At 40.9% G+C, this 72,089-nt stretch overlaps 4 protein-coding genes across 8 annotated transcripts in view; 2 read left to right on the top strand and 2 right to left on the bottom strand.

The window, feature by feature from the left end:
* Positions 1-11,620: 11,620 nt before the first annotated feature.
* rnf150a (ring finger protein 150a) lies at positions 11,621-28,088 on the bottom strand. The gene is made up of 7 exons (XM_080453909.1): positions 27,579-28,088; positions 17,884-18,134; positions 16,316-16,387; positions 16,024-16,106; positions 15,742-15,838; positions 14,725-14,941; positions 11,621-11,758 (listed from the first exon to the last, which is right to left on the bottom strand). Exons 1-7 carry the CDS (start codon positions 28,039-28,041, stop codon positions 11,640-11,642), a joined length of 1,302 nt encoding a protein of 433 aa, XP_080310035.1. The 5' UTR covers positions 28,042-28,088; the 3' UTR covers positions 11,621-11,639.
* A 1,645-nt stretch (positions 28,089-29,733) lies between these two features.
* On the top strand, positions 29,734-37,157 carry znf330 (zinc finger protein 330). Of its 2 annotated transcripts, none has more exons than XM_080453923.1 (10): positions 29,734-29,754; positions 30,931-31,102; positions 31,593-31,612; positions 31,733-31,803; positions 32,115-32,191; positions 32,531-32,657; positions 33,337-33,441; positions 33,607-33,653; positions 36,077-36,194; positions 36,586-37,157. In XM_080453923.1, exons 2-10 carry the CDS (start codon positions 30,983-30,985, stop codon positions 36,891-36,893), a joined length of 993 nt encoding a protein of 330 aa, XP_080310049.1. In that variant the 5' UTR covers positions 29,734-29,754; positions 30,931-30,982; the 3' UTR covers positions 36,894-37,157. The 2 variants fall into 2 exon arrangements, with proteins under 2 accessions (XP_080310049.1, XP_080310048.1); XM_080453922.1 differs by having other exon boundaries at positions 29,737-29,758.
* A 715-nt stretch (positions 37,158-37,872) lies between these two features.
* il15 (interleukin 15) lies at positions 37,873-64,627 on the top strand. Of its 4 annotated transcripts, none has more exons than XM_080456424.1 (6): positions 37,873-38,124; positions 42,886-42,968; positions 54,707-54,791; positions 57,596-57,646; positions 58,365-58,523; positions 60,431-64,627. In XM_080456424.1, exons 1-6 carry the CDS (start codon positions 38,056-38,058, stop codon positions 60,458-60,460), a joined length of 477 nt encoding a protein of 158 aa, XP_080312550.1. In that variant the 5' UTR covers positions 37,873-38,055; the 3' UTR covers positions 60,461-64,627. The 4 variants fall into 4 exon arrangements, 3 of the variants coding, with proteins under 3 accessions (XP_080312550.1, XP_080312551.1, XP_080312549.1); XM_080456425.1 differs by having other exon boundaries at positions 59,435-64,627; XM_080456423.1 differs by having other exon boundaries at positions 59,430-64,627.
* Positions 64,628-70,183: 5,556 nt separating this feature from the next.
* inpp4b (inositol polyphosphate-4-phosphatase type II B) overlaps positions 70,184-72,089 on the bottom strand; it is a 234,877-nt gene continuing 232,971 nt past the window's right edge. Inside the window, 1 exon segment of the mRNA XM_080456329.1 lies at positions 70,184-71,526. Coding sequence (XP_080312455.1) covers positions 71,394-71,526 — 133 coding nt within the window. The 3' untranslated portion in view covers positions 70,184-71,393.

The raw sequence follows: 72,089 nt of genomic DNA, 5'->3' as shown, positions 1-72,089 counted from the left end.
AGACAGACAGACAGACAGACAGACAGACAGACAGACAGACAGACAGACAGACAGACAGACAGACAGACAAGATAGATGATCGATTGATCGATTGATCGATCGATCGGTCTAAATCTTCACTGAAGATTAAAAGTGGTTTTCAAATGACTAATTTGCTTTATATTGCTTTATTTATTTTGTACTATCTGCATTCTGCTCTTTGTATTTTTAATAATTCAAATACAAACACAAAGTATTATTGGACCATGCAGCAGAAAAGTTTCAGTACATTAAATGGCTCTGAAAGGACACTTCTCTCCTGGTCTTTCACTGAAGATGCCTCATGCCCTGAACTATCTGTTCCACAAGTTACTTTATGTATCACATCCTCATTTACACAAGCAGTCCTTCCTCTAAAATAAGGGAAGCAGAACAGGGTATTCTGGAATGTACAGTATCTTGTTATTATCACAATTAAGGGGAAAACAACTAATTACCTTTTTTTTCTTTCTTTTTCTTTTTACAGTAGGCTAGTCTATTTTCCAAGGACAAGGATTTCTACTACCAACTCGGCCATAACACCCATGACCAAAATGTGCATTTTAAAACAAAATGTGAGACGCCAGAGGGTTAATTACAAGCAGAGACAGATAGCATAATGCATGGGTTAATATCCATAAGAGGTAAATAATAAGGACATATTTTGTTCAGAATTCATTATCCCCTGCAAAACTGAAAGCTGAGTTACATGAAGCAATATGAAAAATAGTAGGCCTACAACTACAAGAATCTCATGTTATGAGGGGCATTTGCTCAGCCCCAGCCATATCAAACGCCAATAGTCACACTCAATAATTCAGTCAGTTGTCCTAGTTTTATTGCAAGATTCAAGCTTTGCGACACCTAGTAGGCTACATCTATTCAACAACAAGGTTGCTGTTAGAACATTGCCATTAGACCACATATAGGATAAAGGTTGAGTTATAGGCTACTTACTTTGTTGTAAGGGTGTCATGTGCCAAGCTTGTAGATCTGCTATTTTTGGTGAGCAACACCGGCATGCAGCTATATAAATCAGGCATTACTGTAGACTGCATGAGTTCTTTCAAAGCAGCAGAAACACTACTAAGAAAGTCCTCAAGTGCAACAGGACCAACATACAAAAGGTTATCCTGTCTGACTATTACTTTTTTATTTCTCTGTTATTGTTTGTAAATTATGTTTATCATTATTGCAGCTACAATGTCTCGTACACAAGATGTAACAATACAAATCTTGAATGTACACACACGCATTGTGAGCTTATAGATCGTCTATTTTCAAATGGCCGAAATGTATATAGGGCTGAAGTGGGTAATGTTTTGTAATAATTATCAAAATCTAAGTATCAAAGTAACTAGTTACTAAAGTTTTCAAATAAACGTAGTGGAGTAAAAGTACAATATTTGCCTCTGAAATGTAGTGGAGTAGAAGTAAAAGTACTGGAAATTGGAAATACTCAAGTAAAGTACAAATACCTCAAAATTGTACTTAAGTACAGTACTTAAGTAAATGTACTTAGTTACTTTACACCACTGCAAACAGGCAGATATGCATAGCATATAGGAAAGCAGACAAACTCATAACACACACACATGCACACATTTGTATTAAACATGGTCTTTTCTTGGCATATGGATTGGTTATATGTTTGGAATCACAATGTGGATTCAGAACAACTGCATATAGGACACATCCCTGAGCTGTAGTGCTGCTGGTCAAACAGAACATCCGTTTAAATAAAGAGGGGACAGTGATGATAATATATACCCAGCAGAGGGCGGTATATACGCAGTGCTCATTGAGTCCTTGTTTAGTATGTATTTTGACAAAACATGAGAATCACACATAGAAAGATGTAAGCTATAAAAAGAGAGAAAGGATTAATACAGCTCTTAAGCATTGACTATACAGGACATTATGATGAATTGGTAGTCACACAAGCTTGGCCCACCAGGGCGTCCCCATGAAGTCAGATGAGTTGTAAAGTACAGGGTAACATAAGGGTGTGTTTTATTTGCACACACACCCCATATATCTCATAGCCTGTTACAGCCAAATGGAGCCTGGAAAGATGGGAGGCCGGTCATTATGATAGAGGGAGCCCAAATCCCACAATGTGGAGAGTACTGTGATAATGTAGCCCACATAATGTAGCCCACATGAGGGTAATGCAGTGGTATATTATATACCATATATCTATCTATCTATCTATCTATCTACCTACCTTGTTGCCCAGGGAAATTACACAATGATACAAAATATCAGAGAAACTGCTGTTAGCTAGTTAGTCATTAAAAAAAAAAATACAAGTCTACCCCTCCCCACTGGCATAAACAGCAAACCGGATATTGAGAGGTTTTCACACATTTACTAGCAACAAAAGACTATAAATTTACCCTAATGCTGCATGAAATTACACTTTTTACTTTTGCTCCTGACATATCAGTAGGGAGTGGCACTAGGCAGAGATCTCTGGAGACAGAGGTAGGAGAAACCCTCCTCAGCATAAGTCATTACACACAAATCACAAGCTATAAGAGTCATTTCTTGTGTGCATGAGTAAAACCAGCAGCCCTGTCAAAGTTGGAAAAACTTTTATTAAATGCATTACACCTCACAATCATTGACACTCTGACACATGCAACATTGTGAGAAAGGTATATCAACCTTGCCCCACACATTTACAACTTTGTGTAATACAAAATGTCAACTCCCTTATATAGTACACAAAATAATGGTACAAACAATTTAAACAAAAAATTACTGGTTTGATAGAGATCATAATATTTACATACAGCAAAAATAAAATCATGTGCCATGTTCCAATACTGTAGCCCTCTTCTCTGGAAAGCTGTAATTAATAGACTTTGTGTCAAGTCATTCAGCATCCCTCTTTCCCCTGGAATGATAAAGTGCATTCTAGGAAGGCTTGGTATAAACAGGTTGGGGAAAGATGACAACGCATTCCCATAGCTTTAGACCTAAAAAGGTAACATTGTAAGCACTAAGGGGGGGAAATGGTCCTCTATGAAATTATGACACTGGACTTTCATTACATTAAGGTTTCTTTTATTCTACCTTTTTTTAAATTACTTTCCAACTGATTTATTACAGTGTAATAACTTGTATATACTTGTGTATATAAACATTTGTTGAAACCCTACCAAATACATAATGTATTTAAAAGGCTGTAGCAAACAATGCAAGTATAAATAATATGTATAACTGTGTTTGTACATTGTGTATTCACACCCTAACATACATTATGTATTGGGGAGAGTTTGATTAAACACTAACATGCAACTGCATATTGCAGTACTCCTCGGTAGATCAGTACACAGGTTAATACAATGGCATAAGTACAACATTCCCAAATATTCCTTTTGATTTGGTCTGCTTCAGGGTTGTTGCCTTAAAAGTGCTGGTAAAAGTTCCTGCTTAAATTACTGGACCCTTTACACACTGTAAACAGATTAAAACCGAGAACCATCCAGGAAGTGAAGTTAATTTAACCGCGCTCCCTTACAGGAAGCTATCATTTTGTTTATGTAAAATCCAATGTCACACAAAGAAGTTCCATCAGGCACTGCATTCGGGATTTATCAAAACCATCAAGGCATGAAGATGCCATGTGCTTGTGAAGCTTAATTACTTTGTTTTATCTGTTCCCTATGCTAACCAAACAAATGGAAGTGTGTGTGTGTGTGTGTGTGTGTGTGTGTGTGTGTGTGTGTGTGTGTGTGTGAGTGAGTGTGTGTGTGTGTGTGTGTGTGTGTGTGTGTGTGTGTGTGTGTGTGTGTGTGTGTGTGTGTGTGTGTGTGTGTGTGTGTGTGTGTCAGAGTGACCAGTGAAATTGATTGGAAGAGGGCTACTTTTGATGGAACAGTCTTCAAATCCAACTCTACATGTCACATAGGCTCATAGATGTGGGACATTTACATTCATGAAACCATACAAAATACAACCTCAGACATAGCACCTCAAACCTCAGACATAGCACCCGTCGTAAACTAGGATACGCAACCGGAGTGCAATAGTAGCTTATCTTTACCAGTTTTCAATATGAGATCTGTCTGTGTATTCTTATTTTCAGCCTAGCCTTTTCTAGTAAACTATTTTGTAGACCATGCACTTCAGAGAAAAAGCCCCAGATAAAAAAACATTTACATCTTTATGAACCGATAATGTACGGAATGTCGTGTTTCTACAGTATGACAATTAAGCAGAACATTGAAGAAGTGTAGACTTGTAAAACATTTTCCAAGGACAAAGAAAGGCTTTGGTAAAAGATTGACAACACTGTACTTTAATAACTACTTATTTCAGTGTATTAAAGGATGACTTCGCCCATTTTCAGCCTATCTTCATATAATTGGTCCTCATTAATGCTCATTATATTATGGTAATATTTTTGTCTACGCAGTCTATGTCTCATAGGAGGGCTGTGGATAGTTCAGAAACCCATCTACCAGTGACATCATCGATGGGAAATCCAAGCTAATAGAAACTGCAGGTTTTCTATTCCTGGAAAGTTAACATGCTATAGAAGCTATTGTTCTCGCGTTATAAAAAATCCCCCCAAAAAAATCCAAATCTTGTTTGAAGAACTAAAACCTGCTTAACGATCTCACTGGTAGGCGGGTTTCTGAAGTGTCTACAGCCCTCCTATGAGACACAGACAGAGTAGGATTTTTTTTTACCATTTTATCATGAGCATTCTTGAGGACCAATTATATGAAGTTAGGTTGAAAATAGGTGAAGTCGTCCTTTAACTTGTTATAAAAGTACTATGAGTACACCATAATAGTGTTTGAATGAATGAAATTACATAATGAACGTACAACATACTTTCACACTGCATTATGATACCCTCACAACCACATTATGCATTACAGAGAATTCATTATGTTCTAACAGTATAATATACTTAACCCAATAAAAGCTTTTGTGTCATTTTCGATTTTGGCGTTGGCTATTCAAAAATAGCAGATATAAAAGCTGCGAGCTTGTACATCTGCTATTGTGAGAACTACTGATTTAGAAGGCATTTGTAGAATCGGCCTCGGGTCTTAATGGGTTAAAAACACAGCACTTCTCCAATAGCGAATAAACCAGAATTAAGGCCATTGTGGAGTAGGGTGTTACCAAAAACATTTGTCCATAGTACCTTGTGCAATCATTCACTGATACACGAGGAATGGAAGGAGGGCATATGGTAAGGCTGGGCGATATGACTTTAAATCAATATCATGATCATTTTAAACTTTTATTACGATTTATGAATGATTATAAAAAGAATATGCAAAAACAGCCGATCTATTAATTTGTATTTATTGTGGTTAATCAGAGTAATCAATTTAGTCGATTATAAAAAATTCTATTAGAATTTGTTCATGCCGATTCATTGATATAAAAAACATCATCAACAAAACCTTGCTTCTCGATTATATTATTTGATAAACATTAACCATTAATTTTCGGTTAATTGCCCAGCCCTAGCATATGGACATGTGCTTGTTATGTCGGAGTCCCAGGTGGCAGCACAGTCACACAGAGGAAGCAATCATTATAAAATGCAACCACCAGTGAACATCCAATGGCTGCTGGTTCAATAGGTCATCTGTGCTTCTCAAATGTACACACATTTTCAAAACTCAATATGTTGTTGGGGGTACATTTGAGTGAGAAATGTAATTGGATCAAATCAAACACTTTACTAAATTTGCTGGCCTAAGCCAGCATGCTCAGAGGAATGATCAATGGAATTAACAAAGCAATTGATTGATAGCACTGCGACAGAACATAGGGAAACGGTCGTCCATCGTTTCTGTTGCTGAATAAATACTCAGTTTCAAAATGCAACCCTAATACCAAGCTTCTGCATACAAATGCTCTTCTACTGTAAAAATGTATTGTCCTTTAGTTGTTTTATTATAAAAATACAATTTTCATATAAAAAAATAAGTGCCATTCCTCCGGCATAGAGTTCTTCAAGGAAAAAGGCAATAATCCCCCCTGCCCCCCATTCCATCTAAATCTAGGACTGCTTGTACTCCTTAATTGCCATGTCATGCACAGATTCCATAGTAGAACATCAAAACAGCTACTTTTGAGATTCAATAACATGCAACTGTAATCTGAGATTGCAGACAGTGTCTAAGGCAGTGGTATTTAGTTTTGTGCCATTGAAGTCTGTATATATTCAGGCTTTAATTTGAACTCAATTCAATTCATGTGATTTCGCTTATTACTGCATGTAGCTCCTCCTGCTCAGGTGTGATAATAAGTTATATCACCTGGTGTACTGTTGGACTAGAACCAATCTGGGAACCCAAAGCCAAATGAGAATGAAAAACAGCGCCCTCTGCTGTTTGTGCTATCTCATGTTGGCTCTGGGACAATGAAAGCGCAGCACACATGCGCAAAAGGTTTTAGCATAGAGGTATAATATAACTAGAGGGCGGATTGCCCCGCCCCCAGCTATCATTTCAATGAATGTGCTCAGTGGCGTTTTGAAGCACCCGGAAACCTGCCGGAAGTAGAATTATTGGTTCAATTTTGACCACACGTAGAGTTATGAGCATGCGCACTAGTGTCCTTTTTGTGTTCTACGGCAGCCTGTGTGTCAAGGATTGAACGCGAGATATTTATTAAATACACTTGAGATGCATATTTATATGTAAATGCATATGTATACATGTATAATATGTTTACATATTTATACTGTATGTATAAATATAAATATCTCTCAGTTTGTTTTGCGCGTGCATGTATTTCTCCCTGCCTGCAGTTCCAGCTTTGGCCACTGGGGTGGCAGCTTCAATGTTTCTCAGCAACTCTGGGGGCTTGGGTTTTAGTCTGCCTTCACGCTGCACTTCCGGGTGGTGCGACTATGTTTTCATTCCCACTAACAATATTTCTACACGGAACACTAACACCACTTCTCCCAGAGAACATGGATCGTTTTGGTTATAAGCCCACTTGTTTCTATGATGAAAGAGCAAGTTAAAATGTGAATATCTTTCCGTGGTTTTGTCTGCTCCGCGGACGCTATTGTTAAATTAGTTTCGGCTTGTTTCGAGTAGGGAAGGATCAGCGGACACGTAAATCCCGCCCACTACATTTGATTGGGTAAAGCGCGGCCTGCTTCCTGATCTGAAGGCACGCCCACACAGTGCGCACACGTTTTGACGAACCTTCACGACAGATTCTAACGCAGAGCAGAATCTGTTCTTGAGAGATTAGACTAGAACTAAAACCTGAGTAAACGCCAACCTCCATGGCACATGATTGAATACCACTAATCCACGAGTTAACAGTCAGTTATTAATCAGCCAACCCCTGTGTGTCCAACAATTGGTGAACCAGCTTTCAAGAGTGAAAAATTGCTCCAGAGTACTGCCAGGTTTCAATCAGGGTCTACTGAAGACCTGTGACTCCAGGCAAATACATTTAACCACTAAACCACTCTATATAGTAAACAAATACTTAATGACCAGGGTGTCTACTTAGTGCGCTCTTTTTTCCTCTTCACCGAAAACAGCCAATTCGCTATGCATTTGTGAGCTTGTGAGCTTGTAAATCTATTGTTTACGAACATTCACCCCAGAATAAGGATGCTAGGGTTCAAGTGGTAATCGAACTAACTTGTAAAACTGAAAACTTGCAGTTGTCCCCAGGACCAGAGTTGAGATTAACTGACTTAAAAAAAATGAAAATGACCATTTACTGTATAAATATGCTAAAATACAAACTTGGAGAAAAGATCTTGGCACAGACAATGGACAACTTATTGACACAAACACATGTGCTAATGGCTAATCTTTTTTCACCCGGTTATATTGGGTGGCTGGACACGTATACAGCATTATGTCAATATTTCTTGTTCCCACAACTGTCCCCCGTTAACAGTAAGACATTGTTAGTGTACGTAGTTGTGCTAGTACATGTGCAGCAGTTTGTAAAGAGGGCAGTGGGGTACTTTTTCGTCACTGTCTGGCAGAAAACTTAATATTTCAACTTTTAATGTTTTTTTTCCGTAAATGTATGTCCTACTTCGTCAAACTACGGTCACACAAAAGTAGCCCAAAATAAAAGCTCTACAAGCTTGTGACGCGTTGTGAGCTTCGGCTATCTTTGAGATCGGCTATCTTTGCTATTTTTGAACATTTCTTTTTAAGTTAAAGTGAAAGTGGTTAAGTCAATGGGTTTGTTAAATATTGTACATTGTATTAACAAGAACTTGTGACAAAATAATAACATTCGAGCTATTGGAACATAGGTTGTTTTTCTTTTTTTTTTCCTGAAAAGTATCAGTTTTGGACATACAAGGTTTCCACCGGACAGCGACGATTTGGAGGTTGGGGTGTGTGACATCATTTCAAAAGCTGCATCACCATGGTGAGCTATGATTGTCACCACTTGAAGCACAGGTGAGAACTACCTGTGTATATTGGTCTTTTTCAACTCAACCTCACCGGACGCACCATAAGAACTTCTGAAAAACATTTAGAGGATAAAGAACTACAGTACAGTCGATTATGACCTCACCGTCTAGTAACAATAAGTTATGTTTTTTTTTGACATTCAGAGGTCACTGCGTACGCTGTGGAAATATATATATATTTAAATTTCTCTCTATACTGTACAGTATATATACACTCCAAGACTAGTGTGAAAACACTTGAACAGATATTGGTGTAAAAACTAAAGCATCAAGTTTTTCAAGGGGCATGGTTACACTGTCCCGAGTATGGAGTTCAAAAGGCTGGTGGAAATATACACACCAATCGTTTGACACTCAAAAGTTAAATGCAGCTATAGATTGTGTATTTACCACATGTACAGTATTCATATCATATAAGAAGGTGTAAAGAAAGACTCTGAAATATGTTGGCAGTGATCTCATACAAAGAAACCTCATGAGAAACAGGATCCAGATAAGTAATGCTGTGATCTGGAGTCCGCTATTCCTATTCATAGTGATCCATGGCAGATTTAGGTGGAAAACAACAGGTGATTATCATCATGGCCAATGAACTGTGGCCTTGTGCCAATGTGCCATGTCATTCTCATGTCATGAGAATGCTATGAGCATAGATGCATCGGTAGATGTACTGCCAGAATAGGGTGAAGCAAACATTTAGCCATTTGAACACCTTGAAGCAGGGCTTCCCAAACATCCATGTTAAAGCTGTTATTATTTTAACCAATGTTGGCCCTATATTGTCTTTTACCCTAGGGTTATCCTAGTACAGGGGTGTCAAAGTCATTTTAAGTCACAGGCTTCACTGTTCAAAATGTGACTTAATGTGGACTGGACCAGTTGTGCATGTGCATGTGCACACATACACATGCGCACAAACACAACGCATGTTGCCCTCCTCTTTTTTAGTCTGTGTTATGCGTCTCTGTCTCCTCTAGCCTATAAATAAGGATTTCTGTTTAGAAATGTTGTTTCCTTATGAAGAAGACTGCCTAGCAATCATTACTTTTATGATTGGCATTATTTACAGTTGTAGTCTACAATAAATTATTTTGTCTGTTTTGGTTGTAACAAAACAAACAGATCAGCTGCACTCACAGATCCATCATCTTTTTTGTGGGCAAACCTGAAAGTGTTACAGCTATGATGCATTCGCTTTTTCACCCAGGGAAGATTTAGAAACAATTCTGCAATGGCAGAGTTCTCCAAGAGCATGAGAGCAGCTGTCATTACGTGCAACCATTACACAAAGCTGTGAATATTTATAGCTCCCATACCATTAATACATCACATGCACATCGAGCTGACATTCTGAAACTGACGTTTTTCCTTGTATCGGTCCATGTTGTAATTATTTAGCCTGGTAAACCCCCCCCTTCCGGAAATCTCATTTACATTTGATTTCAGGAATTGGTCTGGTCTGCCGACCTGTATGGGCAATTTGGCTGTGGGCTGGAGCTGGGCGGGAGTAATACCGTTGACTGACAACCCCTTCAGCCAATCAGCAGTTCGTTCCCCTTCAGCCAATGAGCAGTCCGTTACAGCAGCACCAGAGCAATGTGACGCAAGGGGACTTTTGAAAGGGCCATGCCGAAAATAGGTTGCTTTATTCGGATACATGCGTGTCACTGCCCGCCCCTGCCGGTTCTCTGAATTTTTATTTTTAATTCCGTGCCTCAAAAAATAAGTTTGAGAGCGTTTTGAAGTTTTAAAACCAAAACCAAAACAGCTGACATAATTTCAATGGCGGCCGTCCCATTTCGGTCGGCTGCACTCGACTCCATTCGGGTTCACTTGGGTTCCACACCTGATTGGCCTACCTCCGCTGTCAATCACAGAACAATGAGCGAGGACGCTGATTGGAGAGTTCATGTTATGAACTCTGCAGAAACGCCCAGACAGGCCTGCAGGCCAGACTCATTCCTGATATCAAATGGAAATGAGATATCCGGAGAGAGGGGTTTACCAGGCTAGTAATTATTCCCATTAGCGACACACGCACAGGTCTGTGGGACATGCAACTGGATCAGCCCAGCTCATTTCCCCTCTGCAGCCTATTTTAATTCAAAAGGCACAAATATTGTCATAGTATTCCGCAAGACGTTTGTTGCGGCCTTGGATTTTATAATTAACATTAAGCAACTTGTCGAGGACCTGGACAGACTGGGGGTTGACGATTCATGCACAGTGTGTGGCTTATTACCGTCTATCGTTTTCCCACACATCGAAGTTGCCAGCAGCAGGCTATAAACAGTGGTAGGGAGAAATAGAGGCAAGAGAGAGGCCTAAGAACGACTGCCATACAGATACATAAGAAATGGTTGTGAAAAGAAAGGAAGAAAAATTCTTCCCAAAATCATCCCGAAGGATGGACCCTTCTCGGGTCAGGTGTGGCACACGTGCTGCCAAATTTACACCCCTGTCCTAGGAGAACCTCATTTGACACTTAACACAATGGACACATTCAGAATGAACTTGGTCATATTAATTCATATACAGCCAACCCCCAAGGCTTTTTGGGCCCTTGGAGGCCTGGGGCCCCAAGACATACAGTAGGAGTCCCAAGACCTCACTTTGGAAACCAATGCTTTAGAGCTTGACAAATAGCCAAAGCATGGTAAGCTTTCTTTTTGTTTCCAGAAAATCTGTGTCATATGTTGTGATAAACTGGTGAACCTTTGTATTCTTTTTCAAGTGTGTGATATAATTTCTGTAGTGATCAATTGGTGAATCTTTCATTTTGTTTGTCTAAAAATGTACCAGAAAAGAGTTTTGTTTCTAAGATAAGGGTTTATGTAAAGTCCTTTTGTAAGGTTGAAAACTGAGACTACTTTCTTTGGTAGACACAGTCCACCTGGCACCCCTAATAATAATAACAACCGCTGCAACGCATGAGAAACCTTTCTTTTGGCTGTTCAGCCTGTCAGAACAGACAGAAAGGGATGTTGTGCTGCTAAGTGAAGTCGTATTTCAAGGCTGTCTCTCTTTTTTGTGAAGCCACTTCCAGACTGGAGCCAAAGACACACTGAGCCTCCGGAGGTCCCTGAGTCTCCGTTCCACCCTGTTCTGATCCTCGTCTCTATGGCAACATGCCATTATTTCATTTTTTTTCAACAGCTTGGCTGTGATTGACTCAGGAGGACTTCAACTCGCCACATTCCTGAACCACAGACAGATCAATGCTGGATATACCCACCTCCACGGTCATGATGGGAGAGGTGTCGGAGTCGCTGCTCAGAGAATGGTGCTCACCTGACAGAGAGAGAGAGCACAAATACAGGTGTTTAAAGTAATACCTTCAATCGAAAATCATTCTGGATAAGAGCATCAGTTAAATGCCATAGGAGGCATATTGCATATCACTAGACTTAGCAGCATACTATAAATATCTATTAAAGACCTGACGATGCTCCTAACAAAGCAAAATTAAGTTTTTAATAATTGGAATCAAATCAGATATTCATAAGGACCCGACAGACCGTTTCATCCACCCATGGTCGCTTCACTCTGGTATGAATGAAACCCACTTCAGTTGCAACATTACAGGTACTTTGTCATGACCAGCCCTCCAGTGACAATGACAGATTGTCTTGTTGATCTCACAACACAGTGTCAGCTTGCTAGCATTGAGATACTGTATTGGTTACGTTCAAACACAAGTGAGCCAAAAGTAGCACCTTGTTGTGAATGGATATTCAACACTAGTGTCTGCCTAACACACACACACACACACACACACACACACACACACACACACACACACACACACACACACACACACACACACACACACACACACACACACACACACACACACACACACACACACACACACACACACACACACACACACACACACACACACACACACACCTAATTCTTAGCCCTTTCAGCTCTATTCCAGCCTCCAGGGTCCAGTATAAAAAACAGCGATATAAATCCTGGGCTGAGACAAACCAGACTTCTGGCACTAGGGGTTGGCCAGTGGACAGCAAGAACAATAATAAAATCATCAGGGAGCTCATTCAATGACATCAGGTTGAAGAAAGCAGCGGTAATACAGTATGCAGCTATGACTAAGCGGCTCTATACTGTTCTGCAACGTCCTTGAAAAACAGACTGCCTAAAGTTTGGTTTCCATACACAGTAACCACTTCTATCATCCTCCAACTCGTTTTCGACCAAACAGCACATTCCAATTAGATTAGACATCTGCCATTTGAAATTGGTGATGTGCAACTGTTGAATATTGACGAGACCAAGTTTAAAACAAAGTATGGTACTTCATAAAAGGGACCTTCATATGATAAATATTCTTCCCTAAGTCACTATCTGACTAAGCATTTTGCTCTGACATGTTTTATTTTCCTCCCCCAGGATGTTACTCCAGTAACTCCCACCAGTAGCAGTCTACAGGAAGGTTAAGGTGGTTTGTGATGACTAACGGCCACAGTGCTGTGACTCAGCAGGACTGATGCCTGTGTTCAGTGCAACCCACAAGTCATTACTCCTGACAATGTTTCGCATGTCAGGGACTTAAAACACGGAGCTAAAAGCCTGTTAGAAAAGTGCAGTATGGCTTTGGTCTAACAGTTCATGTTTAAGGCCAGCTGATGGTTTTAATCAGAGTGACATACAGAAAGTTAGAAGGCAGTGTCTTGCTCAGTGACATTTCCAAAGGACACACTGGTATTGAGGGAATTGAATCGGGCCCTTTCTGTTACGGGGCGGTCACTCTGGTCACTCTAATTGTTGTTAATTGAAAGATGGATAGTGGTAGAAAACAACCAATAAGTGATTTGTTGCAGTTTCAATCCCAAAATCCAATTAGGCCTACTGGCGTGTCTGAGCAAGGCTCTGAATCACTATAAATACAAAAATATAGATAATTGCTCACTCACTATAAATTGCCCTTAAGAAGAGTGACAGCTAAAGGTCTCCTAGGGCTACGTTTCTAAGGTGTTGTGGAACCTTTGTGATAAAGGGCATTGGTAACTGTGCAACAGGTTGTTTATGGTAGGTCTTGTGCAAGCTAATAGGGTGTCATTACAAAGGAAGCATTAAGCTGTTCCTGGACACTGACATTAAGGTAGAATGTTTTGGTTCACAGCTCCACCAGCTGCAGCTGGAATTTCAGCCGAGGCAGACAGGAAATGGGCTGCACCAGTGTAAACACACGCCTGTGGCACTCTGAGGCCTGAGAGGCCAACATGTGTTGGCAAATGTACGCACGCACTTAAAACGTGTCAACATGTATTGTATACATGTAGACACAAAACGCGCGCACGCACAGCACACACACACACACACGCACACGCACACGCACACGCACACGCACACGCACACACACACACACACACACACACACACTAAACTGCTAATAAGGTGGGAAGCAGCTGTGAGTAAAAGACATGTGCTGTGCTTTAGTTGTTTGCATATGGTGGTGCCATGTAAAACAGCACTTTCTCACCTCTCTTTATAAACTGTACCATTGTATTTGGGTTAGCTTGTGACTTGTGTAAGAGAACACTATTCCTTCTGTCCTATATTGCCCAAGAGGATCTAAGAACTGATTGAGGAGCACTCAGACAGGTGACGTCTGGCCTAGTTTAAGGCCACAGGCTAAACCATCTGGGCCCACTCACAATAATGTGTGCAGTGAAGAAGCAGGACATTGTTTGAGAGAAACTGTGCCCTTTTTCTGGCAAAGACACAGCCGCTGATGTGCTCTATTTGGAGAGAATCATGCTAGATCCAAGTATAGTGCCTTCCAGAAGATGCATTGTTCATGTACTACAAGGCACTCTAGAGACAGAAAATATCGCTCCTCTTAAGTCAGAGAGAGAGAGAGAGAGAGATAGAGCGAGAAAGGGGGGTGGGAGACAGGAAGATAAAGGGAGTGTGTTTGTGTGCTCATATTGTTTAATTAAAGGTGAATTTATGGTGAGCTAATGGTGCTAGGAGTATTTACTAAGCAATCAGTAAATATACTGACACCACATTTCCTATTTATACATGACTCCTGCCACAATGCATTAATTATATACCAAGGGGTGTTGGGTAGCATGTCTTTATACAGCAGTAAACAGAGTTCCATTGCTGTGTTTTCACCAACTTTATCCTGCAAGACTTGAGGTAAGTATGTAAAACTTCAGAAAAAACACAAGCTGCCTTGTACCTGAGATTGTATTAGGTGTTCTGTCCTCCACCATACTTACTGCTGGCAGTGTTTGTTAGGCTTTCACCGTCCAGCGGTGGCATTTCTGGGTCATGGTAGAGAGGCTGCAGCCCTATTGTTCTCCCTGCCGCGTCCTGCAGCACCACCGAGCTCTCATTTACCGTGACGTCACTGGCGCCGGTGATGGGGTTGGTGGGCGGACCCCCCACTGAGGCCTCGTAGTCTGGTGGGATGTCATCCAAGCAGTCTGCATGGGACTAGAGAGACGTTGCATAAGGGGACTTGAGGGAAGGCACCATCAAGGGTACCTCATGGGTTTGCCATTGTGGACCTTTCGCTAATACAGTATATTTTCTTTTTTAATTGTGTTTTTTGTTATTGTGTTCTACTGTATGGAGAATTAAAACAGCAAGTTGTACAGTCAACAGCCTTTTGTTTAATAATTGTATTCACAATTCTCTATATTAGGTATATATACTGTGTATATATATATATATATATATATATATATATATATATATATATATATATATATATATATATATATATATATATATATATTTTTTTTTATCTCACCTGGATGAATTTGTTTTCTCTACTTTGTGTTGGTTTATCATTGTATTTGATCATCTTTATTAGATAAATGTTATTTCAGAAACAGTGTACAGAAACGTGAAATCACGGGCAGTCAGAGGAGAGACATAAGTGCCAAGATGAGGGTCAGATTCGAACCCGGGTCCTCGCGCTCCCAAGGAGTATCATTTGTGTACTAACTGGCTGGTTTTATATGACCAGTCCTGTAGTGCAAATGCACTCCGTCTCTAGCCAAAGCTGAATTGTTGTACGATGGTGTCGCACAATGAAAATTACAATACAATGGATGCGACAAGTTGTTAACTTGTAGATCTGACTGCAGAAACGACGTGACTGATTTGACAGGAGCCTTTTTTTCCCCTTTCTCTAAATACATTCAATTCTGTTTATTTAACAGGTGTGTACTGTATGTACATACATACAAACACTGTTGTAGATGGCCACACCATAAAAAAGGCCTTACCGGTATGCCCAAGGCTTTGAGGATGTTCACTTTACACATGGGACAGGTGCGGTGATCTTGTAGCCAGGGGTCCACACAGTGTTTATGGAACACATGCCTGAAAACAACCACCCAAAAACTGACATGTCATGGTGGACACTATTGATGAACTGATATAGGATAGTCATAGGTGTAAAATATGTATTAATTCTATACCTCACAAATAATAGATAATGACAATGTTTTGTTGGTGCTACTTCTATGAACTGATGGATAATACATGTTCTAGCTTGGTTGTTTTACCTGCAGGGTAATATCCTCACAACATCATTGGGCTTATAGCCCTCGATGCACACGGCACAGTTGTCAAAGTCCGACTCCGTTTCCTAGAATAGAAGACAAGAAGAAGACTTTCTCTCTCTCTTTTTCTTATCTCATAGATCAAAACAAGGAGGAGGGGTTTCAAGCACAATGACAAATGTGATACATTTGAGACACTCTACAACCTTTCCTCTAAACAAAACACGAGACCATAATTTAGGGTTAGGGTTAATGGGTTGAATTCTAATGCTACTGAAACCAAATAAGACTTTACCATGTCTCCTTTCTTGATGGTCCGTACTTGAAGCTTGCTGATGGCCTTCTTGGCTGCATCTCCAAGGCGTCTCTGTAGGGCCAGAAAAAATCTTTAGGATAAGACATAAAAGGACTCTCGGGTGGCGCAGTGGTAAAAGTGCCTAGCCCACCACCGCGGAGGTCGTGGGTGCAAATCCACCGCGGTGCATCCAGCTTTCTTGAGTGTCTTCTACACGAACACAATTGGCCCATGTTCAGTGGAGGGAAGCCGGGCAAGGAGGGTGATAATTGTCACTGTACATAATCCTACAGACTGGGGCGGCACCTGGCAGCAGGGAGTGTTGGGCAGGTCGGCAGGAGGAGTAGGCGGGAGGAGAATGCTCTACGTCCTCCCGGTGGGGGCTCCTCACTGGTAGGATACACCAGCAGTGACAACACAGAAATGTGTGTGGGGAGGAATCAATTGGCATAACGACTCAATTAAAAAGGGGTAAAAGGCTAAAAAAGAAGTAAAGGATAAGACATAAAGTCATATGCTTGTTTCAGTCCATGTGTACCTACCCATTTTCTTTGTAGATTTAGTCTAATAGTAGAATAATAGCAACAAACAGAGATTACAAAGACAAGATAAGGGCTAAATCGGAATTATGTCTCACTATGTGGCAATCCCTTGATAGAACTTAATTTAAGTGTTTTTTCCCCAGGTGAAAATGTAAGGAATAAGGAGGAATAAACGCTCAGGCGTTTCCAGCACAGTACTCCCATTGAATACAATTCAAAACATATGCTGCGCTCAGGAAAAAAGAACGCCTTGGTGGAAAGGAAACAGCTTAGGAAAAATGTAAACAATCGTCACCATGGCACCCCTTCGTACGATAACCTGCATGGTGATTTACAGCCATTATGGACGTCACAAGAACCGCCATCTGGAATATTTGGGTCAACAGAAACAAGAGAGAAGACGAGGGCTTCTATTTGCACTGTGGGGTCAAAGTGCCAGCATGCAGTCTGGGTTTTGATGGTCCACTGGTTTGCCACATTTCCACCGGTCCAGCTGCCGGTTTAATTTTGGTCTGCTGGCTGGTCAGCCTCGCAGGACACATGCCAGACGGAAAATTACCTGTACTGAGCTGCTATCAAAAATGAGAACGATGTAAAACTGTAAAGAGGCATTGTGAGGCATCAGATCCAATTTGGAAAAACCACAATGGAAAAACACAATGGCGATATTTTAGATGGCAGTGTGCTCTAGATGCTTGCCACTTTTTGTAATTTAGCTGACAACTTCTTGTTGTCAACTTTAAAAGATTAGAGGTATAGGAAACAGCCCATGTGTTCCAAAAGGAGAGGAGAGTGGTCTTAGTTGCTACTGCTCCATCAATAGGCCCCTAACACTTTTCCCCCTCCATCTGTATTATTTACAATGCTACAGCTCCTCTGCTAGAGCTGCTCTAGACCTCCAAAATGGCAGACTGGGGAAAAGTGAGTGTGCCCATAGCAAAGCGAAAAGGGTCTATTGACCATTTTGCTCTTAAGATCTCCCTTCTAATTAAACCAAAGTGCGTGCACATGCAGAGTCAGACATACCTGGTTGCGGTCTCGTGCATTGGCGTAGCGGAACCTCTGGATGTAGTAGAAGACAAGCCAGGCCAGTGAGATGATCATGAGGACAATGAAGGAGATGGAGACGAACACCACGGACGTTCTGCTCACGTACTTCTGCAGGTTCCGTGTTCCGATGGTGATGTGCACCAGGACGGTGATATTTCGCTCTAGCAGGGCCACGATCTCACGACCTTTAGGTTCTGGGATCATGATGGCCACTATGTCACCTGTACCTAAGGACCCACACAAGGACAGCACATATTGTCTCATATTCATGTTTTCATCACTTCAACTCCATAGTCCATACAAACTATTACACGTATTCTATCCACACAAAGATATCACCCATTCTTCCACTGTATGCCAAGACTTCTATACATAATACATACATAACAGGGCATTCAAGAACGAAGTGCACAGGGTTGAGTAAACAATACAAAGAAAGAAATCCTTGTAGAAAGGCTTTGTCATCAGAGGCAGCAAGCATTTGATGTGGCAAAGGCTACTTTTATATTGACACTTCCCTGCTGGCTTATCGTTCTTATCGCTTCATGCTCCTGACTTCCCTCATTGTTATTGTTCAACCAAGCTTTGCTTATCCTTTACCTCTGGGGAAATTAAGGTCTTTTATCTTTAAAGAATATACAGTAGCTCACTCAGCTCACATGTAATGAAGTAGAGAGCTATTCCACTGTGTCACTATTCCTACAGACAGAAGAGGAATGAACAGCATCCACCATTGACAGGAAGCTAAAGGAAAGCAGCACATGGGGACATAAAGCCTGAGTGCGTTGTCATTCTCAACAGGGTGAACAGATAATACAGCCTGAGCAAATGGCTCTGAATGAAACAAGAACAGTATGTGGGTGTGTGTACTGTAAAAGGATTACACATTTAGTAGTACTACTACTAACACTACAACACATAATGTTCAAAAACAACGGCATCCCAGAAACACTAAAGCCAAATTCAAATGATTGGATGTGTCTCTCAATGACTAGAGTGAAAAGATGTTGTACAAATGAGTCTTTACAACAAAAATGAGAAAAAGTCTGAAAAAAGCAGTATAAGGATAATGAAATGAGACAAATGGTCACATTTTGAGGGCTTTTAACTAAGGAAAACCAGGTAGAGGCAAGATCTGCTCCGTTTACAGTAAAACTACTGGGTCAATCTGTATTAGCAACTCCACGCCAGCCACTCCAACAGAGTATGGGGGTTAACCATTAAGCCTCTTTTAAAAGTTAGTCAGCTTTAGATAGACAATCCCTGCAAAAGAATGTAGCTAGGAGTGACCATCTGGATTGGGTTTTGGAAGGAATTAAAGAAAAATAAGAACCGTCTTGGTACATGATACAGGAGTGGTGTAAAGGGAAATGCACATGCCTGCCTGCTTCAAGAGTTGAATTGCATCTGACTTTCTTCTATGCAATGTGCAGAAACGCATCTATTAATTCACATGACAAGTACAGTGTGACCCCGTGGATCCAAGTGGGTACGAAGATATAGTGTCGCTCGCTGTGTGAAGAACCATGTATGCTCCGTCATACAATGATGTTGCGCAACAAAAATAGCAATTTAAGGGCTTTTCACACGGGGTGCAACACAATGCCTGTGTATGCGCTTGGATCCATGGGGTTGCACTACGCTCATCTTGTGAATAGATGTTTTTTCTACTCGTTGTGTAGGAAAAAAAGATGTTCGACTCTGCAACAGTTTCATAGGATCACACCTGCTTGTCGCTATGCCTGTCAGATTGCCAACACATCCCTACCTGACCGCTCGCCTCTGATTGGAAATGAATTACTAGACGACATGTTCAGAATCAGAATCAAACTTTTTATTGTCACATCACAGTACAAGTAATATGGGTGAAATGCTTAATTGTGCAGGCCCATTAATGCAGTTAAAAGATAGAGAATAGAAGTAGAGCAGTAAAACGTGACTAATGTGCATAATATTTTAAGAGACATGAGTGTATCTGTAAAGGAGAGTCCTATTAAAACACAAGACATAGATCAGATCAGTCTGTGCATTAAAACACAGTTGAGTTCAGTGCACAGTGGCCACAGGCTTAGCTCCTATTCAGCAGTCTAATTGCTGCTGGATAAAAACTGTTCAATAGTCTGGTGGTGCTTCCCATGTTAAAAGGCCTCTACAAGCTCATAGAACTTGTTGATTGGCTATTTTCGGTTCACTCTCGTACAATGATATATAGAATCAGGCTTAAAAAGGTTTCGCCTCGTTCTCAGCTAGGTCTCCACTAGGCTTATGATAACGTCATACAAAGGGGGGCATGTCACACTATGTGCAAAATAACCTACATGTACATACAGTATACCGCCTACTTCATAGTTGGGAGAAATAAGGATAAGGCCAAAACCAATGCCATTCAAGTGATCCCTAAGCCTGGACTCTTCTCTTTCTTCTGCTATGACGCAGTTAGACAAAAATAGCTGCTTCTAAAATAAGATGGATAATATCAATCCTAGCAGAAACTGGTCATGGGATCATCTCCATAATTGAGAAGAGCAAAGAAATGTGCAAAGCCAAGAAAAGATACTACAAATGAGCAGATGATTTTTCGAAGACACTAACCTGTTTAGTGCCAACTTAAGCCCTTTATTCTGATGAACAGCCTCCAGGGGCTGCAGACTTTACTGTGCAGTCACTCACTAGATAGGGATGATCACCAAATTAAATGACATCCTCTCTATTGGCAAAGTTGCAAAGACATTTGCGTAATGTTAGTGAGTGACAGTAATACCAAGTACAAGTTCCTCCACATGATCTCCACCTACTAAAAACACAGACTCCAAAAGTCATGTCTTTCATAAAGATCAGTTCATAAGGCTCAACACTGATAGGATTCATATACGTGTTGCTTCCACACAGCACTTTTTGTGTTCCTGTACAAGAGAGGTTTGTGTGCTTTGTCGCAGGCAAGACCAATTTAAGACGTGCCCAGTGAGTTTCTTGGCACCGGGGCCTCTGAGCCACTACAGCCCATTTCTGCTGGCTCTTGAGGGGAGAACAGGCATGAAGTGTTGGCATTCAAAGCCTTCCCAATCCATTCATCACATCCCTTATTTTCTGCCCCGGTGCATAGGTCTATATCCTGCGCTTCTTTCATGGGTTACTTCAACTGGTCACCTACTGTAAACCATCCGGGATTTCGATTTTTGTCTCTCTTAAAACTCTCTCCCCTCTCATCTTTCTTGGTCTTTCCATCTCCGACTCTATTCCTGTTGTGGCTACAAGCAGGGGCTGCACAATTATTCATAATCATACATTTGTCACTTTAATCATCTCTTACTCATTGCATCCGACCTGGCTCATTAGCAATGTCACATACAACTATCTTATGTGCTATATAGACCAATTATTTGTTTACTAACATTGAGACTGGACGCACAGGTGATTGTTTCACACAATCAATTCCCAACCTGTTGTTTCGGGGTGCGCTGGTTTCAGAGCACCCCAACCCCCTCTTGTGTGTTGGCTAGTGAGGCGCGTCCTAGCGAGACCTGATAGAATGTGTTTCATTGCGCGCATACTGGTTGCACGCATACTGGTTCTGATCAGTGTGACGTCGTCTGTTAAGGGGTCTATAGGCTACATATTATGACTTAAACATTTAATTTACTTTAACTTGTGTGAATGATACCATGTTTATAAGAATTGTAAAACAAGTTGTTGCACTCACAAATAAATATGTACAACTTTTAATAACGCACAGCAACAGAAGGAAACACTCACACTTTCAGGAAACCTGAGGGCTGAAACACAGCTGCACACCTGCCCCGCATTCCTCTACAACAGCATCTGTATGACTCAGCCATGTATGCCACTTTATAGGGGCATTTCACAAATAAACATTCAGAATTATATTTCTGTGGAACAATCTCTCCCACAGATTTCACCAGAGTCTGTTGTTCTTTTTTGTTGTTTACATTTTTTGGAATTTAATTCTTAATAAGGCCAGGTGGCTCCATTTGAATTTAAAATCTATATGTCCAACTTATTTTGGGTCACACGGCCTCACAGGCCTTGATTGGGAAATATCCGATTTCATGCAGGGCTGAATCAGTTGTGCGCGCGCGCACACACACACACACACACACACACACACACACACACACACACACACACACACACACACACACACACACACACACACACACACACACACACACACACACACACACACACACACACACACACACACACACACACACACACACACATTTAGTAGTACTACTACAAGTAAGACGCACGAACGCGGGAAGCGAACGCAGCTCGAAAATATTGTGTATTTACGGACTTGTAATCCGTGTTATTTCACCGTGATGGGGAGAGAACATTGACAGTGTGTGTGTGTGTGTGTGTGTGTGTGTGTGTGTGTGTGTGTGTGTGTGTGTGTTCTTTTTGCAGGCTGTTGTGCGTTGTAATCAGAGCATTGTCTAAATTCCTGCACTCTGGCGCACTCGGGTGGCTGCTTACAGGCAGTGCACGCATGTGAGTCACATGGGTGCATGCAGCCAATGAGAGCGTGACTGCACACAGAACACAGAGAGACTCACACACAAGCCGAGCACGGTTTCATAGTAAGCTCCACTTGCGCGGAGGCGCGCCTTCGGCGTGCCTCCTTCCGCTGCGTTCGCAACTAACACTACACCACATACTGTTAAAAAATCACACCCTGTGTGAAGTGGGCGGTGTCTTGCTAGCTAATCACAATACTGAATGGAGTCAACCAATCATGTACAAAAGATAAATACATTTATTGAAACACTCTTTATGATGGACGAAACCATAACTCGAAAAAAACAAAGTTTTGGTTTTTTTCGAGTTATGGTTGCTTATATAGGGCTATGCACATGTGTCATGTGACACTGGCCAATCACAGTCCTGAATAGACTGTGATTGGCCAATCACAGCGCAGGATAATTCTACAAATTTCCTGGGCCCAGATCTCAGCGCAGGAAAATGTACATTTTTCCAAATCTCACTTATAGGGGCGGTTTCACCGCCCAAAAACAGCAGCATCCCAGAAACACTAAAACCAAATCCAAATCCAAATGATTGGATGTGTCTCTCAATGACTAGCGTGAAAAGATGTTGTACAAATGAGGAAAAAGTCTGAAAAAACTTTTCTATTATAAAGAATGCTCACATTTGACTGAGGTAGCATTATGACGCTGGAATCCAGGAACGCCGAGATCCGATTATCCGATTATGGACCAGATAGCGCTTTATTGATTATTGAGGAGAAATCTGTCCTTTGGATTAACAACATATCCTGTCCTACGTCGGAATGGGGAATGGATATGGCACAGCTAGATTTCATCCATTCTGTATCCTCATCATATCAGATGGAAAGACTTATTAGGCTATTGTGTGGCGTTCATGTGATCAATATCATAAATGAATAGCACAAATTGGAGGTGCGCCTGTTGACTCCTGCAATATAAGCCACACTTACGAAACGGAAAACACGCTAAAAGAGATTGATGAATCAGACTGTGAACGTGTAAAGGTGCGGAAATGCGCAAAGTACAAAATATGTGCGGACCCGAGCTTAGTAAATGAGGCCTAATGTTTCACTTCACAAATTTAGATTATTATGAAGACGATTGCCTAGCAAGGATTGCTTTTATGATCAATTTTAACTTACGGTCATCGGCTAAAAGAAAGATGTGATGAATACGATGCTATTTGGCTGTATTGGTAGGGCCCCACTCTTCCCATTAATAAACGATTTTAAATCAAACATTAGCTGACACAAATGTAGAAATAACTATCTTTTTTTATAAAGATAAGATACAGAGAACAGCTCAGCGAACAGCTCCCAATCATTTCTATGTCAGGTGCATGGTCAAAACAAACAGACAGCACTCACAGAGGAGGGCAAAAAAGTTCCACTTGTGTGTGTGAGTCAGTGTACATGAATACCAGCCATAATCATTCTGTATTTAATTATACCAACTTTATGAACGAATCAATCTTCATAATGTGACACAAAAGCATGTCATACCGTATATCCAATGGCAGCTATGTCTATGTCAACCCCCCCCCTTCTGTTTTCAACAGACCTGATCTTTCCCCTGTCCAGAGATGAGACCCTTAGCCTTTCTTTTTAATACTTTATTGCAGGTTCGTACGATCCATTTCATCCATAACAAACTTACAAGTTTTCTTCACTTGTTTAATTCATCCTGCATCATTTAAAATAAATTGATAATACAAAAAAATAAGAAAAAAGGGGGAAATAAAGAAAGTAGAGATAAAGAAAGTAGAGATAAGAGGAGAAACAAAAGGGCTAGGAATAGCTTTCCTGTAGTACTCCTAAATTTACTTTTTCACTTCATGTATTTATGAGTCCCATTTACTCCAGTTTCTTTTAAATTCATATTTAGGGCCTCCAATATTTATTGTTTAATTCTCAAGCCATTTAGTACTCAAGTTTAATTTACATCAATCTCCAAGAACAGCAGTACTTGGACACTGGTACAAGTAGTGACTATGGCTTCTGAAACTCTTTTAATGTTCCACTCAAAAACGATTCCGAAACGCACTTTTCAGCTGTATGCTGTCATTGTAGGCTACCTGTCATGTTCAGTTGTAATAATTCCCATAAGAACACGCACAAACTGCAAAGAGGAGAAATTAACTGCATCGCTCTGGGACCAACAAAAATGTCTCACTCCTAGTGGGTTTGCGGCATGGAGTGGCCCTACCTAGCCTACTAGCTGCATGCTAAATTGCAGTGGTAGTGAGAGACAGCAGTGAGAGAACGGCCTGAGATCTGCTGCCGTACAAATAGGCTACAGAAAAGATGATTTCTTCCACAAATCATCTCACGGGCTGGATTGGACACCTTTGCAGGTTGCATTTGCCCCACAGGTTTGACACACCTGCTTTAGGCCATAAGTAAGTCAAGTTAGTAGATTTTAGGCCATGCTATTACTTTAATCTTTTGATTACAGTTCCATGTCAGATGAACCACGAGGAAATAAAAAACTACAACTTTGCATAACAAATTACAAGCCCCTGAGGCTAAACTCCCCTGAACCACTTTTACTGAAACCTTTCTGATCCAAATTGTCAAATGCATTAATGTGACATTATTGATGTCTGATTTTCCTGTTAGTTGTCAGGATGCTTAGCAAAGACAAAAAGGTACATTTGTGATTTGAGACAAGCCCATTAGTAATACCAACTCTGGGTATCAAAAACAATATCCACTTTGTTGCCAAGTTTAGGATGTTGCTAAAAAAGGAAACAGCAGCAACAATGCTTGTCTTACATCTTTATTACATAATTTAGGACTTAGACTTAGCACTGATGACAAGATAATGGCTAACGTGTGTGTTCTACATCTAAAATCAAATGTACAAATAATGTCCTTGCATTGCCAAAACGTGTCTGACTTTTCTCATGCAGGTGGGTACATTAGCTCCACCTTTATGAAAATAAGAGACAGGTGTGAATTTACAATGGAAATTCAAATTGTCACATGGCAAAGAGCCTGTTCACAGCTAGCAGTCTAATAGTTCCTTTATCGTTTCCAGAGGCCTGGGCAGTATTAATAATATTGAAAGATGTGTTTAAGCAGTAGAAAATTAGACATGAAGCACAAGGAGATAAAGCATTCTGGGGCCTATAAGAATAATAGAAAGAGATGCATTGAAAGACTATCTTAATGACTAGTCTATTACCAATCTTAGCCAGGAGAGTTCCAAGACTATCTTAATGACTAGTCTATTACCAATCTTAGCCAGGAGAGTTCCAATCTCAGCTTTGTGCACTAGCTGTATGTATGCCACTTCTATTTGTAGACCTATCACATGCACAATAGCCTGATTCCCACTGGGGAAGAAAGGCATTTGGAAGACTGAAAAAGCACTTTCACCACAATTGGGTTTTTTGAAAAGATGCTGCCCCCTAAGTCTTATGGTTGACTGAGGGAGCTGGAAAAGTAGCTTATCCTCCTTTCACTGTGTCAAAAAGCCTGGCAGTGGAGTTAGTATCTTCTATGTTTATATCCTTCTTCTGCCTAATCAACTCACAAAGCATGGTCAGTGCATATGTACATACTGTATGTGGTCAAGACAGCAGTGCAATTCCTCCAGGGTCCCCACACATTTTTAGCAATGAATTTCCAAAACTTTTCCAAAACTTTTCCAGAATATTTAGCCCAATTTCCAGGCCTATATAACAATCATTCAGCGCAATAATGTGTCTCTTACTCCTATGTAGAATGCCCAAAGACAGGCAGTGTAGCAAAAATAAAGCATAGAATATAGAATAGTACAATTTCATTCAAAATTTCGTGCAAAATTAGGGCATAGCTCACTGGAAGACTCATTATGGCATCCGTATGACTTATTTTATTTAAATAATATATGCCATCACACAGCCCGTTCGGCGAAAAAATACTTATGTTACATATTTCGTGTAATGTTATACATGTTTATGAAAATGTTTTGTATTAACAAAATCAATAGCCAAAAACAATGCATAGCCAAATATTTTTCCAGGACCCTTGATAAATTCCAGGACCTTTGATCAATTCCCAAACTTTTCCAGTACTGGATTTTTTTTTTTTTCAATTTCAAAATATTTCCAGGAATTTCATGACCGTGGGGACCCTGTTCCTCTACAGATTTAACACATTTGGCCTGGACCTCCAATTTCTCATCAAGTTCTACAGGTTCTCTACAGAGAGCAGCATCCTGTTTCTATGTACTCTGCCCGGCCCCTTAGGCTCTAGGGTGGTGAAGACAAATGGACCAGGAGTGAGCTAAATCTAGTCTAATTAAAGTGATGCCAGAGGAAAGACAACAACAGTCAGGGATCACAAACATTTCACTCTACTACTGTCTGGCAAGCTTCTATTCTACCACATCCCCCATGATCATGCTCAATTTTTATACTTTTTCTATCACACTTTATTATATGACAACGTATTCATCTTATTGTACAGAGCCAAGAACAGTCTTCAAGTATAGAGGGTTTAAGTGTTTAATGTGCAGAAGATTTATTAACAGTTTATAAATGTATATATAGTAAAACCAACACGATCTTGGCATGGCCTGCATGGATAAACAAAACCAAAAACCATCATGGGTTCATTTTGTTACCCTTATGTCCAATGGTCAAATTTGTAATGCAATAAAACCTTTTTTCTTATTGAATAATAATAATTATAATAATAATAAACTTTGAACCTGGATACATCAGCCACAACAAATACATATTAGCTGGGATTATCATTATCTTGAATGTTCAATCCAACTCCAAACCTAGCCGCAAGCAACTCTTAGATCCTATTTTTAATTAAAGTGTTGGAGTGATTTCCAAGGAGGCATCCCAACTGGAACACTTAGAAAAATTATCACCTGCACAGATTTTATTGACAGAAAGTATCCTATGGTGGATTTTTATAAAACAAAAACTTTGAATATAGTAAGAGCTTAATTCAAGCTTTCCATACAGCTGCAATGTTGGTGAGTTTGTTGATTACAATCAGATAGGACTTTAATTTCTGTTTGGATGTATGGGCTGACAAGGGTTGATATTGCAACTCTAGAATCTGGAGTCTAGATTCCAAATATAAAAAATAGGATGTAAGACTTGCTTGCGGCTACTCCAAACCCAAACACTAGCCTTACCTGGGTGAGGCATTGTTATGGTGTCGTTGGCATTGCTGGAGCCCACATTGTAGATGACAACAGCCGAGGCGTTGTGGCCGGCAGCGTTGCGGATCTTCTCCCGAAACGAGCAGTTCCCAGCCGCGATCAATGCCACCCAAGCCCTGTTCTGATACATTCTGGAGAACTTGACGTTTGGGTCGCAGGCTTGTCTGTCTTGCGAGTGAGAGCCTGAGGGCATCAGGACCAGTCCCCTGGCTTCTCTCTTCGGCGAGTGCTCGCCATATCGACCACACTCCGTCTTCTCCGTTTTGATCTCTGCACTCACGGGGTCCAGATAGGTCATGTTGACAAAGGCCGTGTACCACTCCTCCTTCTCCGCGACCGTGAAGTCCAGACACAACAAGTGAACGAAACAAAACGACGACAGCAGCCACGTCGAGAGAGCCAGACTGCGGCAAGCCTGGATGAGGGACACTGCCATTGTGCTGCTGCTGCTGCTGGCTGCTCACCTCTCTCTCTCCCCAGCAGACTGAGTGTGAGCAGAGCAGCTAAACCCACCTTGTCTGTCCTCCTCCTCCTCGGGCTTAGAAAGAACTAAATGTTGGGGGGCCTAACGCATTGAGCCGATGAATCACACTTAAAACCCATAACAACCACCACACTTTGGTTTACAGTAGTGATTTCTAGAGAGTTGCAGCCAGGATTCCATCGAGCAGACCCAGAAGCCTCAGCAGCACCTGCGAACCTAGCCATGGATCGTCTGTCACGACCGTCATGAATGAACTTCAACCTGGTGTTTGCACTTTCTCCCCGTTTGGCCCGTACATCTACAGAAACGTTCAGATTTCAAATATAAAGTGCATACCCCATGGCCACAGATCTTACAATTATGTACGGGCCCTCAGAAGTACCCATATCCTCCACATTGTTCAATAAAAATAATTTTAATCCGATCGATGGTTATTTTCTCCATATGCTTTCCAACTACGCGACCCTATCGGTTGGGAGTTGTATTGCACGCTGATACATTAACTTTATAAGAAAATGGCCACCGATCGGATTAAAATGCTTTTTATTGAACAATACGGAAGATACAGGTACTTCTTGAGGGCCCGTACATAATTGTAACATCCGTGGCCATGGGGTAAGGACTTAATATTTGAAATCAGAACGTTTATGTAGATCTGCGGGCCAAAAAGAGAGAAAGTGCAAACACTAGGTTGAAGTTAATCCATAACATGTATATTTCAGGGCTACTGCGAACCATACTCTGTTGTTGTTCGTGTGTCAGCTGTGTTCCGTCTCTGCTCGGGATTGGTTCACCGGCCTACACACGTGAGTTAGACGTCATTTGATGATATCTCACAGTACAGCCAGAAAAGTGCTCGCCAAAATATCCAGGTTACACCCTTTGAATCTGCCCCCGGGACTGGACCCGGGCTCAAGGCGTTGTTCATAATCATAAGAATCATGGCAAAGTACCATCATAATAAGACCTCATTTACAGATAGATAAACAGAAAAACACCACCACCAACAACTAACGTTCAAGCCGCTTATTTCAAATAACCGCCTATTGTAATGATCACGGTGATCACCCATAGTTCACCCAGGTTTGTGCGGTGTTTGCTGCCATCTGCTGTGTAAAGTGGATATTACCATATCCACGGGCGAAGATAATTCTTTATGGCACTTTTCTGAAATAATCATAAAGTGACTTGCCTCAGTTTGGTATTCCATTCTGACACCAAATTGTTGTTTAGGTCCTCGGTGTGGTCCTACTGTCTTACTAGCAGTACTGGTGGTGTGTGACTATTCAGCTGAAGAAATCCTCTGTCTGTGGAAAAGCGGCGGGCCGGGGAACAAGATGACACAAGGCAGTGTCTGGCGACAGGTTCACCAAGTTTATTGCACTGTAGTGTACATTGCTGAACTTTGACAGCCGCCTTAAATGACTGCAGAGAGACTGTAGCCTACTTTTATTCGTTCAGACACACACACACCCACACACATATATATAATTTATTTAAAAGATTACATTTTGTGAACATACATTGTGTGCCAGTGAGTTATACTACTAGAACCACAACTAATCGGAACCAAATAAGTCGGAACCAATAGCGGCGGAACACATTTCGCCCGAGCCAACCTTAATGCCGTACCTGCCACATTTCCCCTCTCATCAGCGGCTACAGGTTTGTGTGGATTTATTTCTCAACACAAAACAAATGAAAACAGATATATATATATTACAGTTCTGGTACATTTTGCGTGACTAAATCCCATAACTAGACAAGTTGTTGTAGTGTTACAAGTGGTTGTCAGCTAACTAAGCTATTACAACTTATTTACTCTGACGCGAACCTTCATGTTAGTCTAGCAAGATTGTGGGCTGACACGTTCACACGTAAAACAACATTCATTTATTTAAACGTGTATTTGGGAGGGACAGCACATTTTAATGAACACCACACATACAGTGCAATGTAAATACGCTGGATTTGATTTAGCAAGAATGATAATTTACATCCGTAGTCCCCCATGCAGAAAACAAGCAACATTACAAAAAGAGCACATTTAAACATTACTGAAAGGGTACAAACAGAAGAGAAAAAAGCAGCAGTATAAAAGGCCTAGTTTTAACCTAAAATACCAGAGACTCAGGAAAACTAACAGAAACAAACCTACATTTAAGCCGATTTAAAAATGGTCACGTTTGATTGTCGTTGGACCTTAAAAGATGTAAAGAATATACTTTATCTAAAGAGTTAGATGTAAGTCACCAGCTTTGTTTGCATCAGTCCATGACATCAACCCCTCTAGGAGGCAGGGGACGATGCGTTAATGTTGACATACCATACCTTACATTAGCTAACAGTGGTTCCCAATGTTGCCATGTCGGCTTATTATAAGCGACTTTGAGCTTGTTTTTCTGTAAAGTCGCCTGTAAATATTGGTTAGTTGCAGGTTTCGTTTTCTTTGGGCTTGTTTCTAAAGTGTAGTTGCTTATGTTTGGCTTGCTTCCCAATGTTGTTTAAATATTTTCATGTCAAGGACCCCCAAATCAATATGTAATTATCCAAGAACCCCCATCTGAAAATATGTTGGGCCAGGGAGGGACCCCCCATACAACATTTGTGTTTTGAAAAATATTTTCCACTTTTCCCCAAGATTTTTTGTTGTTGAAAATAGCAGATCTACAAGCTCACAACGCGTCGCATTGTAACGCATTGTGAACTTGTAGATCGGCTAATTTCAAAAAGCCGCTGTATATAGGTTATATCGCTTCTTTTGGGCTTAATGATTTCATAGAACTGGTTGCTTATTTTTCTCACATAAGCTGGCAACACTGGTGGTTCCTCTGTTTGCAGATCTAGTCACATCTTCACCAAGAGTGTACGCGGTTCTCCTGTTGGGATCAAGATGCCCAAAAAGAAGACCGGCGCACGGAAGAAGGCAGAGAGTCGCAAGGAGCGAGAGAAACAGACTCGAGCCAACCGGGACCATGTTGACGTAGCCAAGCATCCTTGCAATTCATCCATGGTACGTATTGCATGACACAGAATCAGTGGTGGAAAGTAACTAAGTACATTTACTCAGGTACTGTACTGATGTACAATTTTGAGGTATTTTTACTCGACTGGTCTGGAGTATTTCCAATTTTCAATACTTTTACTACTTCTCCATTACACCTCAAAGGCAAATATTGTACTTTTACTCCACTACAGTTATTATATTATATATTATATATAAAACTTTAGTTACTAGAGTTACTTTGTAGATTTTGACTATTATTACAAAACAATCATTAACCACTTCAGCCCTATATACATTTTGGCCATTTGAAAATAGCCGATCTACAAGCTCACAATGTGACGCAATGCTTGAAAATTTGTACTTTATACTTTTGGTACTTTAAGTACATTTAGATACCAATACTTTTGTACTTTTACTCAAGTAATTTGCATTGCAGATGTAACATTTCACAATAACGTTAATCCTCCTAATTATGTTATTGCGTATCTTTTCACAGGAATGTGATAGATGCCAGAGGTAAGCAACATAATTTGAGTGCAGAGTCAGACCCTGTATTGAAATATCAATGTATTAACATTAACCAACCAGCATTCAAACTCATTGCTTTAATTGTCATTCCCTGCCTTCACTTGGTAGACGACAGAAGAACAGGGCTTTCTGCTACTTCTGTTCATCAGTGCAGAAGATGATCATGTGTGCCCAATGTGGTGAGTGGTCTTCATTTATTTACCTAAACACACGGTGTGACCTAAACATCTGCATTATTTAGAATGAGCACTTACTAAATGGAGTTTCTTGTTGGTGAGAGAGTGAACGTGTCATTTTGGTCATTAAGTGGCTTCAGCCTACACCTTTTTGGTCTGTTTCACTTATCCATATGAAATGAATACATTGTATTTTTTCTTATGACCAAAATAAACTACTACTACTACTACTACTACTACAATTGGGCCCCTCCCAACAAAGACGGGGAAGAGTGATTGTAAACATATATGTATACTTATGTTCTTGTTAAAAGGCAAAACCAAATGCATGAAGGCATCAGACTGTGTTATCAGACATCCCGGGATACACAGCACTGGAATGGGCATGGTGGTAAGCTACCAATATGTTTAGTCTGATTTTGGCATGTGTACATGGTGCTATCCTGTTTTTATGTAGTTTTGGATGCCAGTTTGTATGAGACGATCCTGATTTCCCCATTACGTTTGTGTCCTCCCAGCTGCAAATAAATGCCAGCCAGACCTCAGATGAGTTATAACATCGTCGTTCTTAATTCCAGTTGAGAGAACCCAGTCCAACCTGGATATGCAGTTGGGAACCGTAGATGCATACTGTACCTAGGCCAATACTTAATTTTGCTGTATGTGATGGTGAAAAAAGATTGCACAGGCTAAGATATTTTCATTTATTTTCCTTCTTATTAATGACTAGGGAGCGGTTTGTGACTTCTGCGAAGCATGGGTGTGCCATGGTAGGAAATGCCTCAGTTCCCATGCCTGTGGGTGTCCCTTGACCGATGCTGACTGCATTGAGTGTGACCGCTGTGTCTGGGACCATGGTAGGACCAATTCCAGTCCATGAACATCTTGAATTTGCTCTACATTGGGGGGAAATTAGCCCTGGTCCAGAGCGTTCGTGAGTTCTCTCTAACGCCCTGCCAGGCGCTCGGCTCTCAGCCCTGACAAAGAATTCCACTGTCCTGCGAGGGCTCCAACTGTAGTTGAAAATGAACAAAACTTCTGCGCTACTCACCGAAACAAAAGCTGTTTTGTGTTGTTGAAAGTCTATTCTCCACGGTGGGAAGCCTCTCAGCACCCCACCTTCTCTGTATAATACACTTTTGGGGCAGAAAATAAAATATGTCCGAGACGGAAATTATTTTATTTACTCCACTGCGCCCTCTACAGATCTTGTCAATATGAATTACCATTGACCATATCTGTAGAGGGCGCAGTGGAGTAAATACAAATAATTTCCATTTGGCGGACATTTAATTTTCTGCCAAAAAGTGATTAGCGAAGTCGTTTTGTTTATTTTTACTACAGTTGGAGCCCTCGCAGGGCAGTGGAATTCTATGTCAGGGTTGAGAGCCGAGCGCCTGGCAGGGTGGGAGAGAGAACTCACTAACGCTCTGGACCAGGGCTAGGGGGAAACTACAAAATAGTACAAATATTTGTGGTTGTTGAGGTATTAAACATGTCTTCTGTTTTTCTATTATTATTGTTTACCTGCAAAAGGGGGGCGGGTATATCGCTGTTCCTTCTGTCACAACTTCCTGTGTGAGGATGATCAGTTTGAGCACCAGGCGAGCTGCCAAGTCCTTGAGGCTGAAACGTATAAATGTGAGTCAACTATTTGTTCTAACTGACAAGTCAAGTCATTTCTATTCTCACAGTTCAAAGGAAAATTACAGTTCACTACAGTTCAACACTTTCAAAGGAATGTTGCCTGAGGGTATGCATTTGGTTGATGAAAAGTATATTCATATTTATTTTCATGTTTTTTAGGCATTTCCTGTAACAGACTGGGACAACACTCATGCCTGCGTTGTAAGGTGAGGCTGCTAGATATCCTTAAACTCAAAATCACTCCTGTCATTTTGCTAATTGAACCGCTACATCCTGGAATCATTGCTAATGGTAAAGAACATTACTATTAAAGCTACAATCTGGAGTTTGGAGTTTGTGTGGAGTTTGCATGTTCTCCCCGTGTCTCCTAGGGTAGTTAATACCCTCACAAAAACATGTAGTAATCCTGGTCGCTATACAGCCTCCCCCATGACAGCCGGGGCGCCTGATGGAGGGGAAGGGAACTGGTTGGAATAACGTGTTCCTTCCACGCGCTACGTCCAACCAGGGAAACTCCCCCCTGTCAGGTGACAAGAAGGTCAGTTGGCTCTCATGCATTGAAGGAAGCATGAGCTCGGCCCTGGCCTCCCTAGGCTGTGGGGGACTGGTGTAGTGCTGGTGTAGCGCCCAGGATCACTTAGGAAATTGGCACTGGGTGAAAAATAATGGGTTACAAAAATCGCGGGATAAAAAATGTAAGTAAAAAAAAAAAAAAGCTACAATCTGGGACTGATTTGAGTCTGTTAATGTAATATAACTTGCACATCTGCAGTGGTTGGTGGAGCTAGGTGGTCTCCCTACTATTCCACTGAGAAATCTTGACCCTGGTGTTGGGTAGGACACTGACTGGTTGATAATGTCAATAAAGGTATTTGAAGCTGATAGAGCACCAGATTGGACCATACACTGTATAATATAAGGATTGGCCCTAGATGCACCATTATCTTTATTGTAGTTTGGTCATCGTTGCAATTACCTCTCTCCACCAGGAGAGAGAGTGGCTTTAAGACAAAAAGACAGGTTTAGTCAGTCATAGGGATGTGACCATTTTGGGTTTTTGCAGTTTGACGATTCAGAGGCATTAATAGAAGAAATTGTTTGATTTATTTATTTCAATTATCTGCCACCACCATGTTCATAATTTATTTCTAAGTCATGTTTCAAAAAAAATCATTTTAAAGTAAACGTGTTTGCTTGACAATTCGTAGTCATGTCTATTCATAATTTGTTTATTGTGTTGAGGGGAAAGCATGCGCATCCTCCACTACTGCATGCTACGCCTGCTACAGGGAGAAGTTGTTCTTTCCTACCCAACTCTCCTTCCTGCGCTGTCATCGGACAGGGGTATTCTTCATAAATGGGGCATTGAAAGTATCGCTAGTATCGTGTCAGTGTTTTATCCACATTTTGTCATTGACATAGGTAATACTAAATCTAATTAATTCATCACTAAGCCTGATTTACACACAACGAACGGTGTCACTTGCCGAAAATAGCAGATCACCGCATCGCGTTCTTTAACATGATGTAGACATGTGAGATACAAACTGTATGCTGCATATTTTGCACTGCAATGTTTCTTCATTTAGTTTGTCGAAATCGATCCACATAGTGTAAAGTTGCAAGCAGCAGCAGGATTTCAACTACATTGATATACCGACCTGAACATTTATTTTCTGTTAATTAAACGGAGAGACCGGTTACTGAACAAACACTCCATAAAAATTATTGACAATCTAAATAAAAAACTTTATCACTTACAGCACCTTTCAAATAGATTAATAGTATTTGTATGAAATAACTAGTTTGCCTCAATTGAGGTAAAATACAGTATCTGTAAATCTGACATTATAGTATTGATTGAAATTTTTATTAGGCAAAAGAATGTAAAACAACACAGTTACATTTATAATACTTTTGTCTAAAAGGTCCGACCAAAAAAGTCCTTGCGGACTTGTTTCCGTTGGGGTCCTTAAATTAATTTCATAGACATATATAGTAGCAACCAATAGTACTTATTATTACCCATGTTATTTCCTTATGCTTTGGTGAATACTTTTTTTTTTGTGAAAAAAAAATATATATATATATATTTTTTTTATTTTTTTTCTGTTGGTATGCTTATGCTATATGTTTCCTGTCTTGGGCATTCAGCTTTATATTCATTGTCTTAAAGCTTGTGACATCTGTTGATTTTGCTGATTGTTGTTGTAATACCACGAGGGTCCTCCCCTCAGTGGCTGCCACTGGGCACAGATAGACTCCTTTTTTCCATAAAAGGTTTTGTTAACACTGATGACGGCTTCTTGCGGGAATGCATTAATCTTAAGCAATAAGACTTCAAATCAATATCACAATTACTTAAGATTTTTGCCTTGATTACGATTAATGATCAGTTATTTAAAATAATAGTGAAAATAGCTAATCAAATAATACAAATGTTCCTGTTGATTCATTGATATATAACTAATTAAAAAAGATATATAATAATCCTTGATTAAAGTACATTAGCAAGATATTAGTCGGTTATTGGTTTTAAATATCGGTTTGTATGTTTTTGGTAAATTGCGCAGTCCTAATTCATCTTCACATAAATATAAGGTGATGGATTCTGTTTTTTATTTTCCAGGCCTGTTACTGTGATGACCATGCCAGAAGTAAGATCTTCAAACATGAGAAAGGAAAAGCACCACCATGTCCAAAATGTGGCCATGAGACCCAGGAGACCAAAGACCTCAGCATGTCCAGTAAGTGATTTTCTTTATAAACCACTTACTGAACAATAACGTGGGAACCAGGGAATGCCATGAGGCCACAGTGACCTTCATGCAATTCCACAATGCCTCAGCTGTCCTGGCTTGGCCTTTGTGTCAAATGTACAACACCAAAGGCACCACTAAAAATGTCAAATATGGTATGATCTCTACTGATTTGTGCCAGTGTAAATCAATAGGAGATCATCGATGGAACCATATGCATTATTTGCAGAATGAGCTAAAACAAAAGGGAATGGAGTAAAGCATATCAATTTATAATGTACCACATACTTGGAAATGGCTGAGTTATACAAATGACAAGGATTATATTTATTTTAGGTCTGAGAGATGTCAGATATCAAATGTGTGTCTCTGTCTGCAGCTCGCTCTGTGAAGTTCGGCCGGCAAAGCGGTGCCGATGAGGATAGCTATGGCTACGGCGCGTCAGGGTACGATTCCTACTGGAAAAACCTGGCTTCTGGAGGTGGAGACCAAGAGGAAGACGATGACGATGATGAGTATGAAGAAGATGAGGATGAAGATGACGACGACGATGAAGATGACGACGACGACGAAGATGATGAGGCGGAAGAAGATGAAAAAAGTGAAGAAAAAAGTGAAGAAAAAACTGAAGAAGAAACTGCAGCGAAGTCCCTGGCCGATCTTAAGTTGGAAGGGACACCTGCCTAAAAAAAGATCTGTCACACTATTATGCTCCCCAGAGAGGGAGAGATATAGGCCTACGCAGGCAGCAAGTGCATAAGACTACATTGTGTTTAATCCCAAATGTTTTATGTATCCCTTTTTGGAAGAAATATGAGATCATTCTGAATTACTCATTCAGAATGATTACCATTTTTTTTCTCGAATTTGTGTGGTCATTTTGTCAGCCCAAGACATGAGTTGCGTACTAGCCATTAAAAAGTAAGATTTGCTTCTTTTTTGTTGCAAACATTATGTCTCCATTTCTCTATTTTGTTCTTCCTTTTTTAATGACTCACTGTTTTACTTTTGTGGTGTATGCTATGCCAACCAAATGGGTGGTACACTAATGGGAAATGACCCTGCAAAGATAGATGTATTTGGTTATCTAAAGCAGTGGTTCTCAAAGTGGGGTCCTAGGGTGGGTTCCCCCAGCAAAAGTAGTTAATATAGCATCACAATCATTTTAACCACTTAATCCATTTATATGTTGGCTATTCAAGAATAGCAGATGTACGAGCTCACAGCACGTCACTTTGTGCTGTCCTGCGAACTTGTACATTGCTATTTTTGAAATTTTTTGAGAAATATTGAAAATGTTTTAAATTTTTTTAAAATGTTTGAATTTTTAACAATTCGTCTCTTCTGGGGGTCTCTCTGCCACAAACTTTTCAGATGGGGGTCCATGGCCAAATACATATCAATTTGTGGGTCCCTGACTTGTTTGAAAACCACTGATCTTAAGTGGCATATGATTCCTCATTTCAACAATGTCTACACTGGCTTGACATAATCCAGACACAACTTTGTGACATAATTCCTATTTTAGAGAGATATTTTATTGTTGATTATTATATAAAACAATAAAAAAAAATCATGTGGTATTAATTTGACGGACAAGTTGTAATCGCGCTCACATGCAGAGACGTCATTACCAAGAGCGTGCAGGGCAGGCAGCATGAAGACGGGGCGTGTGCGACTAAACATATTCTCTTAGGCGATATGTGGACAACACAAGCACCACTAGCGTTGGTGTCGACCTGAATAAATGAGGTGACATTAGAAGTAGAATTTTAAAATGTGACATTTGTTGGATCTTTTACTTTTGCGTCCTGCTGCGCTGGAAGTGTAACTAACCCCCGCTGCGCGGATGACAGACTTACTGACGGCGCTTGTCGTAGGAGTCCTGTCGAGGCTCTGTTGTGACCGAGGGCGTAAAGTAAGTGACAGTTTGTTTTACCTCATTGGAAGTTTAATTATAACCCCGTACAAGCTGCTGAACACTCGTTTCGATTCCCTCTTCTAAAATGAGGAATTGACAATTTATGACAACGGTCCAATGTTCACGTGAAATGACCGCACGTGGGTAGATGCATGTGTGATAATATTTTTTTCGGGACTTTGCCAGATATATTCTAATTTTGGCACAGATCCTGCCTGTTGTAAATACCGGGAGAGAAACGTCCTTTTAATGATTGAAATTGATTATAACTTATTCACATAGTTTAAGCCTGCGTAGTTTTCTAACAATAACACATAATAGGCTGGTGGGCAGACGTACCAGCAGCACAGATACAGGCGCAACAATAATATACTTTATACTAGAATAAACTTAACAAAGAGGCTTAGAAAGCGACAAGCACCAACACGAATACTTTGATACAATGACTCATTAAGCTACCCGCCTTGCGGTATAAGGTATTAGTCAGATATTTAAGTCAGCCCAGCTGTTTAAAATGTCTTGGTGAATTGATAAGATTCCTGAGCGGTGAGTGGGTACATGCAGTGGTTTCTCACTTAAAACCACAGCGCATAGTTTGATAAGCCCTACAGTAACAAGTAAACACCATGGGATGCAATAAGGGTATTTATTGTGCAGACCTATTTGTAAAAGAAAACATAATCCAGACTTATTAGCTTTATTTTAAAATGTGTTGTTAGTAACTTGTTACAAGTGGTTGATTATCAATTTGTAGGGCTATGTTGATTATAAAAAACAACCCAATCAACTACTATTTAGTGGTGGTATTTAGGCTTACTGTTGTAGGGCATAACTTACATTATTAAAAAATCCGATCTTGTCCTACTGCATAGTGGGAACCCATTCCCACACACCATACTTTCACTTTCAGTTTTAGCCTAGACTTCTTCATTCTGTCCCACATGTTGCAGTCAGTGAGTGCAGTAGCCTATTTGCCAAGAAGTTGTATAACCGAAAGTGTTTATTTATTCAGTTCACTTAAAGGTAGGGTAAGTGATTCTTTGGTAAAAAAAAGTTTTGTTAAAAAGGTTAAAGTACTATATTCTGATAGTAATCATTGCTACAGACTCTTTGTTCGGTCACAGGGGTCTCTCCAGCTCTTTAGTAAACAGAATATAGTACATTTTCAGGTAGGTGATTAAGCCAATTAGGAGAGAGTACTGAAAATGCATTTTCTGTTTTATTAAAGAGCTGGAGAGACATGGAGACTCCTTTGACTGAACATACATTACACTCTATAGCAATGAGTACTATCAGAATATAGAGCTATTTAACACTTATTTTAACCAAAGTAAATCACTTACCCTACCTTTATTATTTTTCGGATATTGGACACAAACAACATAAAAAGTGCAATACATTTTGTTAGTTCCCCGTGATTCACATGCTGCTACTGCAAGTGTCCGAAAAAGGGATATAGGGAGAAGCACTAAGCTTGTTGGGCCCTAGCCTGGTAAACCCTCCCTCCGGAAATCTCAATTCCATTTGGAATCAAATGGAAATGAGATTTCTGGAGGGAGGGTTTACCAGGCTAGTTGGGCCCTACCCCTGGGATTTTACATTACTTTTTGGGCGGTGAAACCGCCCCTATAAGTGAGATTTGGAAAAATGTACAAATATCTTGGGCAGTGAAACCGGCCCTAAAAGTGAGGTTTGGAAATTTGTACAATTATCCTGCGCTGTGATTGGCCAATCACAATCTATTCAGGACTGTGATTGGCCAGTGTCACATGACACATGTGCATAGCCCTATATAAGCAACCATAACTTTACAAAAACCATAAATTGGTTTTTGTAAAGTTATGGTTTCGTCCATCATAAAGAGTGTTTCAATAAATGTATTTATCTTTTGTACATGATTGGTTGAACAGCACACCTCATGGCATCCGTTTACATAAACACATACATACATATACTGACATGGATATAGTTACACACAGGGCTGGTGCTAGGCAATTTGGCGCCCTATAGGCAATATTTTTCCTGGGCAATTATTTTATACTCCCATACACTATGACAGTGGTACCAGAACTGGCCCTAAATATCATCTAAGTGAACTATTCAAGGATGACGCCTGCACAAAAAGGATTACATAAGCATTTCTGTGTGCACCTTTAACATTTGATTCCACATACTTTTCTATCAATGGTTATACCACATCTTTATGTAGTAACTTTTATAACAGTTATTATTGTATAGAAGGTTGTTCCAGGTCCTAAAGTAGCCATTGATTGTGTTCTAGCACACCATCTAATGTCTTTGAAAAAGTTTGGCCTGAGGCCAAACTTACTTGTGTCAGATATATGGTGGTGTGGTGAGGACCCAAATGCAGACAGCCAGGCAGAGTAGTGTTCAAAACCCATGACAGGGATTTTATTACAGGGAAACATACAGACAGACGATGTGACACAAACAGTGATCCGACAAGCACTGACTGGGGAACAAGACTAACTAGACGCGTCGCAATTCAGGGCAATTGCAGAGTGTGGTTGCGCCGACGCAGGTCGCGGGTAAATTTAATGCACTAATAAATCAATATCAATTAAACTATGTAACCAATCTCTTAGCAAAGTACAAGCGCACGATTCCCGGTGAAGCCGGTCATTTTGACATATGGCACGAAATTGGGCAAACAAAACTGTGGGAGGAGTAGCAGCCCGAAATATAGTTTATCTAGAAACATCAACATATGGTTTTTGCATCAAACGGTTACATTTTGAGCATTTGTGGCGCCCCCTATGGATCAAAGTGGAAATGCTTTTGGGAATTTGTTGAGTAAACCACCCTTGACATGTGATTCAAATTTGGGATTGACTGGACGTTTTGTTCGTCATTTGTGGGCTTTTTTGTAAAACGGGCCCCTCCCTCTAACTTTGGAAGCCATTTACGGACGAACGGTATGGACTATCAAAATTCTGTTTCACTCCAGATTATCGCATGGGTCCAGAGATCATGTGTACCGATTTTTGTGAAATTTGGAGAAAACATGTGGGAGGAGGAGCTAAAAGTGTGTTTTGAAGAAAATTCAAAATGGCGGAAAATCTATTCTGACGCAAATGGGCGTGGCCTATATGGGGAGTTGTAAATAAATACATATTTTTATTCTAGGACCTACGGTTCAAAAGTTATAGGCCAAAAACGTAAAGTGGGCTGTTATAGCGCCACCATGAGGCCGAATGGTGTGATTATTTTTAAGATGATTTCGGACTAAATTATGAACCTCCCCTCCAAGTCTTGTAACTCTAGTGGCTACTCTTACGGTTTTTGAGAAAAAAATACTTGAATTTGAGTTTTCTCACTTTTCCATCAAAGTGGATGGGGACATTTAATGCACTAATAAATCAATATCAATTAAACTATGTAACCAATCTCTTAGCAAAGTACAAGCGCACGATTCCCGGTGAGGCCGGTCATTTTGACATATGGCACTAAATTGGGAAAAATAAACTGTGGGAGGAGTAGCAGCCTGAAATAAAGTTTATCTAGTGGAATAAAGTCGGTAGAGTACTATAGTCTGGTTGCCCATTCGGGCAACCACACTAATTATACACATGAGGGCTGATTACACATGAGATACAGCTGGAGAAGACAACATAGAACCAGAACAACTAGAACACAACATAGAAATACAACACCTAGACAGGCACAGTCTGTAACTGTGACAGTACCTCCCTTCTAAGGAAGGCTCCTGACGTCCCACAAGGTCCATGAGGAAGAGTGACACGAGAGGAACATGAGCGTTCCGGTTGACACAGGCGGCGAGGCAGGGAAAGGGGCTGAAACCCCCCGGAGCGTTCTTCCACTGCCGAACAGGAACACGGCCACGGGACATTGAAACGGAGTCGAAAGGGCAGGGAAAGGGTAGACAGGGAGGAAGTGGCCAGCAAGGGCTCTGGCACGGCTCATCGTGAAGACGCTCGACGTGGAGCAGAGGGCACATGCTGGGCAATCAGGGAGGACATCAGGGATGACGGTTAGCCAGGGCTCGGCGCAGAGGGCACAAGCTGAACGTCAGGGTAGGAGAGGACATCAGGGTGGATGGGTAGTAAGGGCTCTGGCACAGTGGAGCAGAGAGCACCTTTAAGTGGCCAGCAAGGGCTCTGGCGCGGGTCATCATTCGGACATTCAACGCGGGGCAGAGGGCACATGCTGGTCGGCAGGGCAGGAGGGTAGGTAGGGGTCTCCAGGTCAGAGGAAGGCCAAAGTGTGTGGTGCTGTCCGCTGGGTCCAGTCTGGTCGGACCATTCTGTCACGATCTGGTGGTGTGGTGAGGACCCAAATGCAGACAGCCAGGCAGAGTAGTGTTCAAAACCCATGATAGGGATTAAACATACAGACAGACGATGTGACACAAACAATGATCCGACAAACACTGGGAACAAGACTAATATACACATGAGGGCTGATTACACATGAGATACAGCTGGGGAAGACAACATAGAACACAACATAGAAATACAACACCTAGACAGGCACAGTCTGTAACTGTGACAACTTGCCAACCCCTGCACTCTGATATAATATTGAATATAGAAACCATAATATTCCATAATTCATAGTATGATATACATAACTTAGTATATATTTATTTAATATGAAACTGAAACTATTTATGGGATAATTATATAATATAATGATTCATATATTATAGTTTTATACTATTACATATGATAATCAACGTAATTCAAATTCTTGACTGTTTTGTCTTTTATTTTCTAGAAAGGCGTGCAATTCCATCTACCCTATGACCATTGCAGAGGGTGTCACAAAACTGAGGTGTTGCTTTGTGTCCTAATTCTGAGGTAAGCCTATGCGTGAACAACTGCATATTTATTTAATGGATTTTGGCATACGTCTTTAAGTACATGTCAAGAACTGTACTTAAGTACAATTTTGAGGTATTTGCACTTGACTCTAGAGTATTTCCAATTTCTAATACTTTTACTTCTACTCCAGTAACTCCACTACATCTCAGAGGCAAATATTGTACTTTTACTCCACTACAATTATTTGAAAACTTTAGTTACTAGTTACTATAAAACATACAGTAACCATGTGAAAATAGCAGATCTACAAGCGCAAGGCATTGTGAGCTTGTAGATCTGCTATTTTCATGTTTTCGTGCACTGCGCTGGCTGCAGTTTACTTTGTTGTCTGAGAAGTGAGAACCACGTCGGTTGGTGCGGTGCGCTGGTATGATCGGTCCGTCTGAAACCTGTCCAGTGAGAAACGTTCCGTGTGCAAAATAGGTGCAATTAAAATGCGTTATTTTTTTTAACGCGAAAATGTTTCTGTAATTAATTGATCGAAATTAACGCGATAAAGTCCCGGCCCTAATATATATAGTTGTCTGTCCCGTCTCCCGGGCTTGGCATGCATGTCTTGGCAATTTGATTGGTCCAACGGTTTCAGAGAACTGGAAAACCACCAATGTCTGTACATGTCTGTCCGCAGCCGCAGGTCTGTTGAGAATGCTCCGAATCTGTGTATGCACCGACTTCCCCGATCGGCCATCCCGACTCGTCAGCTTAACTTCACATAACCACCATGGCCCCACATATATGGAGTCAAATGGAGGGACAGCGAGTGCATTTTCCGGCAGCGGCTACTGCCGAGGCAGCTCCGCGGAGCTGCCGGCGGCGCGAGCTTTGGGAGTGTGCTGCGTTTGTGTAACGCAGTCCCCACCAATATTATTTACGATTCTGTGCCTATCGGTACATAACTCGGACGGCGCTTAGTCGAATAGCAGACCATCGGCCGGTCGTCGCGGGCACTCGCGCCTGGAGGCGCTCGGGCGCGACTCCTTGGCCTCAAGGTCTGCTGATTCGGCGCGCCTCTGTCATGGTCCAAAACTATACTTTATTGGCGGAAAAAATAAGTTGACTGCCGCTCCTCCACCGGCAGTTCCGCTGCTGCCGCTCCTCCACCGGCAGTTTCCGCGGCAGTTCCGCTGCTCCGCCGCTCCACCGCCGGCAGTCACTGCCGGGAGCTGCCGCTCCTCCACCGGCAGTTACCGCGGAAGTTCCGCGGCTGTTGCCGCTGCCGGAGAATGCACTCGCTCCTTCTGGTCAAATGCCCCCATAGCCGCCGTCAAATGCACATATATGGAGATCACAAAAGGAAGTCCAGTCTGCACAATGGAAATGCTGAAAAAAGCCTCGCTATATTTTTTTTGCGTCACTGTTTTGATCAATCAGAACTTCATCAGGACCATGTATAGGGCCCCTGATACACCTAGGTTCTAGGTCCTAGAACCTATTCCAAGTTCAGTTCAACTCCTGACGATATGCAAGCTTTAAGGACCAGAAAAGCTGCTGAGAACAGGCAAGACCCGGCAAGTAACACTGAGAAAATAACCAAACAGCGACGTGCCCAAAGCTGTCAGCAGGATGCTGTGCAGCACCTTGCCAAAAAGTGGAAGTGGCATGCTGCAAGTTGGGCTGCTGAGACACCTGCCCTAATATATATAGTTGTCTGTCCCGTCTCCCGGGCTTGGCATGCATGTCTTGGCAATTTGATTGGTCCAACGGTTTCAGAGAACTGGAAAACCACCAATGTCTGTACATGTCTGTCCGCAGCCGCAGGTCTGTTGAGAATGCTCCGAATCTGTGTATGCACCGACTTCCCCGATCGGCCATCCCGACTCGTCAGCTTAACTTCACATAACATTTGAGCAGTATAGATAATCATATATTAAAATTGCTTAATGGGTGGGTGGGTCAGTCGGTGAACCACCATGGCCCCACATATATGGAGTCAAATGGAGGGACAGCGAGTGCATTTTCCGGCAGCGGCTGCTGCCGAGGCAGCTCCGCGGAGCTGCCGGCGGCGCGAGCTTTGGGAGTGTGCTGCGTTTGTGTAACGCAGTCCCCACCAATATTATTTACGATTCTGTGCCTATCGGTACATAACTCGGACGGCGCTTAGTCGAATAGCAGACCATCGGCCGGTCGTCGCGGGCACTCGCGCCTGGAGGCGCTCGGGCGCGACTCCTTGGCCTCAAGGTCTGCTGATTCGGCGCGCCTCTGTCATGGTCCAAAACTATACTTTATCGGCGGAAAAAATAAGTTGACTGCCGCTCCTCCACCGGCAGTTCCGCTGCTGCCGCTCCTCCACCGGCAGTTTCCGCGGCAGTTCCGCTGCTCCGCCGCTCCACCGCCGGCAGTCACTGCCGGGAGCTGCCGCTCCTCCACCGGCAGTTACCGCGGAAGTTCCGCGGCTGTTGCCGCTGCCGGAGAATGCACTCGCTCCTTCTGGTCAAATGCCCCCATAGCCGCCGTCAAATGCACATATATGGAGATCACAAAAGGAAGTAGAGTCTGCACAATGGAAATGCTGAAAAAAGCCTCGCTATATTTTTTTTGCGTCACTGTTTTGATCAATCAGAACTTCATCAGGACCATGTATAGGGCCCCTGATACACCTAGGTTCTAGGTCCTAGAACCTATTCCAAGTTCAGTTCAACTCCTGACGATATGCAAGCTTTAAGGACCAGAAAAGCTGCTGAGAACAGGCAAGACCCGGCAAGTAACACTGAGAAAATAACCAAACAGCGACGTGCCCAAAGCTGTCAGCAGGATGCTGTGCAGCACCTTGCCAAAAAGTGGAAGTGGCATGCTGCAAGTTGGGCTGCTGAGACACCTATCGGTCGTTGTGAGGGCCCAAACTCTAGATGTGAGGGCCGCGGACCGGTCCAAAATTCTAGCACTAGAAAAGTGTGCTCCTCGGAGCACAAATATCCGCCAGGCCGGGTTGTCTACGGTTCAAGGACCAAACATGAAGTGGGCTGTTGTAGTGGCACCATGAGGCCGATGTGAAGAATTTGGGGTGGCGGTTCTTCCTTGGCCTACTGTGAGTGTGCGTGCAAAATTTCACAGCAATCGGGTGATGCATTCATGATTTGTGGGCCACTTCTGCAAACTTTGGAAGCCAATCTTAGCCAATCGGAATGGAATATGAGAAATCTGGCAGATATGTCTTGATCACATGACTAGAGATAATGTGTAGATTGTGTACCGAGAGTGCGTGAGGTTTGGACAAAATCTATAGGAAAAATAGCAAAACTTTTGTTTTACAAACATCGGCCTTATGGTGGCGCTGTGACAAGCCGATTTGAAAACAATTGGGTGGAGGTTCTTCCTTGGCCTTCTGACAGTGTGCGTGCAAAGTTTCACGGCGATTGGTCCTGCGATGCTTGTGGCATTTCGTGCAAAATGGGGCCCTCTTGCTAACTTTGAAATCCAATCGTAGTCAATTGGCATGGAATCCGGAAAAAAATCTGAGAGAAACATCTTGATCATATGACTACAGAGATATGGTGTGCCAATTGGGGTGAGGTTTGACAAAATCGGTAGGAGTAGTAGCAAAAAGTGTGTTTTGCAAAAACAAAACGCAACATAGCCGAAAATCTTGTCAGGTGGAAATGGGCATGGCCTATTTGGGAAGTTGCATGGAGTCCAAGGAATCCAAGGGAAAAATTATTTTGATTGTATGACCTATGGTTCAAGAGTTATAGGCCAAAATGTGAATCGGCTATAGCGCCACCATGAGGACGATTTGAACAATGTATGGTGGCGTTTCTTCGTTTGCCTTGTGGGAATGTGCGTGCAAAGTTTTACGGCAATCGGACACTGCGTTCATGATGACGGTTCTCTCCTGCAATCTTTGTATCCGTGTCTAACACATCAAGTGCCAGAGGTTATTTTAAAACAGGGTACGGTACATCCAGTGCCACCGTTCTTACCGTTAATGCTGATCTGTTTAGAGCTGTAGAAGCCTCCACGAGGACGCGGATGTAAATAAAGGGTGTGTGCACGATGGTTTTTCTCTAGGCCTATATTATATCAAGTGCGTTATGTGCTTGTAATTTCAAAACAGTTTAATTTGTAATTTCAAAGAAAAGTAACTCTTGATGCTGATATTCATATTGAAGGCTTTTTTTAACACATGGATGCATGAATGAGGAAAACAATATGAGCAGATGAAGTTTGGGGTATAGTTCCGACTTCAAGCCACTTTCACCCCTGCATTTACACAAGAGTTGATATTGATTTGATTGCGTGCTGCATGGTGTAGCACATCAGCGTGTCGAAGAGCAATGTATTGTATTGACCAACGGTTGTTGCTTTAAAGAGCCATGACAACTCTCTATTGGAGTGACCAATAACAACACACACACCCATTCCAACACATACACAAGAATGGGAAAAGGGGAGTGACAAAACAAACAGACATTTACAGTCATTGTTGTAAATTATGACCTTTATCTGCTTGACCCAGTACATACATATGGTGAATCACTCATCTGCGTAAGCATAATTGATACCATGACCATCAACTACTTTATCAGATAGACTGATGTCTGAGCACAATGATACGAGATGCATGTTCTATTCCTATTCATTCTGTTCTTGTCCTTGTCTCATATCTTCTGGTCACGTCATGTGTCCAATACTGAAAATATATATTCTCTATGTGTGTAATAAACTTCAGAACCTGCCGTGTGATACTACCTGGAGTCATTCTTCTTGTAACACTGTTCATTCACACGCACGCACGCACGCACGCACGCACACACAGCTCGCTCTCGCTCTCGCTCTCTGTGTGCAATTCCTCTCAAATAAACAGCCCCCCTCAAGCACGCTCGCTCACTCTCTCATTCTGTTTGATAATGTTTAACTTAACTAGACCTCCCTAGTTGGGGGGTATGAGCACTCAAAGTGCGTCATGGTCCACTTGTTTCACAGATGGTGCGCTTGTTTCACGGATGTGGCAACACCGGCGCTTGTTTCACGCACATGATTTGGCAACCCGGGAGCCAGCGAACACAAAAAACGTTAATAAACAGCTGACATTTGGGGAAAGCGAAAAACAGGCTTCGGTGTTCCGTGGACATGGTAATGGTCAATGGCTGTGTGCAAATGCAGATCAATTGCTCCAGCCACTGAGGAGAACCGGGCAGAAGAGATTTTGGGGACGAACGCAGCACGCACAGACAGACAGACAGACAGAGCTTTGTAGAATTATAAGATGATGATGATACAGGACTGGACGGTAATATTGCGGTACTATGCGGGGACTTTTTGTTTCGGTCAGGTCCAGCGACCCTCCCCTAGCCTCGGTGGCCTTAATGTGCTCTCATTGGCAGTAACACGGATCTCCTCGCAGAGTGATCGCAACCTCATTCATACTGCATGATGTCCAGTCGCCGACAGAGCCAAATATCAAACCTACTAGATATCTAGAAACGCTTGGGAAGGTATCGCCGAGCGCTATTATCGCGGGCAGATACTCTCGCAGAGCCTTTCACACCCAGCAAGCAAAACCTTGGCGATCAAAGCCCGATCTGTGTCAGATCGGGGGTTGTTTATATAATGTTTTTGCATAGTATTGTATATTTGTCTCTCATTAAATGTTTCGATGAATTGAGTACAAAGGACCCCAATGGAAACAAGCCATACTGCTTTTTGGGGTTTAAAATTCTCTTAACAGACCGTGTATTGAACTGTACTTCCCTGTGCTTGTCTTTCTGTGCAAACTATTAATAAAGTATTCAATCAATCAATCAATCAATCAATCATGCATTCCCATATTCAAATAATAACACAAATAAGAACGATAACATAATAACTTAGCGCCCCAGTGCATGCTGGGAAATGGACTTCCTCTAGCAGCTTTTTGGGGTCACAAAAAAGCCATCGATACGATGTCCTGGTGATGACGTCCTGGAAATGACATCAAGATCATCCCCGTATCGGCTGTGATGACATCAAGATCATCCCCGTATCGGCTGTGATCTGGCCTCGCAAAACCTTCCAACCAAAATATCTTGTAGCCTACATCAGCGCCAATTAGTGCGCAGATGTTATTAGTATATCAGTTTATTGTGTCACACAAAAGCTGGCAAATAATGTGACTTTGAATAAGAACAGACCAGGATTGAAAAATATGTGATTCGACAATTACAACAATTTAGTTATCCTTCTAGGAGATTTCATTAGCAAAGTAGCCTATTTTTTCAATAGGATTTAGGCGTACTGTATGTTAGTTGAAATAAGGTGATATTCTGGGCCAGAGCTGACATACTAGTCATGATAGGACTTGATCGAGCCCCACTGGTCCAGTTTCATCTGTGTTTTGCTGTGAAAGACAGACTCTCTTTATTTTGCCCCCATAACTTTGAAAAGTTAATATATGCAAGGAAACATTGTTCTGAAAGCCAGAGACTGTGTGTGTGTGTGTGTGTGTGTGTGTGTGTGTGTGTGTGTGTGTGTGTGTGTGTGTGTGTGTGTGTGTGTGTGTGTGTGTGTGTGTGTGTGTGTGTGTGTGTGTGCGTTTGTTTGTGAGCAGCTAATCTCCGGTACCGTTGGACAGATCAGTGTGAAACTTTGCACGCACACTTCCAGGAGACCAAGGAAGAATCCCTGCCACAATTTCTTTCACGTTTTGGCTTATAACTCTTGAACCGTAGGTCGTACAATCAAAATATTTCCCTCCTGGAATCCTTCGACCATGATGCAACGTTTTCTTCAAGTACTGAGGGGATTTAACGTAGCCTAGGTAGCCAGGAGCTGTGGGAATAATAGGTTGGTTTCCTCCCGGACGTACCGCCCGCGATTTGTAACTTTACTCCTCCTATCAAGGCCCCCTCTGGTGTCTCACATTTAGTTTTATTGCAATTTGAATGGGTCCTGGGTCATGGTTGTCCTGGCCGACTTTACAGGAACATGTACCATTAAAGGCATAACCCTAAACTAATTAGTTGGTTTAGCTATTTTAGTTATTTTTATAACAGCACTCACATGTTCAGTGCGCACACACGTTTGTTCAGCGCAATGTCGATGCATGTTGTTTTTAAGCCACCAATACAATATGGTAAGGTTACAAATTAAGATACATTAAATATTTTAAAATATATTAATAAACGGGCCCCTTTGATACGAAAATAACCCACGGAAAAAGTGAAGGTAGGCTACCACTGCACTTACAGATAGGCTATTATGTTGTTGTCCTCCCGATTTCAGAATACGTTTTTTTTCCCAACGTCAACAGCTTGTAACGCAAATCAGTTGATAGTAATCCAATAATAATCCAATTTTCAATAACAACAGACAGGGATTGAAAAATACGCGATTTGACCAAGATCAGTTTTGTTATCCTCGATGAGCTTTCAGTGGCAAAGTATTCTGTCTGTAGGATTTATGTTAGTTGAAATAATGTTATATTCTGGGCCAGATCTGACTAGTTATGATTTGACTTGATCTGGCCTCAATCGGGCTCTCACTGATTCGTCCGGGTCCTGCCCGAGCTTGCTGGATAAACTAATTACCCAATACAAATTTGTTTTGCCTATGATTCTCTGCTTTCACAAAAAAAAAAATATATATATAGTCTTTTTCAAATAAGGTCACATTTATAGCCTATACTGTATATCGGTCAATGTCTGGCTGTCAAGTGTGTCTGTCTGTCTGTCTGTCTGTCTGTCGATCTGTCTGTGTTACTTACACCATCAGCACATGACTTCTAAGGTCAAACTTTGTGATCACAATGTCACTATCAGTCATTTAGGGTCATGACCCTAGTATAGTGCTAGTATAGTACTTATGAAGCATGGGAGGTTCATATACAGAGAAAACAATGACCCATCTAACTAGAGGGCATTAGGATTGTGATAATCTCTGCCAGAAGTTTCATGCATTTGCCCGGGTATTATATGTATCGTCCCTGTCCACAGCTAATCCCCCCCCATATATATATATATATATATATATATATATATATATATATATATATATATATATGTATGTTATTTCGGTCGATTATTTCTCCCCTTCAACAATACCAATTGGTATTGTGTTTCATATCATTGGAAATCCTGATTTGTCACCTTTACAATGGAGTACCGGGTAGCGCCCCCCAAAAATGTGCCAAAATCTGCAATATTCTTCTGTTGGTATTCACTCTTGTTTTGAGCTTCAAGTGCTGGCAGGTGTGTGAACATATTTTGACATATACAGTATGCAGTGGTGGAAAAACTACTCAAATTTTTTACTTAAGTAAAGGTATCTATACTGCAATGTAGAAGTACTCTTTTACAAGTACCAAAGTACCAAAATTAAAAGTACTTATTATGCAGAAGGTCCCATTTCCCATGTTTTCAAATGTATAAAATGTATTAAAATCCTTTGAAAATAGCAGATCTACAAGCTCACAATGCGTCGCATCGCGACGCATTGTGAGCTTGTAGATCTGCTATTTTCAAATGACCGAAATGTATATAGGGCTGAAGTGGTTAATGTATGTTTTGTGATAATAATCAAAATCTACAAAGTAACTAGTAACTAAAGTTTTCAAATAATTGTAATGGAGTAAAAGTACAACATTTGCCTCTGAGATGTAGTGGAGTAGAAGTAAAAGTATTGGAAATTGGAAATACTCGAAATTTTGACCGAAACGTGGCTACATACTGGTGAACTCTCTCCACTTGGGGACATCTGCCCTCCCCATTGCAGCGTTTTTAATGCACCAAGGTCCAGTCGAGGTGGTGGCTTAGCCATTGTTTTTAAGGACACTTTTAAATGTAAACTATTACCAACTGATACATTTTTATCCTTTGAAGTACAGCTGCTTAAAATAAATTTCACCACCCCTATTTTATGCGCCCTTGTTTACAGACCACCAAAGTCAAATGGCAATTTTATTGAAGAATTCTCTGACCTGCTCTCTTTTATGGCGTCTCGCTCAGAATATCTGCTGATCGTAGGTGATCTAAATGTACACGTCTGCTGCCCAGAAAAACCTATGGTAAAGGACTTTTTTCACATTATGGACTCTTTTAATCTGGTACAATCTGTGTCTGGGCCTACACATGATAAGGGCCACACATTGGACCTAGTCCTATCAACTGGTCTGCACATTTCCAACACTGACGTTTTTAAGATTGGTGTCTCTGACCACTGTATGATTGTGTTTGAATCCATGTTGCCATGTCCTCCCTCTCCTCCATCTCCGTCATACTATCTCGCCCGCTCTATCAACCCAACCACAGCCATAAAATTCTCCAACTCACTCATGCGCTCCCACTCATCTCTTATCTCCGAGACCCTTATTTCACCTATTAACACAGAGAACCTAGTTTCATTTTTCCATTCTATCACTTCAAACACACTGGACATTGTAGCTCCTTTAAAATCTGTTAGACGCAAGCGTGATGCGGTTGGTACACCGTGGCTAAATGAGACCACTCGCACTTTAAGACAGGCCTGTAGGCAGGCTGAAAGAAAATGGAAGAAAGATAAACTGTAGATCTCCTATGAAATCCTCAACAATTGCCTAAAGACCTATCAAACCTCAGTAAAAACAGCCAAGTCTGAATATTATGGTGACCTAATAAACACATACTCCAATCGACCCCAAATACTCTTCAAAACCATAAACACCATTTTAAACCCTGCTGCCTCCGTTGCCATTACTCCCGCTCCCGATTTTAACACATGTGAGAAGTTTCGAAACTTTTTTACAGACAAAATAAATAATATCAGAGCGCTCATCGTACCTCCAGCATCATATCACGCTGTAATCCATCTCTCATCAAGCCACTTTCGGGACTTCCTACCTGTGTCCTCCTCCTTCCTGTCTGAGGTGGTTTCCCACTTAAAACCCACCTCCTGCCCCTCTGACAGTATTCCCTCTCGCCTCTTCAAGGAGGTTTTCATCACCATCTGTCCCCTCATTATGGCCATCATCACCAGCAGTCTGGAAACGGGAATCGTCCCCTCCAGTTTTAAGCATGCCACCATTCAGCCATTACTCAAAAAAACAGGCCTTGACCCCAATGATAACAATGACTACAGACCCATCTCTAAGCTGCCATTTCTCTCCAAAATGTTAGAAAAAGTTGTTTTCGCACAGGTCTCATCATACCTCAACTCTTTCTCTATCTTGGACAAATTCCAATCTGGTTTCAGAATTCAACATAGCACAGAATCTGCACTGCTAAAAGTTTTTAATGACATTGTTTTAACAGTTGACAACGGATCCTGTGCCATTTTAATCCTCCTTGACCTTAGTGCAGCTTTTGATACGATTGATCACATTACTCTTTTAAAACGCTTGGAGGATGAGGTTGGTTTTAAGGGTACAGTTTTAAAATGGTTCGCCTCTTATTTACAGGACAGGTCTTTTAATGTACAAATTGGTAACTGCCCCTCATCCTCAGCCCCCATTACATGTGGCATCCCTCAAGGATCAATTTTAGGACCTCTTCTGTTCTCTCTGTACATGCTCCCCATTGGCGCCATCTTCCATAAGCACAATATTAATTATCATTGCTATGCTGACGACACACAATTTTATGTACCAGCCACACCCGAAAACACCAGCTCACTCACCAATCTTTTTAACTGCCTGGAGGACATAAAAAGCTGGATGGCAGCCAATTACCTCCAGCTAAATGAGCGCAAGACCGAGGTAATCGTTTTTGGCCCTCCAACCGCAACCGCTCGTCTCTCTCAAGCACTTGGCCCCTTTAAGGCAAATTCAAACAGCCCTATAAAAAACTTAGGTGTCTTCTTTGACCCAGCCCTTAATTTTAATAAACAGGTTAGTAGTGTTGTCAAGGGCAGTTTTTACCAGCTCAGAACCATAGCCAAACTAAAACCCATTTTAACACACACCGACCTAGTCACAATAACCCATGCCTTCATCACCTCTCGTTTGGACTATTGCAATTCCCTATATCTGGGGTTACCCCAGTCCACCATCTCCCGGCTACAATTGGTTCAAAACTCAGCTGCTAGACTCATCACTGGAACGAAGAAAAGAGATCATATCACCCCTGCGCTGGCTCAACTGCACTGGTTACCAGTAAAATATAGAATTGATTTTAAAGCACTGCTCTTTGTTTTTAAAGCTCTCAATGGCCTAGCCCCTCCATACATCTCTGATCTGCTACATAAACCTCCTGCCACTAGATTACTCAGATCATCCACCCAGAAACTCCTTTCAGTTCCCTCAACAAACCTCATTACCAAAGGTGACCGGGCTTTCTCCGTGGCTGCACCTATACTCTGGAATAATCTCCCGTTTCACATTAAGATAAGTCCCACTATTGAGATTTTTAAATCACAACTGAAGACCCACTTTTTTACTCTCGCTTTTAACGTAGATTGAGGTTCTCTGTCTGTTGTCCCTGCCGTGTTTTTATTTGTTTTGTTCTGTTTTGTTATTGTCTCTACTGCACTTTGTCTCTTTATGCCTTTTACTCTGCTTTGTAAATAGACTAAGGTCTATCCGTTCTTTGTTTGGAAAGCACTTTGGGTCAGCTGATGTTGTTTTTAAATGTGCTATACAAATAAACTTGACTTGACTTGACTTGACTTGACTAAAGTACAAATACCTCAAAATTGTACTTAAGTACAGTACTCAAGTAAATGTACTTAGGTACTTTCCATACACATATATGTGTATGCAGAGCCAAACCATTCAAATGAATGTTCTGTCATCCAAATACTTTCTGGTGATCACTATTCTTCTTTTGTAGCTTTCTGGATACATCTATATGTATTGGTGCTGTTGATACCGCAGGCGTTCAGGTCTGTTTGGAGAAAATGAGACCCATTATTCAGGTGAGAGCCATGCCCCTGTCCTTAGTTACCGTGAACATGTGGTTTAAAGTAGGACTGGACAATATTATATCGATGTTGAAATAGGATTTTGAATATTGTGACTTGTGTCTTTACCTGCTTTTAAAGGCTGCATTACAGCATTACACACAAAGTGATGCAAATTTACCTGAAACTTACCTGAATGTTCAAGCTGTTATATTATTTGCTGTTTATGGTTTATAACACATTAATATAAAAAAAACTCAATGGACTTAAATGTTCCCAGAAATTTGGCCTGGGAATTTTCACCTAGACTGGCAAGCCACTTTATAAAATATAGTTCACAGAAATATAGTAATAGATTTCCAGTAGTTGAGCTATCACAGCCACAACCAGCATACAGTATAGCCTATTTTAATTAAATGCACTGTCAGAACCTACTGTGGGACCTAAGCTGTGCATATCTGACTGGTGTGTGTTCCATAACGCACCAGGCACACACAATAGCACAGACCACACGGATAACACGCTCAAACAACCAAATACGACATTGACTGCCGTTGACTCGATAACGCGTCAATTGCTAGTTTGTCCAGATGGCCGTCGACACGTTAGACGCGCGTTTAGCTTTTTCATTGTTTAATCTGTGATCGCACTGTTCTGTTTATTTTTCATCATCAGTTTCGCTTTCTGATTCCTTCAGACTCACCGGGTTTCGGATTCATGACACAGATTCCGTTTCCGGTTCTCATTTTTTTTCCCCGGTCATTTTCGGCCAGAATAGGGAAAAACACGGTTTTTCACACAGTATAAAAAACGAACGGAGAGCTCCACTTCTATTTTCTTTAGTCTGGGTGACGAACAGTCATCGTAGTCGTGTATCACATTGTACTTAAGCCCGATCAGCGATTGTCGAAAACATCACATCCGGTTATGACGTATGGACTGTTTGAGCCTGTTTGGGGGGGTCGAGCGAGTCAGCGAGTGATCGAGGTGTCAATCTACTGCTCTCTGCTGGTCGATCTGTCGTATGTGTTACTTTTTTAATTACAAAATAACAACAAAAAAAACACGAAAATCGCTGGCACTGGGGGAGTACTTTATGAAAATACTCTGGCAGTCAAAGAGTTAAGTTGTCATGCATGCCCTGTAATATATTGTAGCAACCTAGGGACCATGCGTGCGTGCACTCCGGTGCACCTATTTTCCAATGTTTATCCTTGTTTACGACTATATTTGGAAACTAGACTGAAAATAACTCAGAGGGATGTATTTTTTAAGCAACTAGAGGTTCGGGTTCTGTGTCCCTTTTGTGTATCGGGTTTGTTTATGGGTATGTCTGAGTCAGAGTGACGAGGTCGTGGTCCGCCAGGGTTTTGCCTGTGTATCTGTGTATCACAGTCACAGATCATTAAAGCATACGTATTTACAATGTACTTTCAATGGTACGTTTGCAAAAACACTCTGAGAGGCAGAGTTCCACCCCGGAACGTGTATTATTATTATAATTTTTATTTTTTTAAGTTAGAGTAGCCAATTATTTTTTACCCCTTTTCTCCCCAATTTAGTCGTTGAGATGACGTAATATTACGTCCATGGCAGTCAATGTGTTAATAAAGAACTGGAGAGACATGGAGACTCCTGTTACTGAACAAATACTCTAGCAATGAGTACTATCAGAATATAGAGCTATTTAACACTTATTTTAACAAAAGAAATATCGCTCACCCTACCTTTAACTAATAGCTAATAGACAGCAGTCGTGTGTATCACACTAATGGCCATAGATGAATGACCGTCTATCACTTTCAAAATACATCTACAGTATCTATACATTCACAAAACCTGTATGTCTGTGTGTGTATGTCTGTCCCAGGCAGGCACCCTCTGACTGTTCAAACTTGGCGTGTATGTGTCGCAGATGACCCGGGGTGTCTGTATCTGTCTATCTGCGGGTTTGTGGAGGTCGCACCAAATATCTGTCTGTCAGGGCAGGGTGTAGGCATCGGCTCTCCTGATTGGCCAACCCAACCCATCGGCTTCACGGATTGGCCGAGCTTTGCGTAATGTTTGTGCCGGAAGTGGTAGCGTGTACAATGGTACTCTGCGAGTCTGTCTGTCTCCCATTTATGCCCATGTATGCCATCAACACATCGTCAGCAATTCTTGATGATATTTTGGTTCCCTGTATCTCTATATTTGGTCATAATTATGTAGTGGGTACCACACTGGGTACTCTGACAACAAGTACAATGAGTATTGTATAAACGAGGGGCGAGAATTCCGAACTTGCATCATTCCCGACTTGCATCCTTCCTAAGTAGGCCAGTGTCCATTTATAAGTCACCTATTGATTGTAATATCCATCTGTGGTAATGTGTACCGCACTGGGTACTCAAACAACGGGTACAGCTAGTACTCCAACAACAGGTACAATGGGTATTGCATAGCTGTGTGGGGGCATGCGTTCCCAACTTGCATCGTTCCCGGCTTGCGTAGTCCGGGTAGGCCGGTGCCCAAAAAATGCAGCCTACTCGGTAAAACCTACTCAGTAAAAATGCAGCCTACTCGGTAAAACCTACTCAGTAAAAATGCAGCCTAATCAGTAAAAATGCAACTCTTGTCCCAAATGGGCTTAAACCCCCATATTTAGCTTGCAGCTATATATATACTACATTAATACCAGTGAAGCACTTCTTTTTTTTTTTGGAAAAGTCCTATACAAATACAATTATTACATTACTTACATTGTTCAATTATGAGTGAGAGCATACTTTAAATACTGTATTAAAATGCTATTGTGTCTTTCCTTTCCCTCGTTCCAGAAATCTGATGCTCTGCTGTACGCTCCTTCGATTGAGAAAGGTGAAATTGGGGTAAGTCGGCTCAGTTCGTGTTCGCTCACATTTTAAGTTGAAATAAGCAAAGAAATAACATATGTAACACCAACTAATTTCTAAAAACAAAGACTATGGATGGTGTTTCTGGAGCTCAGTGTTGTTATCAGTGGTTATTGGTAAAACATCCTACCATGTTGGAAGATTGAAAATAAAAGGAAAGAAAGATAAGGATAATTCCTTTTAACAGGTCGTTCATGAAAGTCCTTGCGGTCTTGTTTCCAATGAGAACCTGTGAGCAATTAGGGGTTAAGAGTCTTGCTCAGGGACAAATTTCATTTCATCGACACATATGCTGGCCTGGCCTGGAATTGAACCTGGGGCAACCAGGGCCTCTGGCTCCCTAGGCGGGCTCACTAACCACTCAGCTATGGCCGCCCCAGATCATTGATCACTGCCACCATTCATATACTGTAGCATAACACCCAGAAAGATATAGGCATTTTCCTTGTTTTGTTATGTAACAGATGGTAATGTCCAAATATTTTTGTTGTTGTAATCTTTCCAATATATCACTCCTCATAACCACTGGTAAGTGGCTCTTCTGGTTGATAAATGTTAACCCGTTATACCCCATACAGTACATTTACATATGAAAGTGAATTTATCTAGTACTAGAACTGCTTAAAGCTTTAGTGAGGTTTATTTGCATTATTTATTTGCCGTGTCCATTCTACAAGATATGCTGTTTCTTTAGGAAAACTGTGAAACGGTGTCCCTGAAATGCTATCTCTTGGAGCTGAATGTTATCTTCGTTGAAGAAGGCATATGGGAAAGACGAGAAGCACAATGCATCCATGATTTCAACGTCACCTTCTCAGAAAGTCTCATGAAGTCTTCTCAAGCTAGTTCTTCTGTAAGTTCTGTTTGACAAGTTTCTTACTCAAAGTAAAATGTTAAGCATTTGTTTGACTCTAAGAATGTAAGAATTGATACTTATACAGTAGGTCACAGAATCTTGCCGTCTACTGTAGGTTCTGATAGCTATCTAAGTGTGGTCCAGTGTCCAAATCACCGAGAGTGTGACGAATAAACGATCCAAAAACGTATCAGCGAATATTTCTCAACAAACTATTAATTTGGTGACGCCTCAAGTTGATGCTTTTATTCTTGGTGAAAAATCTACCTCCGTTCTTAAAACATTACATTGCTTTGTCACCTCGTAAGTCGTAATATTTTCGTCCTGTGTGGATGTACTCATGATACAAACAGAAGTTTAAATTACTGTGAATTAATTGCAAGAAATAAACACTCATGGTGTGTAAGAACCTTAAAGCTTATGCATATAAAACCTGCCCTTTTCACTGATCATAATCACTTCATGACCAGTTCAGTATTGGACTTATGTGTATCATCATTAAAAATACTGGTAACTGGTTCATAGTTCGTACAAATGAAGCCTGGAGTGAATTAAATACTGCAAGCTGCTTAAGTTGTTTTGATTTGTTATATTAAACTGGTTAGACACAATCACACAAAACCTAGCCTAATGTAATCTTATCTGTAATAATATCTAAAGAGAGCAGTGATTTCTGAATATGTACTTTACTAAAACTATAAGGTGCTAGGCAAAGTTGACTTTAAAAAAACCTATACAAATCCTGGAAATATTTTGAGACATTCACAGAAACATTGTGGCTTTATTTCATTAAAGGCTTTCAATTTGCAACTTTAAACTAAAAGTTTTTGACTTTGATGCAACACATTGTTTTACTGCATTTTTTGTTTTACTGCATATTATTTATTTGTTTTTTGCTTTTAGGACAGCTGTCCACCATGTGAAGCACAGACTCTTAAAAATGCAACAATTTTCCTGGACAGAATGTTCTCCCTTTTACAGAGAATGTATGAACCTGTAAAAAGGAACCTTTAATACAGTGTAAATAAGATAAGTGTGTAATTGTATGAAAAAAATATTCCTTTTGTTTTTTTTCATGTACACACTGTAGCGTGAATGTAGCATGAATGAATGGGCGTAGTAGGCACTGGAAAATTTGAGTGGCTAAATGATTTTAGCAGGCACATTGAGGCACATACATGCACATTGAGGGGCCTCTAAACAATGCAGAGCCTTAAGTGATTTCATTTACACCCATAGGGGGCACCAAAAATGCTACATAATCTCACTGTTTGTTGCAGAAACCAGATCTTTTTTTTTCTTTCTCCAGATTAGGTACAAATGGTCTTGTGAGTCATGTGACAATGATCATCAAACAGGGTTTTGATACTCCATACTGTTTGCCTGTAATCGCCTTTAAACATTGTAGGTGGTGCCTATTTCTTAGAAAAACCCAACATATCATGAATGCAACATTCAATCATCCCCAAATTGGTATTGCATGTTGAGGGGCATCTACACAGCGCAACTCCAAAAACTCTATTCCCCCCCCCCCCCCCCCCCCCCCGGTAGCTGTCTTGTGTCGTGACCGCTGCACCCCATGGCTGACAGCCCTGCATTGACAACCCAGGCAGCCTGGTGGAGATCTGCACTCAGAGGAGCACACTTTAGGTGTTAACTTATAATGGAAGTCAATGGGGCTGTGATTGCACTAAACCTTGTCCAAATTTGAAGTAATAGGACATAGATATGTCAAATTGATGTCATAGATGACTGATGTTCACAGGCTGGTCACATGAAGTCCGAGATCGTCTTTGGAACCTTGCCTTAACTATGTGGATCCTGATCCACACAAATCTGGAGGTGTTTCACCGGGAGAGTGTAACACTATAGTACCTCTACCATTTCCCCTCCCACCTGAACAGGCACCACAACCAACCTGTAGGAGTTGCTAGTGCAGCAAAAAGGACACAATCCCCTTCCAGTTTTCCAGCGGTGGTAGGTGAGTGCTTTGCCTCTATGCCACCCAGATATCCTATGCCATCCTAATTTGACCTTGTTGTCAAATGACCATGACCATGATCTCTTCATGTATTAAATTGACTACATAGATTTGATACTATGGATGTTATGCTTTTTGTGCACAACAAATGTACTGTATGTTTATAGTTTTATATTTACTCTTTTCTACTGTATTAATGTACATAACTCCTCAGGTCAAGTTTTGATTTCGATTACATTATATTACTTTTTATTTTGATTTTAATATGTATAATCAGTTACGTCCTATGGGTCATGGCCTGTCTTTTTAATTTACTCTGGGCATTATTTTAATATACTGAAGTATTTATTATGTCTTATCAGTTATGTCCTGCAGGTCATGGCCTATCTTTTCAGTTGACTCTTAGCATTGTACTTGCTACTGTGTAGGTATGTGACTAAAGGTCCTTTCACACGGCAAGCGGCCAACGCGCCTATGTAATTCAGTTTCAATGAGAGGCGGGCGATTATTTGGGACGCACGGAGAAGTTGAGGGGCGGTGAGGCGAGCGGGCGCGGTCCCGTGAAACGTTGGCGTGCGTGCTCGTTTGTGCACGCGCGCGCGGCAAGAGCTGGATTGTAGTGAGCTTTTGTTTTCACCGCACCGCGCAGGAGGACAAAACAACAATGATCGCGGCGCGATCACCGCTGATCTGAGCGGTAACGCCCGCCCGAACCGCTTGCCGTGTGTTACGACCTTAAGAAGAAAAATGTACTGGAGCACATGGGCAGTTAAAGCCTTACAGATCAACATTTCAAATATTACATCTTCATCAGAGTCATAATAAACAGACAGAGGCAACGTTTATATTTATTGGCTGTTGGTAATCACCTTCCATCCTATGTCTGTGAACCACCAATAATCACTATGGCACAAATAGACACAACACAACAGTGCAGCCACATAGAAAACACGGTATACACACTCTAAAGGCCAATTCCCACCACCAGCGCAGCGGCGCAGTATTGGCGCCCATAACACCAACTGGAAGTGCTGCGTGCTGCATGCCAGGGAGAACACCCATTGAAAACGCACACATTTTCACCGCACGGTGACGCCTGGAAATAGAACAGTGGTGTTCTATTTCTGAATACCGGGTGGGACGTCAGCACGCGCTGGCACGTGTCTATCGCCGCCGGTGTAGGGTAGCTACATAGACAATAATGGGGCAGCTGTTTTGATGCGCACCGTTCGCAGGCAGTGTGTTATAGGCTTAACTTACACTACACTACATACATAAAAACATGCCCATCAGTAGAAAACAAAACCCCATTAAAAAAACCATTAGGCCCTCCACTGAGTGCAGATGCTGATTGGCTCTTCCTCTTTTTGGTTTATGCAAAACGCCCACCCAGCACTTGGGGCCAGACCGGTCTGCAGAAGACACATGATAATGTGAATTTACACGACCGGGATGGTTTACCAGGCTAGTTTTTAGTTCTGATAGCTGTTTTGCATTCTGATATTATGATTTTCAGTGGTCGCTTGGTTTGACCGAGACAGGTCCAGAGCACTGGGACATTTGAATAAATATACGTACCACATGGGTGCTGTTGCAGTTCATGAGAGATGAAATCCTAAAAAAAATTGGGTTAGGGTTAGGGTTGCTCATTGTGAAAGATTGTGGTGGAATTCCAGTGGTGGACAAAGTACCTCTGACGTCATCATAGGATTCCCCTTCGCTGGCTGTGGAGAGCCATGTGTCTTTTTACTGGAACAAGTTGGGTGGTGTCACTTTGGGAATGTTTCTTTTTTTTTACATTTTTTTTTACTTCTTCATCTTTTAGGTTATTTCCTTTAAAAAAAACTATTATTCAGACTAGCATTTGGATCCACACACTCAACAGCCCTCTGGTCTAAATGAAGACTTTAAATGATCATGCTTTCTATAGAAGGTATTGTATACTGTGTTTTCTATGTGGCTGCACTGTTTTAGTGTGGCATAAATGCATAATAAATACAACCATTGCTTCTGTCTGTCCTTTTGACTCTGATGAAGACGTAATAATCAAAATCTTTGTCTCTAATGTTTTAAATGCCTGTGTGTTCCAGTACATTTTTCTTATTGTCTCCGCCAGGCCGAAGGCATGGCCGAAACTATGTTTTGCACCCGGTCCGTCTGTCCGTCCGTCCCTCCGTCCGTCCATCCATCCGTCCGTCCTTCCATCTGTGAACAGCTTATCTCCGGCACCGTTGGCTTGCTCGCACACTCCATGCACACTCCTTGGATGCCAGAGCAGAACCTCTGCCCCAAGTTTTTCACATTGGTCTGTTATAGCGCCACCAGGAGGCTGATTTTTTCTAAACAAAAAAAATGTTGTCCAAACATCAGGCAAATCACAGTATCTCATATCATATCAAGTGATCAAGACGGATCCATCAGATTTTTCATATTCCATCCTGATTGGCGAATTCCGAACATTTCTGGCCCACAATAACCTACCTGACCTGGCGGAGACCTGTGCTCTGCGTAGCACTTTTTCTAGTTGGTATATGTCCTGCTCCCTAGACACACTATGGCCTCCCTGTTTGAACTGGGCACGGATATGTGACTGTATGTATTGTACACAATACTATATGACCAAAAGTTAGTGGACTTCCTTTTGTAATTAGTGTTTCTTATTAGTAGGCTACCCTTTGTTCCACTGAATGGAAATTTTGTGGTTCCATTTTTTGTGAAAGGACGGCCCCCAGGGTCTATTTTTTAAATAGGCACTTCAACACGGTGCGAAACGGAGACCTTCCTAGAGGGTTTTTCTACCCACTCAGCTATGGCCACCCACTCTGCCGGGATTGAACATCCGAATCTCAGGGCAGACGCTAACTACAAGGCCACTGAGCTGGCCTGCACAGAGCCCTGAACTTAACCCTATCAAATACTATTGGAATTAATTGGAATGCCAAAAGTGAGCCAAAAGTGATGCCCAACACAAAGTGTCTGACTTTGAATGGAAGCAAATTGTAGCAGCAATGCTCCAGCAATGCTCCAGCTAGTGAAAAGCCATTCCAGAATAGTGGAGAGGGGGGATAGATGCAAAGGGGGGGCTAACTCCATATCAATGCCTGTGATTGGCTTCCATTCAGACACTGAAGTTGGGTGATTAGGCCTGGATCGCATTTAGCATTCCAAATCAGGGGTTTTATAAGGTTACTTCAGGGCTCAGCGCAGGCCAGTCAAGTTCTTCCTTACTTCTGTATGGAGAGTGTGGGGGGCACAGTGGGATTGTCATTCTGAGAAACAGGACACGGGCCTTCCACAAACTGTTGCCACAACCTTGGAAGCATTAAATTCCTTAGCATGTCATTATAGCTGTAGCATTAAGATTAAAGTCCATTCACTGGAAAAATTGCACTTATAAAGCGTGTCCACTGACTTTTGTTCATATAGTGTACATACTATATTATATCAGTGGTTCTCAACTCAGGTCCTTGCGATACATAGTACTGCTGTTTGTTTTATCCTACCAGGTCTAACTTGTCCCTGATTAACCACAATAGTTTTATAAATTATTTGAAAATAGTGAAAAGTGAGTTTGCAGATCTGCTCTTTAAAAAAAGAAAATATATATATATATATTGACATAAAAAAAAGCCTTAAAAAAGCCTATAATGACATGCATACAATTATAACGCCGGGATGTAAGTGGTTAACTAGAATTACAAGGACACCAGGTTAATACAGTTAACATTGTGTTTGGATGAAAAACCAGCAGTACGAGGGTTCGGAATTATCTCAGAATATTATGCTCCATGGTAAATGAACACTACTGAATATATGAATGTTGCTTGTTATAACTGATGGGAGTTTCACACCAAAATGAGGGTGAAATATGGAAAAAAAATATTACTGAGACGGAATAAAACATACATTTGACTGGTATTAGAATCTATATCTCACTCCCAACTCCTTACAAAAGCATGTTTTTCTTTTCTTTTTATATAACAATGATTTTTTTTTTTTTTTTTTTTATAAAACTGATATGACAGCCTTTGAGGTTTTGTATATAGTTTGATACAACATGTTGGACATGTTGCTAGTACTTGCTAGCAATCAATAAAAAGCCTGGATGGGCACAAAGTTATGAACCTCATAACATACCAGTGTTGGCTCAATATATTGTAATGCTTCTTGAGCCCAAGAGGATCCTCAGCATGGGGGTGACTGGACAAAGGAATAAAGTTGTTTGAATATTTGGATAATCTAAGCTACATAATAAAACTAGTTCGATTGTGTGTGGTTGCCCCCGACACAAGTCATGGGTTGCGGCCGTCAGCACCCGAGGAATTTGCTGGGAGAATTGCAATTCAAATTTGGTATTGATCAGATCTTGCGTTCATGATATATAATAATAATAATAATAGCTCAGATGTATATAGCGCTTTTTTAAGTACCCAAAGTCGCTTTACATAAAGAAAAGGAAGGAACCAAGAAAAAAATATATATATAGCTTATGGTTTAAAATAGGCCTCTCCCACTAATGCAAGCCAAATACATTGTCACATCATTCCTGAGATCATGTGTAATAAATTTTGAGGGGATTGATGAATCCCATCCATAAACAGTTCATTTTTCATATTTATGGCGCCCCCTATGGATCAAAGTGGAATTGCAAATGGAGGAGCAAAAAGTGTTTTAAAAAAAAAATCTAAATGGTGTAACATTTAGACAGACACAAATGGGCGTGGGATATGGGGAGTTGTGTCATGATCCAAGGAATCTAGGGGAAAATTATATTTGATTCTATGACCTATGGTTCAAGAGTTATACGCCAAAACGTAAAGAGGGCTGTTATAGCGGCACCATAAGGCCACTGGTGTAATAATTTTTTTCCTGAATAGGTCACTGGACTGTGAACCTCTCTACCAAGTATAGTAACTCTAGCCCTTACATTTTCCGAGAGAAAAATATTTGAAAGGGAGCTGTCACATTTCCCCATTGTCAATGTCAATATCACTTAGCAAAATGCAATTACACAATTCCAGATGAAGCCAGTCAATTTGACATATGACTCGTGTGTGTGCCGCCTAAACTGTGGGAGGAGTAGCGTGCCAAAGTTTCGGGTTGCTATAGAAATAATAAGGTGAACAAACACTTTATTGCTTGCCCCTAGGGGGCAACCACACTAATTAGATTGATCCCTGAGGGGAAATTGAGTCAACAACATATCACTGAAGAAATTATTAGAAGGTAGGTATATCTCACTCCCAACTCCTTACAAAAGCATGTTTTTCTTTTCTTTTTATATAACAATGATTTTTATTTTTTATTTTTTTATAAAACTGATATGACAGCCTTTGAGGTTTTGTATATAGTTTGATACAACATGTTGGACATGTTGCTAGTACTTGCTAGCAATCAATAAAAAGCCTGGATGGGCACAAAGTTATGAACCTCATAACATACCAGTGTTGGCTCAATATATTGTAATGCTTCTTGAGCCCAAGAGGATCCTCAGCATGGGGGTGACTGGACAAAGGAATAAAGTTGTTTGAATATTTGGATAATCTAAGCTACATAATAAAACTAGTTCGATTGTGTGTGGTTGCCCCCGACACAAGTCATGGGTTGCGGCCGTCAGCACCCGAGGAATTTGCTGGGAGAATTGCAATTCAAATTTGGTATTGATCAGATCTTGCGTTCATGATATATAATAATAATAATAATAGCTCAGATGTATATAGCGCTTTTTTAAGTACCCAAAGTCGCTTTACATAAAGAAAAGGAAGGAACCAAGAAAAAAATATATATATAGCTTATGGTTTAAAATAGGCCTCTCCCACTAATGCAAGCCAAATACATTGTCACATCATTCCTGAGATCATGTGTAATAAATTTTGAGGGGATTGATGAATCCCATCCATAAACAGTTCATTTTTCATATTTATGGCGCCCCCTATGGATCAAAGTGGAATTGCAAATGGAGGAGCAAAAAGTGTTTTAAAAAAAAAATCTAAATGGTGTAACATTTAGACAGACACAAATGGGCGTGGGATATGGGGAGTTGTGTCATGATCCAAGGAATCTAGGGGAAAATTATATTTGATTCTATGACCTATGGTTCAAGAGTTATACGCCAAAACGTAAAGAGGGCTGTTATAGCGGCACCATAAGGCCACTGGTGTAATAATTTTTTTCCTGAATAGGTCACTGGACTGTGAACCTCTCTACCAAGTATAGTAACTCTAGCCCTTACATTTTCCGAGAGAAAAATATTTGAAAGGGAGCTGTCACATTTCCCCATTGTCAATGTCAATATCACTTAGCAAAATGCAATTACACAATTCCAGATGAAGCCAGTCAATTTGACATATGACTCGTGTGTGTGCCGCCTAAACTGTGGGAGGAGTAGCGTGCCAAAGTTTCGGGTTGCTATAGAAATAATAAGGTGAACAAACACTTTATTGCTTGCCCCTAGGGGGCAACCACACTAATTAGATTGATCCCTGAGGGGAAATTGAGTCAACAACATATCACTGAAGAAATTATTAGAAGGTAGGTATATCTCACTCCCAACTCCTTACAAAAGCATGTTTTTCTTTTCTTTTTATATAACAATGATTTTTATTTTTTATTTTTTTATAAAACTGATATGACAGCCTTTGAGGTTTTGTATATAGTTTGATACAACATGTTGGACATGTTGCTAGTACTTGCTAGCAATCAATAAAAAGCCTGGATGGGCACAAAGTTATGAACCTCATAACATACCAGTGTTGGCTCAATATATTGTAATGCTTCTTGAGCCCAGCTCAAATGGAGGAGCAAAAAGTGTTTTAAAAAAAAAATCTAAATGGTGTAACATTTAGACAGACACAAATGGGCGTGGGATATGGGGAGTTGTGTCATGATCCAAGGAATCTAGGGGAAAATTATATTTGATTCTATGACCTATGGTTCAAGAGTTATACGCCAAAACGTAAAGAGGGCTGTTATAGCGGCACCATAAGGCCACTGGTGTAATAATTTTTTTCCTGAATAGGTCACTGGACTGTGAACCTCTCTACCAAGTATAGTAACTCTAGCCCTTACATTTTCCGAGAGAAAAATATTTGAAAGGGAGCTGTCACATTTCCCCATTGTCAATGTCAATATCACTTAGCAAAATGCAATTACACAATTCCAGATGAAGCCAGTCAATTTGACATATGACTCGTGTGTGTGCCGCCTAAACTGTGGGAGGAGTAGCGTGCCAAAGTTTCGGGTTGCTATAGAAATAATAAGGTGAACAAACACTTTATTGCTTGCCCCTAGGGGGCAACCACACTAATTAGATTGATCCCTGAGGGGAAATTGAGTCAACAACATATCACTGAAGAAATTATTAGAAGGTAGGTATGGAAGACAAACGCGAGGACAGCAACATCCTGTTATAACTCAGTAACACAGTTTTTTCCCCCCACTGCTAGCTGATCTGCAACAATATGACACAAAAACATTTAACCAATAAATCCAGAAAAACTCACCTTATGCTGGGAGTTGAAGCTCATGGAGTCGGGGCTGTGACAAGAGCCTGCATGTTACAAAAGAGTATTTGATGGACCAGTGGATACAATCGATAAACATAAATGGAAATCCCTCAACAACCATAAGTAGTGTGCCCTTTAGCAAGGTGCTTAACCTGCAAATTACTCCAGTAATGCTAACAAGAGAACACTGGTTACATTGGGAAGCTCCTGAGTGTGAATGTTTTAACTATAAGCCTGTGAAGTACAGCGTATGAATTACAGTAAGTTACCCACTTGAAACCTAGGATCCCTATTCTGGGCTTGTCATAATAAGCAAACATTCACAGAAAATAAGCAAATATTCACTGAACACTATATAATTATAGTTATAAGAGCTCATAATTCATATATTCATAATGCTTTATAAAATTAGAAAGCATTCTATAATTACTTATAAGGTCAAGTATAAATGCATTGTGATATGCATATACCACTGTATAATTACAGTTATAAGCACTCATAAGTACCCATAATGCAATCATAATACATTACAAACCCTTTTATAATGACACTTTCTATGTATCCCATGTTAATTCTCATAGTTGTAAGATATTATAATCATGTTATAATGCTTTATAATCACCCTTATAATACATTGTAATCACTGTTAAAATGCAATATGCTGTCACTATAAGTGGTCATTTGTTGCTTTAAAAGATTATAGAGACAATTATAACAGTTGAACTTATGAGTCATTTAGAATGCTTTATAATGTGTTATGATTATTGTTATTAAGCATTGTGAGCATTAATGAGTTCTTATAACTATAATTATGCAGTATTATAAGCAGATTATAATACATTATAAGTATGTTTATGATGCATCATAGATATGGGATGCATAGCAAGTGTTACCCTGCCCATCCAGCAGTAGTGATCCCCTCTATTGTCTTCGGTCAGAATCCTCTTGGATGATGCTAAGCATAACTGCTGCTCTGCTATTGGCTGCCCATTCAGGTACACTGTCAGGTGTTCCAGGCCTCCTGGTTTATTTTATTATCTCCGCCAGGCCGGATGGCTGAAGGCCGGAGACTTTTGCTCCTGTCCATCCGCTGTCCGTCCATGTGTCTGTGAACAGCTAACCTCTGGCACAGTTGGACCGATCGGCGTGAAACTTTACACCCACACTCCCAGTAGGCCAACGAGTAACCGACATTTTTTTAATTGGCCTCATGGTGCCACTTTAACAGCCTACTTCACGTTTTGGCCTATAACTTCCCTGGATTCATTGACGCAACTCTCCACTTAGGCCACACCCATTTCTGCCTGACAAGATTTTCCGCCATTTTGCGTTTTCTTCAAAACATACTTTTTTCTACTCCTCCTAGAAATCGTTACACATTATCTCTGGAGTCAAGTGATCAAGATATACAGTATCAGTCAGATTCCAATTGGCTATGACTGCCTTCCAAAATGTGCGGGCCCTGGGCCTGGGCCTGGGAGACCTACGCCCAGAGGAGCGCACTTTTCTAGTTTTGTTATATTGCCGTTGTTTTTCCTTTTTATATACCGTAATTTTCGCACTATAAGCCGCACCTGAATATAAGCCGCACCTGAATATAAGCCGCAGCAGCTAAATTGAATAATTTGTACATATATAAGCCGCACTGGACTATAAGCCGCGGGTGTAAAATCCATAGATTTAGGAGGTCCCCTAGTGGCCGTTAGCTGTAAAAATCCATAGATAAGCCGCACCGTTATATAAGCCGCAGGGTCAAAAAATGGGGAAAAAGTCACGGCTTATAGTCCGAAATTTACGGGTATATTTACTCTATCTTCATTTTATTATACCAAATTACTTACAATTTGAACACCCCATGGAACAGAAACTAACTACATCAAAAAGGGACCTGAGAATGGTATGGTCAAATGCACACTTTAACCAATTCATACAACAAATAGGACAGATGAATCTGTTTGTGACGAGGATACAAATATATCTACGGTATATGCAGATTTTTCACTTCAGCTTTTCTTTACAGTACCTCAGATAAATTGAAAACTTGTTGAATGGAAATTGTATCTTCATACGCACTGTGTTTAGAGCTTGTAGATCTCTATTTTAACCATTTTAAAATGTTAAAGCATAATGAAGGAATGGTTTTGGACATACAACGTTTCCGCCCACCAAAGTACTTGCACCCATGAGAAACATTTTTATTTCATTTTACTTTAAATAGACAACACTAAATGTGCAATATACAATAAAAATAAAAACTAAATAATAAACATGGATTTGCATCTAAGGCATTGCTCTTAGAATATAAAATAATTATATAATATAAAAATAAATAATGAAATTCAGTAAGAAAAGATGGTCTGATAATGTTTTGCTCTGTTGTACAAATGTATTTCCAAGCTACTGTGGTTTAATTGGTCTGTACCACAGGGAATATAACTCAAATGTCAACATAATAGAGTGGACGTTTGGGGGGATTTCTTTAATTAAAAAAGATGGAAAAGTGATGATCAAAATAAGCCTCACTTTGGTTGAATGTGAACTGAGTTGTAACTGGTACCAGTCCCACCATATTAGATGGCATGCAGTGGAACAAGTAAATTATAGCAACAGTTGCTGGACACATTCATCACAGTCTCTGTTTAGACACCTCTCTCGTGTTATTCATCTCTTTGGGAGTAGGATATTTATGGCGATGAATTTCGAAAAGGCTTACTGACACATTCGTTGCAAACTGTTGCATTGCCAGATGATCGGATATCTCCACCTAACGATTGCCTGGGGAGTTTCTTTGAGACACTACAGTACATTGTGGTCTTGATGTTTGTTGACCAGGGTGCATGCTTAGTCTGTTTACTCTGATCTCGCTCTTGTAAGTCTCTCTAAACAGTTTTGATTCATTCTGCAATTTTTTTTGTTTCAACCCAGTTTTAACAATGAAAGCTATGAGATTGTCCTCAGCCTGTAGTTGAGCAAAGCTTTTATGGAGACTGTCTTGTGAGTCTAATCAAGCTGGAAGTACACTACACTGTGTCATCCTAATGCTTTAAATTATAGGATTAAACAATGGAAGGTGTTTTGACTTTTACAAGTTATGCATTTGGCAAATACAGTTTTTGGTACAACCCCCCACCACACATGCACACCCACAGTTACAGAGCAACGAAAACACATAAGTGACAACCAATATTTTAAAAAAGGAACAAAAAACAAATAAAAACTAAAAAAACATGCACTCATCAAATCTTTGCAATAGAAAATAAAACACTGTTCACCAATCTTGAACAATGTTCATATTTTTTTCGTCTTTACTATCGTTATTTGATATTAAGCTGTTCAATCATTATTTAGTGGAGCCGCTGTTGTTGATGTGCGCTTACTTCCTCAAGAGTCTACTTTGCCGTAAGTCCCCTCTGGCGGTCGGTAGCACTTGGGGAAGGCCATCAGCTGCAGAATGTTGAAGGCATATTTCCTGCACCTAATGTTCTTTTGAACATTTTCAATACGACATCCTTCTCTGATGATCAAATAAGGAGGGGTGAAGAGAAATGAGGGAACAAGAGGAGGGGGAAACAAACAGGCAGACAAACAAAAAGCAAATATGAGACATTTGTCTAAATTGTCCAAATGATGATTACAGACCTCGAAAAGGGGCGTTTCACTTATCCTACATTTTGTTATATGGTTTAAACGTTTGAAGTTGACCTCCCAATGGTTACAAAAATGTATAGACACAGATGGTATATCTACATACTTATTAGTTACAAATAAAACATTTTACAAGCAAGCTTAATGAATCCCTTTTGTTTTACAGTGAAGTGCCCCTTTAGGAAGTGGATGTAATGGTGCAGAACAAAAAAATGAGGGAAGAAAATGGAGATGATTTAACTCATTCTTTCTCTGTCCGTCTGTGGATTGCTGTATTTTCCTCTAAGATTATATTCAGTTAAGGCTGGTCTGCTTTACTGAGCAGTATGGAGAGAGACAGTAGAGTGAAGGTTGAAGAGGGTTGACATACGTACAGCGCTGGATTCAAGCTAGGTCTGTACCTACAGGGTGTGATGCTTATACCAACAGGCA

This window comes from Gymnoscopelus braueri, assembly GCF_963280865.1.
Source record: "Gymnoscopelus braueri genome assembly, chromosome: 2".
NCBI lineage: Eukaryota > Metazoa > Chordata > Actinopteri > Myctophiformes > Myctophidae > Gymnoscopelus > Gymnoscopelus braueri.
This window is presented reverse-complemented; position numbering and strand designations above follow the sequence as displayed.

Bases quoted from the DNA above. Each gene is read 5' to 3' on its own strand.
- il15 (XM_080456423.1), top strand. From the start codon at position 38,056: ATGACAGACTTACTGACGGCGCTTGTCGTAGGAGTCCTGTCGAGGCTC. The intron at 57,647-58,364 runs GTAAGTCGGCTC...CTGTTTCTTTAG, and splicing joins TTGAGAAAGGTGAAATTGGG to GAAAACTGTGAAACGGTGTC. The intron at 58,524-59,429 runs GTAAGTTCTGTT...TTTTGCTTTTAG, and splicing joins CTTCTCAAGCTAGTTCTTCT to GACAGCTGTCCACCATGTGA.
- rnf150a (XM_080453909.1), bottom strand. From the start codon at position 28,041: ATGGCAGTGTCCCTCATCCAGGCTTGCCGCAGTCTGGCTCTCTCGACG. The intron at 18,135-27,578 runs GTAAGGCTAGTG...GTGGGTCCTTAG, and splicing joins CATAACAATGCCTCACCCAG to GTACAGGTGACATAGTGGCC. The intron at 16,107-16,315 runs GTAAAGTCTTAT...CTTCTATTCTAG, and splicing joins CCATCAAGAAAGGAGACATG to GAAACGGAGTCGGACTTTGA.
- znf330 (XM_080453923.1), top strand. From the start codon at position 30,983: ATGCCCAAAAAGAAGACCGGCGCACGGAAGAAGGCAGAGAGTCGCAAG. The intron at 31,613-31,732 runs GTAAGCAACATA...TTCACTTGGTAG, and splicing joins GAATGTGATAGATGCCAGAG to ACGACAGAAGAACAGGGCTT. The intron at 32,658-33,336 runs GTAGGACCAATT...TACCTGCAAAAG, and splicing joins CCGCTGTGTCTGGGACCATG to GGGGGCGGGTATATCGCTGT.